Source organism: Salvelinus alpinus, chromosome 6 (assembly GCF_045679555.1).
Source record: "Salvelinus alpinus chromosome 6, SLU_Salpinus.1, whole genome shotgun sequence".
NCBI classification, from domain to species: Eukaryota; Metazoa; Chordata; class Actinopteri; order Salmoniformes; family Salmonidae; genus Salvelinus; species Salvelinus alpinus.
Window position 1 is genome coordinate 84,104,214 of NC_092091.1, and position 72,089 is coordinate 84,176,302.

At 45.1% G+C, this 72,089-nt stretch overlaps 1 protein-coding gene and 2 long non-coding RNA genes across 3 annotated transcripts; 1 reads left to right on the forward strand and 2 right to left on the reverse strand.

Moving 5' to 3' along the window:
* The first annotated feature begins 17,604 nt into the window (after window positions 1-17,604).
* Window positions 17,605-23,600, forward strand: LOC139577741 (uncharacterized). The gene is made up of 2 exons (XR_011675374.1): window positions 17,605-18,402; window positions 21,829-23,600. It is a non-coding gene; the product is annotated as an uncharacterized lncRNA (long non-coding RNA).
* Window positions 23,601-29,433: 5,833 nt separating this feature from the next.
* Window positions 29,434-49,362, reverse strand: LOC139577721 (CD5 antigen-like). Its single transcript, XM_071404904.1, has 8 exons — window positions 49,206-49,362; window positions 32,893-32,922; window positions 32,349-32,660; window positions 31,689-31,994; window positions 31,285-31,563; window positions 30,258-30,578; window positions 30,066-30,154; window positions 29,434-29,942 (listed from the first exon to the last, which is right to left on the reverse strand). The coding sequence occupies exons 1-8, from the start codon at window positions 49,294-49,296 to the stop codon at window positions 29,808-29,810; spliced, it is 1,563 nt and encodes a 520-aa protein (XP_071261005.1). The 5' UTR covers window positions 49,297-49,362; the 3' UTR covers window positions 29,434-29,807.
* A 7,986-nt stretch (window positions 49,363-57,348) lies between these two features.
* LOC139577742 (uncharacterized) lies at window positions 57,349-65,213 on the reverse strand. The gene is made up of 3 exons (XR_011675375.1): window positions 64,689-65,213; window positions 60,676-63,918; window positions 57,349-58,487 (listed from the first exon to the last, which is right to left on the reverse strand). It is a non-coding gene; the product is annotated as an uncharacterized lncRNA (long non-coding RNA).
* Window positions 65,214-72,089: the final 6,876 nt, after the last annotated feature.

A 72,089-nucleotide genomic window follows, 5' to 3' on the forward strand; every position in this document is an offset into this window, starting at 1 on the left:
ATAGGCTGTCGCACTATTGTCAGTGATCAAGCCTACCACTGTTGTGTCATCGGCAAACTTAATGGTGTTGGAGTCATGCCTCGGCGTGCAGTCATGAGTGAACAGGGAGTACAGGAGGGGACTGAGCACACAGCCCCCGTGTTGAGGATCAGCGTGGCGGATGTGTTGTTACCTAACCTTACCACCTGGGGGGGGGGCCCGTCAGGAAGTACAGGATCCTGTTGCAGAGGGAGGTGTTTAGTCACAGGGTCCTTAGCTTAGTGATGAGCTTTGAGGGCACTATGGTGTTGAACGCTGAGCTGTAGTCAATGAACAGCATTCTCACATAGGTGTTCCTTTTGTCCAGGTGGGAAGGGGCAGTGTGGAGTGCAATAGAGATTACATCATCTGTGGATCTGTTGGGGCGGTATGGAAATTGGAGTGGGTCTAGGGTTTCTGGGAAAATGGTGTTGATGTGAGCCATGACCAGCCTTTCAAATCACTTCATGGCTACAGACGTGAGTACTACGGGTCGGTAGTCATTTAGGCAGGTTACCTTGGTGTTCTTGGACACAGGGACTATGGTGGTCTGATTGAAACATGTGGTGGATCTAATTTAATACATTTGCTTCTGTCTGTTTTTTAAATAATGAAATTCAAAGGTCAGGGTCAAGCTGAGCCGGACCAAGAGTGGAAGAGTGGAAAAGGTTACTGGTTGTGATGACATCACTGGTGAGAAGTCAGTAATGAAAAGATATTGAGTTGACTGCATGTTAGTCTGTCAGCCCTATCTCTGTTGACATCTCCCTCTCTCTCCATCTCCCCTCCTCCTCTGTCCCATAGACACATCAAGTAGTTTGGGTGTGTATAAATACAGCTAAACCTAGGGTATGGCTAAATGGGGTGTGTATAAATACAGCTAAACCTAGGGTATGGCTAAATGGGGTGTGTATAAATACAGCAAAACCTAGGGTATGGCTAAATGGGATGTGTAGAAATACAGCTAAACCTAGGGTATGGCTAAATGGGATGTGTAGAAATATAGCTAAACCTACGGTATGGCTAAATGGGGTGTGTAGAAATACAGCTAAACCTAGGGTATGGCTAAATGGGGTGTATAGAAATACAGCTAAACCTAGGGTATGGCTAAATGGGGTGTGTAGAAATACAGCTAAACCTAGGGTATGGCTAAATGGGATGTGTAGAAATACAGCTAAATCTAGGGTATGGCTAAATGGGATGTGTAGAAATACAGCTAAACCTAGGGTATGGCTAAATGGGGTGTGTAGAAATACAGCTAAACATAGGGTATGGCTAAATGGGGTGTGTAGAAATACAGCTAAACCTAGGGTATGACTAAATGGGATGTGTAGAAATACAGCTAAACCTAGGGTATGGCTAAATGGGATGTGTAGAAATACAGCTAAACCTAAGGTATGGCTAAATGGGATGTGTAGAAATACAGCTAAACCTAGGGTATGGCTAAATGGGGTGTGTAGAAATACAGCTAAACCTAGGGTATGGCTAAATGGGGTGTGTAGAAATACAGCTAAACCTAGGGTATGGCTAAATGGGGTGTGTAGAAATACAGCTAAACCTAGGGTATGGCTAAATGGGGTGTGTAGAAATACAGCTAAACCTAGGGTATGGCTAAATGGGGTGTGTAGAAATACAGCTAAACCTAGGGTATGGCTAAATGGGGTGTGTAGAAATACAGCTAAACCTAGGGTATGGCTAAATGGGGTGTGTATAAATACAGCTAAACCTAGGGTATGGCTAAATGGGATGTGTAGAAATACAGCTAAACCTAGGGTATGGCTAAATGGGGTGTGTAGAAATACAGCTAAACCTAGGGTATGGCTAAATGGGGTGTGTAGAAATACAGCTAAACCTAGGGTATGGCTAAATGGGATGTGTAAAAATACAGCTAAACCTAGGGCATGGCTAAATGGGATGTGTAGAAATACAGCTAAACCTAGGGTATGGCTAAATGGGGTGTGTAGAAATACAGCTAAACCTAGGGTATGGCTAAATGGGGTGTGTAGAAATACAGCTAAACCTAGGGTATGGCTAAATGGGGTGTGTAGAAATACAGCTAAACCTAGGGTATGGCTAAATGGGGTGTGTAGAAATACAGCTAAACCTAGGGTATGGCTAAATGGGGTGTGTAGAAATACAGCTAAACCTAGGGTATGGCTAAATGGGGTGTGTAGAAATACAGCTAAACCTAGGGTATGGCTAAATGGGGTGTGTATAAATACAGCTAAACCTAGGGTATGGCTAAATGGGATGTGTAGAAATACAGCTAAACATAGGGTATGGCTAAATGGGGTGTGTAGAAATACAGCTAAACCTAGGGTATGGCTAATTGGGATGTGTAGAAATACAGCTAAACCTAGGGTATGACTAAATGGGATGTGTAGAAATACAGCTAAACCTAGGGTATGGCTAAATGGGGTGTGTATAAATACAGCTAAACCTAGGGTATGGCTAAATGGGGTGTGTAGTAATACAGCTAAACATAGGGTATGGCTAAATGGGGTGTGTAGAAATACAGCTAAACATAGGGTATGGCTAAATGGGGTGTGTAGAAATACAGCTAAACCTAGGGTATGACTAAATGGGATGTGTAGAAATACAGCTAAACCTAGGGTATGGCTAAATGGGGTGTGTATAAATACAGCTAAACCTAGGGTATGGCTAAATGGGGTGTGTATAAATACAGCTAAACCTAGGGTATGGCTAAATGGGGTGTGTATAAATACAGCTAAACCTAGGGTATGGCTAAATGGGGTGTGTATAAATACAGCTAAACCTAGGGTATGGCTAAATGGGGTGTGTAGAAATCCCCCCACCTGATAATTTACTGTACTTAAAAACTCTAAAATACTATTTGGAGAACAGCAAAAACTAACATAAATGAATGCCCCCAGACATTAATTATCACTTCAATATTAGGTTAATATTAGGTTTAAAGGTCTGTGGAATGGATGTACAACGTACCACTCAACCTCATCATACAGAGGCTACATTGACTCATTTAGTCTACTGGTGGAACAGTACAATGAAATAGAAGCATAATACACACTTCATCGCTGACTTCAAATACCCACATCGATGTGAAAGTAACCGGAGCATAAAACAGCTGACTGGGAATGTAAACTATGCCAGATAAAATAATTTTTTATATAACCTTTATGTAACTAAGCAAATCAGTTAAGAACAAATTCATATTTACAACGACGGCCTACCCCGGCCTAACCCAGACGACGCTGGGACAATTGTGCGCCGCCCTACGGGACTCCCAATCACGGCCGGATGTGATGCAGCCTGGATTCAGACAAACCAGGCCAGATAAATCCTACACATGCATGTAAATAAAATACTGTAACGACCCTGGGTTTATAAGCGCGGAAATCGACTCTGCCGCTTGAGCATGCTTTTGCGGCACAGTCGATAGCGCGCCGGACCTCAGGCTAGGAGGTCGAGGGTTCGAGACCTGCTCCCTGCTGTTTCATTACATTGGTGTCAGAAGTGATCGGACCTTGCATCCATGACAGTGCGTGTGCTTGGCCGGTGAGCGCGTTCCTGTAAGACGTAGAGTCGCGAGGACGCGCTCTTTGAAAGGAGGGAGTAGTGTAACGACCCTGGGTTTATAAGCGCGGAAATCGACTCTGCCGCTTGAGCATGCTTTTGCGGCACAGTCGATAGCGCGCCGGACCTCGGGCTAGGAGGTCGAGGGTTCGAGACCTGCTCCCTGCTGTTTCATTACAATACATTAAAGGAATTTCTTAGGCCTTCAATCAACAAGGACGCATAACGACAAACTGACTCAACCAAAGAATGAAGAAAATCATGAAATACAAGATGAAAATATTCATCACTCATTCCTTTACTTGACAGTGTTAAATAATACTTGTATGTGAGAACAATACTTTTTGTAAACAAATGTTTAATTTTGGCTTTATAATAAGGTTGGTAGCAAGATGGAAAATCGTTGAGGAAATCTGTTGCAGCTCAAGTCGACTACAAAATCCACAATGCAATGCTCTCTGTATGGGCTGGCTGGTAGCTAAACGTATCTACACACAATAATACCAAAGACAATATCAGCATGTGAAGTAGCTAACTAGCTGTTAAATCACCTAAACAAACTGCACTATCAATTTAGGAGTCTCCAATCTCACCATATTCAACCTGCAGATCGATGTGTCTCACAGAGTGGAATCTAACATTCGCAACTTCAGAAATACTTTTGAGGAGATGGGAAACGGTCCCCTTGCTACTTCAATAGGCGGCGCGGTGCATTCTGGGTGATTCTGGGACAAGGAGAGCGCTCTTTCAAGGTTTGAATGGGAGTCTATTGGGCTCTAGATTAAAAACCCAACATTAGCATGAATTTTGTCAAAAAGAAATACAACATTACTGATATTTTCGGAGATGTGAGATAATTAACTTGCTATCTGTAGTATCGTATAGCTTTGGAATCGTGACAGTACGTACTTTTGATGAAAATAGGCAGTTTCTCGACATGAAGTACACTGACTTTGAGAAGATATTACGTGACGATTGGTTTAGCAACCGCGTGACGCAGCATGTGAACGTGATTGGTCGACAGTCTGCTGGGTGGGGTGTTATACAGGCACGCAGATCTATAGAAATGGGAGGATCATTTGTACATTGAAAAGCGTTGCCGACCCCCTGCTATAATGTATATGAAGTCACCCTTGTGGAGCGGTTCCTATTGTGTACTATGACAGTGTCATTGTCTCATGTGCTTCCCAACACAATTGTTGCTCTGCATTCAGACATGTTCCTTATGATGGGTGCACCCAGTTCATTTTGTATTTGCCTGTCTGCATTATTCACCAGGGAAAGGAAACATTCTGTGAATACTGAAGCATTGCATCAACAAGGTGGCTCTGATAATATTGAAACATTGTATAAATGAACAAGGCGGCTCGGAGAAACTGAAACATTTAGTATCAACAAGACAACTCTGAGAATATTCATATTGCAACATAGTAGTCAACACGGAGGCAGCAGGGCCAGTTTGTCTGTCTGATATTATTGTGTTGCCTACGCAGCATCTGGGTGCTCATTATATACTAAAAACAGCCCTACATCCACACTATAGATAAATAACTTAGCAATATTTAATGACCTCATGCAGCAATATTGATCTGTTCATCTTTTAATTCAGGAAGATGGACAAGCAAAACTGATGGAGTGAGAGGTGGAAATGCATTATACCAGAGGTAGGTAGACTACAGGTAGGGATTAGGATGCAGACAGAGTAACACTGATGGAGTGAGAGGTGGAAATGCATTATACCAGAGGTAGGTAGACGACAGGTAGGGATTAGGATGCTGACAGAGTAACACTGATGGAGTGAGAGGTGGAAATGCATTATACCAGAGGTAGGTAGACTACAGGTAGGGATTAGGATGCAGACAGAGCAACACTGATGGAGTGAGAGGTGGAAATGCATTATACCAGAGGTAGGTAGACTACAGGTAGGGATTAGGATGCAGACAGAGCAACACTGATGGAGTGAGAGGTGGAAATGCATTATACCAGAGGTAGGTAGACTACAGGTAGGGATTAGGATGCAGACAGAGCAACACTGATGGAGTGAGAGGTGGAAATGCATTATACCAGAGGTAGGTAGACTACAGGTAGGGATTAGGATGCAGACAGAGGATGATGATGTAGACCTATAGGTAAGAAGTTAATGTTGGGCTCGCTACAGAAGGCTATATCAAACCTCTGATACAGTACTGGACTACTAGTGGGTGTGGCGTACAGCAGGTCAGCCACCAGGGGGAGACTCGTCGAGGCCTGGTGACAGACAGAGTATACATCACGAGCCGATGGCTCCATCTGCTGGACGTGCCAGGTCTCGACGGGCTCTCCGGCCAGGACTAATTGTGGCTGACTGGGAGTTGGTGAGTAATCAGGGGCTGGTTGCTCACCAGCTGTGCAAGGCCCATAAAGCTGCCAGAAGGGCAGCACACAGAGAGAGTGGGGGAGGAAAGGACTCCCGTATAGTTGGGGACGGTTGCAGAGGTATGAGGCGGGAGTTCAGTTTTTGTGCTGGACAGGATACAGCAAGACCCGGAGCGTAGAAGACGGTATCCCGGAGAGGGTCTCATGGGGGAGACCTATCTTTATCTTTTTGATTTATTGAAACCGAGCTAATCCTACTCTGTTCGTGTCTGATCTGGGTAAACCTCTTGACCAAAGCCCCTGGTCTACCACAGGGGGGAAATGGTTTTCCAAAAAGTAAAAAAATCTAATTACATTCATGTATTTGTCTCGGGGCGCCGCAGCACCCTCATAATGCCTACTTCCCTCGGCTATGCTCTGTCCCCTCCCCTCCTATCTCTCTCCTCTGCCCTCCCCACCCCCTACTTCCCTCAGCTATGCTCTGTCCCCTCCCCTCCTATCTCTCTCCTCTGCCCTCCCCACCCCTACTTCCCTCGGCTATGCTCTGTCCCCTCCCCTCCTATCTCTCTCCTCTGCCCTCCCCACCCCCTACTTCCCTCAGCTATGCTCTGTCCCCTCCCCTCCTGTCTCTCCTCTGCCCTCCCCCATCTTCCCTCGGCTATGCTCTGTCCCCTCCCCTCCTATCTCTCTCCTCTGCCCTCCCCACCCCTACTTCCCTCAGCTATGCTCTGTCCCCTCCCCTCCTATGTCTCTCCTCTGCCCTCCCCCATCTTCCCTCGGCTATGCTCTGTCCCCTCCCCTCCTATCTCTCTCCTCTGCCCTCCCCACCCCCTACTCCCCTCAGCTATACTCTGTCCCCTCCCCTCCTATCTCTCTCCTCTGCCCTCCCCACCCTCTACTTCCCTCGGCTATGCTCTGTCCCCTCCCCTCCTATCTCTCTCCTCTGCCCTCCCCACCCTCTACTTCCCTCGGCTATGCTCTGTCCCCTCCCCTCCTATCTTTCTCCTCTGCCCTCCCCACCCTCTACTTCCCTCGGCTATGCTCTGTCCCCTCCCCTTCTCTCTCTCCTCTGCCCTCCCCACCCCCTACTTCCCTCAGCTATGCTCTGTCCCCTTCCCTCCTATCTCTCTCCTCTGCCCTCCCCACCCCCTCCCCACCCCCTACTTCCCTCAGATATGCTCTGTCCCCTCCCCTCCTATCTCTCTCCTCTGCCCTCCCCCATCTTCCCTCGGCTATGCTCTGTCCCCTCCCTTCCTCTCTCTCTCTCCTCTGCCCTCCCCACCCCCTACTTCCCTCAGCTATGCTCTGTCCCCTCCCCTCCTATCTCTCTCCTCTGCCCTCCCCACCCCCTACTTCCCTCAGCTATGCTCTGTCTCCTCCCCTCCTATCTCTCTCCTCTGCCCTCCCCACCTCCTACTTCCCTCAGCTATGCTCTGTCCCCTCCCCTCCTATCTCTCGTTCTCTCTCTCTCTCTTCCTGCCATGTAGCATCAGGCCTGTTGAGCTTGACTCAGGTCACAGACCTCTGGCATCGACACTCCCCCCTTCTCCTTCTCTAACATAAGACCAATATTAAATAGATACATAAAATATACTCTCATTCATTTACATAGAGACAGATACAATCAATCATTGACACACTGAATATACAACAGTCAGATGCATGACACCATCACATCTTAACTGACATTAGTGTCTGTCCCCAGATGGACAGTTAGGCTCCAGTAAAGTACATTTACAGGTGATCACATCATTGTCCTGCTTTGAGACACATTTTTACTGTCTGCTTCCAGTTGCATGTTATTTTACTAGCCCTGCAAATGGTAATATATCTTACAATATCAAAACATATCTCAGTAACTGTCACAAGTGTCTATCAACATAACAGCCTCCTACCTGTGCTCCACAACAGGGTCATCAGTATCACTACAGGTATCATTTCTGCCTCTAACTGGGGTTACTGTCATGAAGAGTGGACTGAAGAGTGGAACATACTGCTTGGCTATATGACTTCTATGTCATAAGTTCGTTAGGTCTTTGATGTGAGATAAACTTCTTAGCAACTTATCTTGGATCAGTGGTTGAACACACTACAGCAAACTGAAAAACTCCACAGGAAACTGCTGACAGAGCAGCAACGTTTCACATAGTGTGTCCTATAATATCACCTCTAACTTTCTACTGCTTGAGTTCACCTCTTATAGAATATTGGCTTAATGTTCCAGCACCTCAATATAAACAGTACCAGCACCCAAAATGAGTACTGATGAGGTCTCATGTTAGAGCAGGAGAAGGGGGGATGTGGTGTAGAAGCTAGAGGTCTGTTACCCAAGTCAACTCAACAGGCCTGATGCTATATGTCAGGGTCAGGCTGGACTGGGCCAAGAGAGGAACAGGTTACTGGTTATGATGACATCACTGGTGAGAAGTCAGTCATGAAAAGATATTCATTTGATTTAAATGTTTGTCTCCTTCTACCAACCCAGTCTGTTAGTAAGAACTATCTCTCTCATATCTCTCTCTCTCTCCCTCCTCCCCTATCTCCTCCTCAGTCTGTCAGTGAGTAAGAACTATCTCTCTCTCCTATCTCTCTCTCTCTCCCTCCTCCCCTGTCTCCTCCTCAGTCTGTCAGTGAGTAAGAACTATCTCTCTCATATCTCTCTCTCTCTCCCTCCTCCCCTATCTCCTCCTCAGTCTGTCAGTGAGTAAGAACTATCTCTCTCTCCTATCTCTCTCTCTCTCCCTCCTCCCCTGTCTCCTCCTCAGTCTGTCAGTGAGTAAGAACTATCTCTCTCCCCTATCTCTCTCTCTCTCCCTCCTCCCCTGTCTCCTCCTCAGTCTGTCAGTGAGTAAGAACTATCTCTCTCTCCTATCTCTCTCTCTCTCCCTCCTCCCCTGTCTCCTCCTCAGTCTGTCAGTGAGTAAGAACTATCTCTCTCCTATCTCTCTCTCTCTCCCTCCTCCCCTGTCTCCTCCTCAGTCTGTCACTTAGTAAGAACTATCTCTCTCTCTCCCCCCTCTCTCTCTCTCTCCCTCCTCCCCTGTCTCCTCCTCAGTCTGTCAGTGAGTAAGAACTATCTCTCTCCTACCTCTCTCTCTCTCTCTCTCTCTCCTCCCCTGTCTCCTCCTCAGTCTGTCAGTGAGTAAGAACTATCTCTCTCTCCCCTCTCTCTCTCTCTCCCTCCTCCCCTGTCTCCTCCTCAGTCTGTCAGTTAGTAAGAACTATCTCTCTCTCTCTCCCCTCTCTCTCTCTCTCCCTCCTCCCCTGTCTCCTCCTCAGTCTCAGTGAGTAAGAACTATCTCTCTCCTATCTCTCTCTCTCTCCCTCCTCCCCTGTCTCCTCTTCAGCCTGTCAGTTAGTAAGAACTATCTCTCTCTCCCCTCTCTCTCTCTCTCCTTCCTCCCCTGTCTCCTCTTCAGCCTGTCAGTTAGTAAGAACTATCTCTCTCTCCCCCTCTCTCTCTCTCCTTCCTCCCCTGTCTCCTCTTCAGCCTGTCAGTTAGTAAGAACTATCTCTCTCTCCCCTCTCTCTCTCTCTCCTTCCTCCCCTGTCTCCTCTTCAGCCTGTCAGTTAGTAAGAACTATCTCTCTCTCCCCTCTCTCTCTCTCTCCTTCCTCCCCTGTCTCCTCTTCAGCCTGTCAGTTAGTAAGAACTATCTCTCTCTCCCCTCTCTCTCTCTCTCCTTCCTCCCCTGTCTCCTCTTCAGCCTGTCAGTTAGTAAAAACTATTTATCTCTCTCCCCTCTCTCTCTCTCTCCTTCCTCCCCTGTCTCCTCTTCAGCCTGTCAGTTAGTAAGAACTATCTCTCTCTCCCCTCTCTCCTTCCTCCCCTGTCTCCTCTTCAGCCTGTCAGTTAGTAAAAACTATTTATCTCTCTCCCCTCTCTCTCTCTCTCCCTCCTCCCCTGTCTCCTCCTCAGTCTGTCAGTGAGTAAGAACTATATGTGTGTGTGTGTGTGTGTGTGTGTGTGTGTGTGTGTGTGTGTGTGTGTGTGTGTGTGTGTGTGTGTGTGTGTGTGTGTGTGTGTGTGTGTGTAAGTAGAAAACACATGTTGACTCACCCTACCTGTAGAGAAACACCAATGCCATCCTCCTCTTTCATGTATCCTACACGTCTATGACTGTCATACAGGACACCAATGCTATGGGTGACAATATAATAAACCTACACAGTATCTAGAACTACACAATTATTAAATATTTACTGACTAGGAAATATAATAAACCTACACAGTGTCTAGAACTACACAACTATAAAATCTCAAAGTGAATTTAAATGCTGTTTGGCCCTAAACAGACAGTACATGACTATCTGACCACTGTGACTGATAGAAACCAGAGAAAAAAATGGACAATGTAGAGACAATGTGAGCATTGTGGGCCCTAGTGGAGCAGGCTGGCTGAGAGGGCCCTAGTGGAGCAGGCTGGCTGAGAGGGTCCTAGTGGAGCAGGCTGGCTGAGAGGGCCCTAGTGGAGTAGGCTGGCTGAGAGGGCCCTAGTGGAGCCGGCTGGCTGAGAGGGTCCTAGTGGAGCAGGCTGGCTGAGAGGGCCCTAGTGGAGCAGGCTGGCTGAGAGGGCCCTAGTGGAGCAGGCTGGCTGAGAGGGCCCTAGTGGAGCAGGCTGGCTGAGAGGGCCCTAGTGGAGCAGGCTGGCTGAGAGGGCCCTAGTGGAGCCGGCTGGCTGAGAGGGCCCTAGTGGAGCCGGCTGGCTGAGAGGGCCCTTGTGGAGCCGGCTGGCTGAGAGGTTCCTAGTGGAGCCGGCTGGCTGAGAGGGCCCTAGTGGAGCCGGCTGGCCGAGAGGGCCCTAGTGGAGCAGGCTGGCTGAGAGGGCCCAAGTGGAGCCGGCTGGCTGAGAGGGCCCTAGTGGAGCCGGCTGGCTGAGAGGTTCCTAGTGGAGCAGGCTGGCTGAGAGGGCCCAAGTGGAGCCGGCTGGCTGAAAGGGACCTAGTGGAGCAGGCTGGCTGAGAGGGCCCGAGTGGAGCAGGCTGGCTGAGTGGGCCCTAGTGGAGCAGGCTGGCTGAGAGGGCCCTAGTGGAGCAGGCTGGCTGAGAGGGCCCTAGTGGAGCAGGCTGGCTGAAAGGGACCTAGTGGAGCAGGCTGGCTGAGAGGGCCCGAGTGGATTAGGCTGGCTGAGAGGGCCCTAGTGGAGAAGGCTGGCTGAGAGGGCCCTAGTGGAGCAGGCTGGCTGAGAGGGCCCTAGTGGAGCAGGCTGGCTGAGAGGGCCCAAGTGGAGCCGGCTGGCTGAGAGGTTCCTAGTGGAGCCGGCTGGCTGAGAGGGCCCTAGTGGAGCAGGCTGGCTGAGACAGCCCTAGTGGAGCAGGCTGGCTGAGAGGGCCCTAGTGGAGCAGGCTGGCTGAGAGGGCCCTAGTGGAGCAGGCTGGCTGAGACGGCCCTAGTGGAGCAGGCTGGCTGAGACGGCCCTAGTGGAGCAGGCTGGCTGAGAGGGCCCTAGTGGAGCAGGCTGGCTGAGACGGCCCTAGTGGAGCAGGCTGGCTGAGAGGGCCCTAGTGGAGCAGGCTGGCTGAGAGGGCCCTAGTGGAGCAGGCTGGCTGAGAGGGCCCTAGTGGAGCAGGCTGGCTGAGAGGGCCCTAGTGGAGCAGGCTGGCTGAGAGGGCCCTAGTGGAGCCGGCTGGCTGAGAGGGCCCTAGTGGAGCAGGCTGGCTGAGAGGGCCCTAGTGGAGCAGGCTGGCTGAGAGGGCCCTAGTGGAGCAGGCTGGCTGAGAGGGCCCTAGTGGAGCAGGCTGGCTGAGAGGGCCCTAGTGGAGCAGGCTGGCTGAGAGGGCCCTAGTGGAGCAGGCTGGCTGAGAGGGCCCTAGTGGAGCAGGCTGGCTGAGAGGGCCCTAGTGGAGCCCTTCCCTTACTCTTTCTCTCTTCTCCACAAATCTCTCTCCCCTCCCCCCTCTCTTCCCTCCCCTCTCTCTTCCCTCCCCTTCTCTCTCTTTCTCTCTCCTCCACAATTCTCTCTCTCCCCTCTCCTTTTCTCTCCCTTACCCTCCTCCCTCCTCTACCTCCTCTCTCCCCTACCCTCCTCTGTCCCCTCCCGTCCTCTGCTCTCCCCACCCTTCCTCTCTCCTCCCTCTCGTTCTGCTCATCTCTCCCTCTCTCTCTCTCTCTCGTTCTCTCTCTCTTCTTGACATATAGTGTTGAACCTGTTGATCTTGACTCAGCTCATAGACCTCTATCATCTACACCCCTCCCTTCTCCTACTCTAACATAACACCAATATAATATATACTCTCATTCATTTACATAGAGACAGATACAATCAATCATTGACACACTGAATATACAACAGTCAGATGCATGACACCATCACAACTTAACTGACATTAGTGTCTGTCCCCAGATGGACAGTTAGGCTCCAGTAAAGTACATTTACAGGTGATCACATCATTGTCCTGCTTTGAGACACATTTTTACTGTCTGCTTCCAGTTGTATGTTATTTTACTAGTCCTGCAAATGGTAATATATCTTACAATATCAAAACATATCTCAGTAACTGTCACAAGTGTATATCAATATAACAGCCTCCTACCTGTGCTCCACAACAGGATGGTCAGTACCACTGCATATATCATATCTGTCTCTAACTGGGGCTCCGCTGAGCGAAACAAGACTACTGTCATGAAGAGTCGACTGAAGTGTGGAAACTACTGCTAGGCTATATGACTTCTATCTCATTACGTCCTAAATTCAATGATGTGAGATAAACTTCTTAGCATCTTATCTTGGATCAGTGGTTGAACACACTACAGCAAACTGATATGTTAAAAAAACTCCACAGGAAACTGCTGACAGAGCAGCAAAGTTACAAATAGTGTGTCCTATAATATCGCCTCTAACTTTCTACTGCTTGAGTTCACCTCTTATAGAATATTGGCTTAATGTTCCAGCACCTCAATATAAACAGTACCAGCACCCAAAATGAGTACTGATGAGGTCTCATGTTAGAGCAGGAGAAGGGGGGATGTGGTGTAGAAGCTAGAGGTCTGTTACCCAAGTCAACTCAACAGGCCTGATGCTATATGTCAGGGTCAGGCTGGGCTGGGACAAGAGAGGAACAGGTTACTGGTTATGATGACATCACTGGTGAGAAGTCAGTGAATAAAAGATGAAGGGGAGAGGAAGGAGGAGAGGGAGGAGAGGGAGGAGAGGGGGAGAAAAGAGAAGAGAGAGAAGAGGAGGATGGGAGAAAGGGAGAGGAGAGGGAGGAGAGGTGGAGAAAAGAGGAGAGAGAGAAGAGGAGGATGGGAGAGGAGAGGAGAGGAGAGGAGGATGGGAGAAAGGGAGAGGAGGTACTGTTTGTCTCCCACCGTTCCACTCAGAGGACTCTACCTTCTGTTATCAAGTGGGGCGTTTCCACTATATTTAGTTTACCAGTCATTTCAGTGAAGGGAACAAGTGCACACTTTAGGAGAAAGGAGAGATAATTGGTGCAATGCTTCTTTCTAGTCTACAGTCCTGCGTCTGTGACACCAGATTATCACCTAGTGGCCATAAGAGGAACTGTCCTGTCAGTGTGTTTTTACTGCTGGCTCAAAACAACACATGACCTGCATACATGATATGATTCATGTGTGAGTACTAAAAGCATATGAATATAGTATATTATAGTATATTTATTATATATGTGGGTCTGATAAGTAAACACTCTTAATGTTTGCTGTTTTATCACTCAGAAGAACATTGGACACTATGTAACCAAACACATGTGAAACCTCATGATATGAGTGATAAGAAGTGTTTAAAAAGGTGAGTTCTGAACCCTGTAGACTACTGCACTACTTCTGAAGAAGACCAGAGTCATTTCAGAATGAAGACTGCTATAGTTCTGACGCTGTTGCTGTTCTGTCTGTCTGGGGCCTGGACTCAGGGAGAGAGTGGAGGGGTGACTAGTAGTTCTGTCTGTCTGTCTGTCTGGGGCCTGGACTCAGGGAGAGAGTGGAGGGGTGACTAGTAGTTCTGTCTGTCTGTCTGTCTGTCTGTCTGTCTGTCTGTCTGTCTGTCTGTCTGTCTGTCTGTCTGTCTGTCTGTCTGTCTGTCTGTCTGTCTGTCTGTCTGTCTGTCTGCCTGTCTGTCTGTCTGTCTGCCTGCCTGTCTGTCTGTCTGTCTGCCTGCCTGTCTGTCTGTCTGTCTGCAGTATATACACTAAATCACCAAAAGTATGTGGACACCTGCTCGTCAAACATCTCATTCCAAAATCATGGGCATTAATATGGAGTTGGTCCCCCTTTGCTGCTATAACAGCCTCCACTCTTCTGGGAAGGCTTTCCACTAGATGTTGAAACATTGCTGCGGGGACTTGCTTCCATTCAGCCACAAGAGCATTAGTGAGGTCGGGCACTGATGTTGGGCGATTAGGCCTGGCTCACAGTCTGCGTTCCAATTCATCCCAAAGGCGTTCGACGTTGTTGAGGTAAGGGATTTGTGAAATTCTTCCACACCAATCTCGACTAACCATTCATGTCTCGCTTTGCGTACAGGGGCATTGTCATGCTGAAACAGGAAAGGGCCTTCCCCAAACTGTTGCCACAAAGTTGGAAGCCCAGATTCCTCTAGAATGTCATTCTATGCTGTAGCATTGAGATTTCCCTTCACTGGAACTAAGGGGCCTAGCCCGAACCATGAAAAACAACCCCAGACCATTATTCCTCCTCCACCAAACTTTACAGTTGGCACAATGCATTGGGGCAGGTAGCATTCTCCTGGCATCCGCCAAACCCAGATTAGTCCGTCAGATTGCTAGAAGGTGAAGCATGATTCCTCACTCCAGAGAATACGTTTCCACTGCTCCAGAGTCCAATGGCATCTAGCTTTACACCACTTAAGCCGACACTTGGCATTGCACATGGTGATCTTAGGCTTGTATGCAGCTGCTCGGCCCTGGAAACCCATTTCATGAAGCTCCTGACAAACAGTTTCTGGCGCTGATGTTGCTTCCAGAGGCAGTTTGGAACTTGTTAGTGAGTGTTGCAACCAAGTACAGATGATTTTTACACGTTACACGCTTCAGCACTCGGCGGTCCCGTTCTGTGAGCTTGTGTGGCCCACTACTTCTTGGCTGAGCCGTTGTTGGTCCTAGATGTTTCCACTTCTCAGTAACAGCACTTACAGTTGACCGGGGAAGCTCTAGCAGGTCAGAAACTTGACAAACTGACTTGTTGGAAAGGTGCCATCCTATGACGGTGCCACGTTGAAAGTTACGGAGATCTTCAGTAAAGCCATTCTACTGCCACTTGTTTGGTTACTACATGATTCCATATGTGTTATTTCATAGTTTCAATGTCTCCACTATTATTCTACAATATAGACAATAGTTAAAACTGATCCTAGATCTGTACAATGTAGACAATAGTTAAAATAAAGAAAAAACATTGAATTTGTAGGTGTGTCCAAACAATTGACCGGTACTGTATATGCATTGTGGAGGTGAACTGGTCCTAGATCTGTGCAAAGGCATAACATCTACAGCAGGAACAACTGTCTGTATTAGAGAACATATAAAACGAACTGATCCTAGATCTGTGCAAATGCATAACATCTACAGCAGGAACAACTGTCTGTGTTAGAGAACATATAAAACGAACTGATCCTAGATCTGTACAAATGCATAACATCTACAGCAGGAACAACTGTCTGTGTTAGAGAACATATAAAACGAACTGATCCTAGATCTGTACAAAGGCATAACATCTACAGCAGGAACAACTGTCTGTGTTAAAAGGCCCAGCTGGATTTAAAATGACATATTTGAATGTCAAATGATTTGTTTGTCAGTACAAGACAGGGTCTGTGGAGGCTTGGGCTATTAGTGATAGATTTTTGGAGGGACCCTTGTCCCTACAGCCAATCAGTGAGCAGCTTCCCTTCCCCTACATCTCAGGCAGTTCTGTTACTCACAACACCCCCCTGCTTCCCTCAACAATGGAACAGCTTCCCTTCCCCTACATCTCAGGCAGTTCTGTTACTCACAACACTCCCCCTGCTTTCCTCAACAATGGAACAGCTTCCCGTCCCCTACATCTCAGGCAGTTCTGTTACTCACAACCCTCCCCCTGCTTTCCTCAACAATGGAACAGCTTCCCTTCCCCTACATCTCAGGCAGTTCTGTTACTCACAACACTCCCCCTGCTTTCCTCAACAATGGAACAGCTTCCCTTCCCCTACATCTCAGGCAGTTCTGTTACTCACAACACCCCCCCTGCTTTCCTAAACAATGGAACAGCCCACTGAGCTAAAGCCTTGCCATTACAAATATGTTTTAAAGGAGCGGGACATTTTTTACAATGAGGAAATAATATGTCATGTTTTACACGTACCTCAGCCATCATTGTGAATGGTGTCTTATGCAGTGACAAAATTAGATTTGCTGATGCAGTAAATCTAATACTTAGGTGTTTTTAGGCCTGAAAGGTCTGCGGTGATTCCAGCCATGCTGGCAGGGTCTGAATCAAACCCAATGACCACCTGGCACACTGACAGGGTCTGAATCAAACCCCATGTCTACCTGGCACACTGACAGGGTCTGAATCAAACCCAATGTCCACCTGGCACACTGACAGGGTCTGAATCAAACCCAATGTCTACCTGGCACACTGACAGGGTCTGAATCAAACCCAATGACCACCTGGCACACTGGCAGGGAATGTCCACCTGGCACACTGACAGGGTCTGAATCAAACCCAATGTCCACCTGGCACACTGACAGGGTCTGAATCAAACCCAATGTCCACCTGGCACACTGACAGGGTCTGAATCAAACCCAATGTCCACCTGGCACACTGACAGGGTCTGAATCAAACCCAATGTCTACCTGGCACACTGACAGGGTCTGAATCAAACCCAATGACCACCTGGCAAACTGACAGGGTCTGAATGTTAAGGGGAGGGAAGATTGGTCAAGAGGGTGATGATTATTGTTGTTCTACTGCCTGATTGTTAAAAAAGCTTTGTTAAAGAACAAGAAGGCCCGCACACTGTTTACAAAAGCTTTGTTTAATCAGCACAACAGTTTTCAGCTGTGCTATCATTATTGCAAAAGGGTTTTCTAATGATCAATTAGCATTTTAAAATGACAAACTTGGATTAGCTAACACAACATGCCATTGTAACACAGGAGTGATGGTTGCTGATAATGGGCCTCTGTACGTCTATGTAGATATTCCATAAAACAATCAGCCGTTTCCAGCTGCAATAGTCATTTACAACATTAACAATGTCTACACTGTATTTCTGATCATTTTGATGTTATTTTAATGGACAACATTTTTTGATTTTCTTTCAAAAACAAGGACATTTCTAAGTGACCCCAAACTTTTGAACGGTAGTGTACATCTACATGATGTATTGTTACACCATGTAGGAGCAGTATAGACCTAGTCTGTTCATTATATACATCTACATGATGTATTGTTACACCATGTAGGAGCAGTATAGACCTAGTCTGTTCATTATATACATCTACATGATGTATTGTTACAACATGTAGGAACAGTATAGACCTAGTCTGTTCATTATATACATCTACATGATGTATTGTTACACCATGTAGGAGCAGTATAGACCTAGTCTGTTCATTATATACATCTACATGATGTATTGTTACACCATGTAGGAGCAGTATAGACCTAGTCTGTTCATTATATACATCTACATGATGTATTGTTACACCATGTAGGAGCAGTATAGACTGACAGTAGCTGGCTACTTATTTAGATTTAGTTTGACTTAATGAACTGCCTTAAATGTGCTGTAGTAAAATAAAATGTATTCGCACTAATCAATCAACACATTCCTGTCTTTGTATGTCTCAATATAATAGTATTATTTAATGAAATCCATTTAAAATAATATTTTCCTCAACTGCGTTTCCCACTCCAGTCAGCAGACGGCGATTTGCGTCGTTCAGGCGATGCTGCTATCGTGACGTATAATCTAGTGGACGGTTCTTCAAAAACAACAAGTCAACCACCTCGGTAGCTTGCTAGCCAACGTAGCCGAAAGATTCAAGCTGTTTTTACGCTTTCGGTGTATATTAGCTGCTGTGTTTTAGACACACTTCTATCGTATCTACTTGTTAACCTATTTAATTTAATATGACGTTATTTTTTATTAGTCAGATATAGTAGCTGGCTGGTTAAATTAGCACTAGCTTAGTCGCTAATGATAGCTAGCTAGCTAATATCCCCGAACATGAGCTCACTAAGCTTCTCTCCTCCTGCTAAAGAAGAGGTCTGCTGGACGGAGAAAGAAGCTCTGGGGCTGAACATTGTAGTGAAAGAGGAGGAGGAAGAGGAGGATGTCACGGTTAAAAAATAAATTGAGGGCGAGGCTGTTACAGTGAAAGAAGAGGAAGACGCGTTCACAGTGAAAGGAGGATGAGAAAGAGGATGCCGTTTTTGACGTGAAGAAGGAAGGGGAGATTTCTGTCACATTGAAAGATGAAGAGGTGGAGATAGGAGATCTGATTTACATCAGTAAGTACCGCTTTAAATTGGGTTTTCACTTTGGATATTCTGAGTTGGCTCGTCAATACCTCATCAAGGGAGGGCCCTGGGATGATGACTGATATGTCTAGAATCAGACGACGTAGAGAGCAAGCTACCCCTTGTTTTCTCCGTTCCGTTTTCAAAAAGTGACTTAACATATATATTTGAGAAGGGTCTATCTGGGGGCCACGGCATGTAGTGATTTTAATGTAGTTATGATTTACTAAACACAGTGCCCCCCAATAGTGCCATGCGAGAGTTGGGTTGGCTACACCAACGATTATGGATATACTGACAATAAGTCTCTGCCCTAACAAGCCGAGTCGTTGTCCACAAAGCGGCACTGTGGGTTGTCTAGCTCCCGCCTATCCTTTCTTTGGATTGGTGGATCTTATTATTATTGTTATCTATTGTTTATATTCTATGAGGGTTGTTGTCGTCAACCGCCTGTATTCAATGGAGAGAGATGCTAAGCTACTAGCATGAATATGCATAGCGATCTGGAGACAACTCCTATAGTGTTTTTTTATCAAAGTTGTCGGTATGTCACGTGTCCACATAACAATTGAAGAATTACGACACTTCTGTTAGATCAAGTAAACCTCATGTAGCAAATAAGCCATTCATTTTGTTGTTGACCAAATTCAACACTTTCCACATTGGGTTGATAATTGTTTCCACTAGAGAGACAACCAATTGGGTACAACCTACTGTAACCTACTGACATGACCTAGAGAGAAAACCAATTGGGTACAACCTACTGTAACCTACTGACACGACCTAGAGAGAAAACCAATTGGGTACAACCTACTGTAACCTACTGACATGACCTAGAGAGAGAACCAATTGGGTACAACCTACTGTAATTGCATGAGAAAATAATGGTACCAGTCAAAAGTCTCCATGACTCTGCCGTTGTGCTGTAGAATTTGTGAATTTTGTCGCTTGTATAATAAGGGACTATCATTTGTCCCAACATGACAGGCCACAGACTTTGATAAAGACTTCCAAAAGTTTTTCCACAGTTTGAGATCGACTGAGTTTTTTTAATGGGGTTTCTCCCTGTGCACCTGCCAATGTAAATCCATTGAACGAGACAAGTTACCAGACAGGACATATTGCTGATGCTCTTCCTATTGATAACCCGAATGACAATTAACTTGTTGGTGGTGGTCGTGGAGTCAGATGTGAAGGAGGAGGTTGATCATCAGGAGTCAGATGTGGAGGAGGAGGTTGATCATCAGGAGTCAGATGTGAAGGAGGAGGTTGATCATCAGGAGTCAGATGTGAAGGAGGAGGTTGATCATCAGGAGTCAGATGTGAAGGAGGAGGTTGATGGCCACATCAGTGAATTGTACTTTTTGGAGAAATGTCCTCTGGTCTGATGAAACAAATATAGAACTGTTTGGCCATAATGACCATCGTTATGTTTGGAAGAAAAAGGGAGAGGCTTGCAAGCCAAAGCTCACCATCCCAACTGTGAATCAAGGCGGTGGCAGCATCATGTTGTGGGGGTGTTTTGCTGCAGGAGAGAGTAGTGCACATCACAAAATAGATGGCATCATGAGGTGGGGAAATTCCGTGGATATATTGAAGCAAAATCTCAAGACATCAGTCAGGAAGTTAAAGCTTGGTCGCAAATGGGTCTTCCAAATGGACAATGACCCCAAGCATACTTCCAAAGTTGTGGCAAAATGGCTTAAGGACAACAAAGTCAAGGTATTGGAGTGGCCCTCACAAAGCCCTGACCTCAATCGTATAGAAAAGTTGTGGGCAGAACTGAAAAAGCGTGTGCGAGCAAGGAGGCCTACAAACCTGACACAGTTACACCAGCTCTGTCAGGAGGAATGGGCCAAAATGCACCCAACTTATTGTGGGAAGCTTGTGGAAGGCTACCCGAAACGTTTGACCCAAGTTAAACAATTTAAGGGCAATGCTACCAAATACTAATTGAGTGTAGGTAAACTTCTGACCCACTGGGAATTTGATGACATAAAAGGTGAAATAAATCATTCTCTCTACTATTATTCTGACATTTCACATTCTTAAAATAAAGTGGTGATCCTAACTGACCTAAGACAGGGAATTTTTATTAGGATTAAATGTCAGGAATTGTGATGAAATTAAATGTATTTGGCTAAGGTGTATGTAAACTTTCGACTTCAACTGTAGGTACCGTTACTGTGTTAAAAACAGAGGCAATCGTGGGACTGATGTGTGGTGTTAAAGGGGAAATCTGAAATTTGTTTCTAAACATTGGAGTAAAAAAATAATGACATCTTTGTTATTGTTTCAACTGCAGATTGGTTGTTTGTTGCGTGGCTTTTTTAAAGGGGCAACCTAGGTTTTAAACGGAAACAAAATGGCAGCCCAGAGACCTGAGCTGTGTTGGAATACTCATACTAACTGTACTATTTGTGACGTACATTGAGTTTGTAGTATGCTTATTGGTCGTAGTATGATATAGTTGGTTTAGCCAAAAGTTCCCTGGTAAGCAAGCATTTCTAAACTTTATTCACTGTTATGGGGTACTATTTTGGTGTGATGTCATTATGGGGTATTGTGATGTCATTATGGGGTATTGTGATGTCATTATGGGGTATTGTGATGTCATTATGGGGTATTGTCTGAAGATAGATCATTTAAAAAAAAATGTCATCCATTTTAGAATAATAGCCAAAGAACATTTTACTGGTTGAGGTCGTTTTTAAATACAAAGTAGTACATTTTCGACAAAAACATAAACATTATATAGGACATTCAAATGAACCTTACAATTATAATCCAAAGTAGTTTGAAATGCACTCATAAGCAACCTGGAAATGGAGGCTATATTTGCTGTCAGCCTATGAGAACTCCCCTGAGTTTTCCCCCACGGTGGTGAATTAGTGAATAGACACAGAGCTTAATGTGAGTTTCCTTGAGTAGCACTCCTGATCTTGCACTGATAGTGTGTTGTCATATTCAGAATACATTGTGGAAAAACTAAAATCTTTGCTCACCTTTTTTGCTCCAGGCAGATATACAACATCCATAACTAGTGATTTCTGCATTATCAGGGAGGTGTTTCTGCAACCAAATTGCATGTGCATCGCCCTTGTCGCAATTTTAGAAAACACAGAAAGGGGCCTATATTGGAGACCAAAAGTCATCTGACACACTGCTTAGGATTTCAAAAACTTTTACTTTTTTCTAGACTAAAATCATTGATGTTACTACTAATGTGAAAAAAAGACTAAATATGACTATTGTTGCTCACTTGACTGTCTTAAGACAATTGTCAAGTAATTTTAACATTCATTACAGACGTCAATTGTTGTACAACATCATGGCTACGCTGTTGGCATCACCTTTTACAGTGGATTTCTGCTGTTGTGGGTCTTTAACCATCTGTCTGACTTGTTGTTCACACAGGAGAGAGACGTGACTATCGTGGATCCTCTGGGGAGCCTCAACAACATCATGATGCTAACAGGAGAGAGACGTGACTATCGTGGATCCTCTGGGGAGCCTCAACAACATCATGATGCTAACAGGAGAGAGACGTGACTATCGTGGATCCTCTGGGGAGCCTCAACAACATCATGATGCTAACAGGAGAGAGATGTGACTATCGTGGATCCTCTGGGGAGCCTCAACAACATCATGAAGCTGACGAGGCAGAGAAGAGTCTCTCCCGATCATATCACCTCAAGAAACACCAGAGGAGACCCACAGGGAAGAAATCTCACTGCTGCTCTGACTGTGGGAAAGGTTGCAAATCTTCATCAGAACTTAAAATACACCAGCGAGTACACACAGGAGAGAAATCTCACCGCTGTTTTGATTGTGGGAAGAGTTACTTAAGATCAGAATCACTAAAAGTACACATGAGAATTCACACTGGAGAGAAACCTTATAGCTGTGATCAATGTGGGAAAAATTTGACTCACTCAAACTGCCTGATAGTACATCTGAGAGCACACACTGGAGAGAAACCTTATAGCTGTGATCAATGTGGGAAGAGTTTTACTCACTCAAGCTGCCTGATAGTACATCTGAGAGCACACACTGGAGAGAAACCTTATAGCTGTGATCAATGTGGGAAGAGTTTTACTCACTCAAGCTGCCTGATAGTACATCTGAGAGCACACACTGGAGAGAAACCTTATAGCTGTGATCAATGTGGGAAGAGATTTGTTTACATCTAGCCATCTGACTATACACCAGAGAACACACACAGGAGAGAAATCTTATAGCTGTAGTCAATGTGGGAAGAGTTTTATTCAGTCAAGCAGCCTGGTATCACACCAGAGAACACACACAGGAGAGAAATCTCATAGCTGTGATCAATGTCACAAGAGATACTCTGATAAAAGATCTCTGATCAAACATCAGAAAATACATACATGAAGTAGTTGTTTCATGATATCAATGAAATGTCACAATGTAGAATATTTGAATGATGTCACAATGTAGAATGTTTTAACATTGTAGTAGGAATACAAAGGATTTGAATTTGTTAAAAGTCCATATTGATACAGAAACACTAAACCATGATTTACATGTATTAAGAACAAGTTGATTGACAAAGTCATAAAAAATTTAATAAACCACATTTTGGCTCTGATAAAAGATATGGCTCTGGGGTCAAAATGATCCATGTCAGAACTATGGTTCAATGTAAATATGTAGTGGGTCTAAAGTTTGTTTTAAATTATCACTCATTAAACACGAATCAATCAACACATGCTTCTCTTTGAATGACTTAATATAATATTACACTTTTATGAAATAAATGAAAATAAACTTTTGGTTCCTCAACTGCGTTGCCCACTCCAGTCAGCAGAAAGAGACACAGCAGAAGTGCGTCTTTTTATATTTGATTTGATTTATATATTTTTTTATTCAAAATGCAGATCTACAATTTACATTGTTACATCATACAAAACAGAACACAGGTATTAACAAGAAAATACTAAAACATACAAAAAATATAAATAATGAACTATTCTAGTGTAGTTGTAATCACTCTGAAAAAATCTATAATGATTCAGGAAGATGTTGTTGTTGTTATTCACTAGGATTAATGTTTTAATAAAATAGTTACATTCAATCAGAAATATGTGTAATTTTGGTATAGAATTTTGGAATTTTTGTTTGTGTATAAAGTATTTGGCAACAAGAATAAAAAAAATGAACAATCATTTCAATGGTCTTGTTATCATTGCAATAGTAACATATTATATCTTTCATGTCAAAAACATGGGTCATGTTCATAATGGTAAATAAGTATTTTTCAAGGTTTTCCCAAAATTCTGACACAAATTTACATTAAAGAACAAGTGGGACAGATTCTCACCTTTTCTTCACAGAAAACACAGATATCATCAACAGCCACACATTTGGATATCATAGAATTACATGGATATACAGTATCTTATGTAACATTTTAAAGTGCACTTCCTTAACTTTGTTTGGTATACAATATTTGTAAGGCCTTAACCAGGCATTTTTCCAGACAATGTCAGGAATAATAAGCATGTTCCAGAAACATTTTCCTCTCGGTGGAAGTTGGTTTTGTGAATGAAGAATTTGTCTTATATATTTATTACAACAAGATTTCTCAAGTAAGCCCACGCCTTCCAATCTGAGTTCTGGATAAACTTTGTGATCATTACCAAAGCTAAGATGAGTTTTCATGAGTGTAGTTAGACCACTGGGAACGGCTTTGATCACAGAAATAAACACTGAAAGGAATTGGAAACTCTTTCAATGTTATAAATTGTTCATATGTAAGAATATTACCTCTGTTGTCAAAAACATCAAGAACAAAGTCATTATTCCTCTCATGCCAGTTGGGGTAGAACAATGACTTATTCCTTACAGTTATGTCTGAATTATTCCACAAAAGAGCTTTATGTGGGGAAAAATTGTGTAGGAAACATATTTTCCAGGCCTTAAAGCTTGTTGGTGAAACCTAGCCAATTTAGCGGGTAATCTTTCAGGAATATAATGACATTTCAGTAAAAATTGAAGAGCTCCCAATTTATGAAACACATTATTTGGAATGAAATACCATATTGAATCAGTGTTGATCAAACATCTTGTCAACCAGTTGATCTAGAAAGTGTTATTTATGTCACAAAGTCCAACACTTCCAGACCTCCTTCAGGTCTTTTATTACAGAGGACTGACTTCTTCAGTTTGTGAGACTTATTTTTCCAGATGAAGTCAAGAAAGGTCTTGTTGATCTCTTTACAAGTAGCAGGATTTACAAACAAAGATGAGGGGTACACAAAACCAGACAGTCCCTCTGCCTTGGACAGAAGTACTCTCCCAAGTATAGAAAGATCTCTTTGTAGACAATTATTAAATATGTTTTTGGTTTTCTTAATTTTAGGAGAGAAATTCATATGTTGTCTGACTGTGGTTTTTTGACAGATGTATTCCTAAATATTTAACACAGTCCTTTACAGGAATATTTTCTATTTCTTTATCATCAGAGTCAAATAAACATAAGATTTCTGTACTACAGAAACACTGCTAATCCAACAATAGTGCTAGGTGCCTGTACTACAGAAACACTGCTAATCCAACAATAGTGCTAGGTGCCTGTACTACAGAAACACTGCTAATCCAACAATAGTGCCAGGTGCCTGTACTACAGAAACACTGCTAATCCAACAATAGTGCTAGGTGCCTGTACTACAGAAACACTGCTAATCCAACAATAGTGCTAGGTGCCTGTACTACAGAAACACTGCTAATCCAACAATAGTGCTAGGTGCCTGTACTACAGAAACACTGCTAATCCAACAATAGTGCTAGGTGCCTGTACTACAGAAACACTGCTAACTAAACAATAGTGCTAGGTGACTGTACTACAGAAACACTGCTAATCCAACAATAGTGCTAGGTGTCTGTACTACAGAAACACTGCTAATCCAACAATAGTGCTAGGTGCCTGTACTACAGAAACACTGCTAATCCAACAATAGTGCTAGGTGCCTGTACTACAGAAACACTGCTAATCCACCAATAGTGCTAGGTGCCTGTACTACAGAAACACTGCTAATCCACCAATAGTGCTAGGTGCCTGTACTACAGAAACACTGCTAATCCACCAATAGTGCTAGGTGCCTGTACTACAGAAACACTGCTAATCCACCAATAGTGCTAGGTGCCTGTACTACAGAAACACTGCTAATCCACCAATAGTGCTAGGTGCCTGTACTACAGAAACACTGCTAATCCACCAATAGTGCTAGGTGCCTGTACTACAGAAACACTGCTAATCCAACAATAGTGCTAGGTGCCTGTACTACATAAACACTGCTAATCCAACAATAGTGCTAGGTGCCTGCACACTTGAATTAAAGGGGAACTACTCTCAAAAAATGTGTGGTCTCCTGATGTGGTTTAATGGACTTAGAACATACAATTGTATTGGTTTTCTGTTTAAAAAAGTCTGACTTTGAGAACAAAAACCTGGGGAAAAAATGAGAGAAATTTTGAAACCTGTGAATTTCTGACTCAGTTTCTCTGTTTCAATAATAGTAATACTATTATCCTACTGAACAGTACAGCTTGGGTTGGTCTACTATTATCCTACTGAACAGTACAGCTTGGGTTGGTCTACTATTATCCTACTGAACAGTACAGCTTGGGTTGGTCTACTATTATCCTACTGACCAGTACAGCTTGGGTTGGTCTACTATTATCCTACTGAACAGTACAGCTTGGGTTGGTCTACTATTATCCTACTGAACAGTACAGCTTGGGTTGGTCTATTATCCTACTGAACAGTACAGCTTGGGTTGGTCTACTATTATCCTACTGAACAGTACAGCTTGGGTTGGTCTACTATTATCCTACTGAACAGTACAGCTTGGGTTGGTCTATTATCCTACTGAACAGTACAGCTTGGGTTGGTCTACTATTATCCTACTGAACAGTACAGCTTGGGTTGGTCTACTATTATCCTACTGAACAGTACAGCTTGGGTTGGTCTACTATTATCCTACTGAACAGTACAGCTTGGGTTGGTCTATTATCCTACTGACCAGTACAGCTTGGGTTGGTCTACTATTATCCTACTGAACAGTACAGCTTGGGCTGGTCTACTATTATCCTACTGAACAGTATAGCTTGGGTTGGTCTACTATTATCCTACTGAACAGTACAGCTTGGGTTGGTCTACTATTATCCTACTGAACAGTACAGCTTGGGTTGGTCTACTATTATCCTACTGAACAGTACAGCTTGGGTTGGTCTACTATTATCCAACTGAACAGTACAGTTTGGGTTGGTCTACTATTATCCTACTGAACAGTACAGCTTGGGTTGGTCTACTATTATCCTACTGAACAGTACAGGTTAGGTTGGTCTACCATTATCCTACTATTATCCTACTGAACAGTACAGCTTGGGCTGGTCTACTATTATCCTACTGAACAGTATAGCTTGGGTTGGTCTACTATTATCCTACTGAACAGTACAGCTTGGGTTGGTCTACTATTATCCTACTGAACAGTACAGCTTGGGTTGGTCTACTATTATCCTACTGAACAGTACAGCTTGGGTTGGTCTACTATTATCCAACTGAACAGTACAGTTTGGGTTGGTCTACTATTATCCTACTGAACAGTACAGCTTGGGTTGGTCTACTATTATCCTACTGAACAGTACAGCTTGGGTTGGTCTACTATTATCCAACTGAACAGTACAGTTTGGGTTGGTCTACTATTATCCTACTGAACAGTACAGCTTGGGTTGGTCTACTATTTTCCTACTGAACAGTACAGCTTGGGTTGGTCTACTATTATCTTACTGACCAGTACAGCTTGGGTTGGTCTACTATTATCATACTGAACAGTACAGCTTGGGTTGGTCTACTATTATCATACTGACCAGTACAGCTTGGGTTGGTCTACTATTATCTTACTGACCAGTACAGCTTGGGTTGGTCTACTATTATCCTACTGACCAGTACAGCTTTGGTTGGTCTACTATTATCATACTGAACAGTACAGCTTGGGTTGGTCTACTATTATCCTACTGAACAGTACAGCTTGGGTTGGTCTACTATTATCCTACTATTATCCTACTGAACAGTACAGCTTGGGTTAGTCTACTATTATCCTACTGAACAGTACAGCTTGGGTTGGTCTACTATTATCCTACTGAACAGTACAGCTTGGGTTGGTCTACTATTATCCTACTGAACAGTACAGCGTGGGTTGGTCTACGATTATCCTACTGACCAGTACAGCTTGGGTTGGTCTACTATTATCCTACTGAACAGTACAGCTTGGGTTGGTCTACGATTATCCTACTGACCAGTACAGCTTGGGTTAGTCTACTATTATCCTACTGAACAGTACAGCTTGGGTTGGTCTACTATTATCCTACTGAACAGTACAGCTTGGGTTGGTCTACTATTATCCTACTGAACAGTACAGCTTGGGTTGGTCTACGATTATCCTACTGACCAGTACAGCTTGGGTTGGTCTACTATTATCATACTGAACAGTACAGCTTGGGTTGGTCTACTATTATCCTACTGAACAGTACAGCTTGGGTTGGTCTACGATTATCCTACTGACCAGTACAGCTTGGGTTGGTCTACTATTATCCTACTGAACAGTACAGCTTGGGTTAGTCTACTATTATCCTACTGAACAGTACAGTTTGGTTGGTCTACTGTTATCCTACTGAACAGTACAGCTTGGGTTGGTCTACTATTATCCTACTGAACAGTACAGCTTGGGTTAGTCTACTATTATCCTACTGAACAGTACAGTTTGGTTGGTCTACTATTATCCTACTGAACAGTACAGCTTGGGTTGGTCTACTATTATCCTACTGACCAGTACAGCTTGGGTTGGTCTACTATTATCCTACTGACCAGTACAGCTTGGGTTGGTCTACTATTATCCTACTGAACAGTACAGCTTGGGTTGGTCTACTATTATCCTACTGAACAGTACAGCTTGGGTTAGTCTACTATTATCCTACTGAACAGTACAGTTTGGTTGGTCTACTGTTATCCTACTGAACAGTACAGCTTGGGTTGGTCTACTATTATCCTACTGAACAGTACAGCTTGGGTTGGTCTACTATTATCCTACTGAACAGTACAGCTTGGGTTGGTCTACTATTATCCTACTGAACAGTACAGCTTGGGTTGGTCTACTATTATCCTACTGAACAGTACAGCTTGGGTTGGTCTACTATTATCCTACTGAACAATACAGCTTGGGTTGGTCTACTATTATCCTACTGACCAGTACAGCTTGGGTTGGTCTACTATTATCCTACTGAACAGTACAGCTTGGGTTGGTCTACTATTATCCTACTGAACAGTACAGCTTGGGTTAGTCTACTATTATCCTACTGAACAGTACAGCTTGGGTTTGTCTACTCTTATCCTACTGAACAGTACAGCTTGGGTTGGTCTACTATTATCCTACTGAACAGTACAGCTTTGGTTGGTCTACTATTATCCTACTGAACAGTACAGCTTGGGTTGGTCTACTATTATCCTACTGAACAATACAGCTTGGGTTGGCCTGTAACAAGTAATTAAATAGTAAAAAGTAATTAAAGAGCAGCAGTAAAATAACAATAGCAGGACTATATACAGGTGGGTACCTGGCTCTCAAGAGTAGACAGGCTATGTGCACACAGCCCACAAAATGAGGTGGAAACTGAGATGCACTTCCTAACCTCCTGCCAAATGTATGACCAGTTAATTCATACTGTATGTTGTAGTCTGTCCAAGAGGGGAATCACACAGACTGATCTCAGTTAATTCATACTGTATGTTGTAGTCTGTCCAAGAGGGGAATCACACAGACTGATCTCAGTTAATTCATACTGTATGTTGTAGTCTGTCCAAGAGGGGAATCACACAGACTGATCTCAGTTAATTCATACTGTATGTTGTAGTCTGTCCAAGAGGGGAATCACACAGACTGATCTCAGTTAATTCATACTGTATGTTGTAGTCTGTCCAAGAGGGGAATCACACAAGACTGACAGCCTGTCATTTTATTAAAAGCATTCAGTTGATTACATGGCAGTTGAAAGAGCATCTTAACAAAAATCTACATAATAATAAATCTCATAACAATTATAATCAATAACATAATTATCTCTATACTACTAACAACATCATAACAATAATCTAAATCATAATCAATATCATAACATTTATAATCAATAACATCATTATCTATATACTATATATTCCAAGGTTCTAGAAAGATAAACTAATTATGAACTTGTTATTAAAATTAGAACCACTTCAGGTTTGTCACCACATTTTAAACACCAGTCCACTGCTGACCATCGATTTAAAACACAAAACTGACCTAAGATCAGCATGTAGGATCAGCTTCATTCTACTCCTACTCCGTCCCCTGGGCTGCTCTCTCCTCTCCCGGTCCAGCTTCAGCTCTGGAGCTCAGAGAGACCATCTCCATGGCATTGACATAAAGATCCATGCTGCTCACCCTGTTCACTCTCTTCTGCCTCCTGGTGGTCTAGGGAGACACAGCACCAACAGATAGTCATTTACTCTCTAGTATCTCCATTGTCTCTCCCTCTCCCCCTCACCCTCTCCCTCTAGTTTAAATGACTTGTAACGTCTGAGTAAATGTCTTTACCTTGTAGTACAGGTAGGAGGTGGTGATGGCTGTCAGTAGGAGCAGCAGCACTACAACGTGTCTGATGATGAAGGCTGGCAGAGGAGAGGCTGCAAACAGAAACACCTTTGATGAGGGGACTGATCATCATCACATAGATCTGTGGGAAATCTGTCAATGACAAAGTTATAAGTCTGGTTCATGTTCAGTTACCTGTGATGGTGAGGGAGAGGAGCTCACTCTCAGAGGAGAAGTTATGAGAGAAAACATAATTGTCATAAACACAGCTGTAGTTCCCTTGGTGGGAGTCATCTGCAGCAGGGAAGAGGAAGGCAGCAGAGTGATTGACAGCTGGCTGGGTCTGTGTTCTGTTGGAGCCGGTGAACGTGAGGAGGAAGGAGCCTCCTGGGTACTGTGGCTGAGTGGAGCAGGTGATGGTGAAGCTGTAGCCCCTGAACATCTCGGGCCCCTGGTGGCCCCTGGAGACCCCTCCCATTGAGTCAGTCAGGGAGATATCAGGCTGGACCAGGAGATCTGTAACAATAAAAGAGAAGAAGAAAAACCTCTTCAACTAGTTTCCTATAGATATGACAATAACATCAGCATGTAACAGTGCTAGCCACCCTCCCTCACAGGGCAACATGAGTAGTGGGCCTACAGTCACTGAGACAACATATGTTGATATCAGGCTTAAGCAGGACATCTGGAACAAGAGGAGAGAAAAAGAAAACGTAGCTCCTCAACTACTTTCCTCATTTAGATATGACAATAACATGACATGTGACAGTGGTAGTGAGTAGAGACGTTCACTGAGATAACACTCAAATACAAAAGCATTCTGGGATATTTAACTTGTATTTGATTCCTACTTGACTAAGTGATCTATTTTGCAAAGCAGACTGACAAGCTAAACAGTCATCATGAGAGGTGCAGAGGAAGTTGTATGAATGAAGGAAATCAGTTGAATATAATTATAATACAATACATGGCGAAAAGTATGTGGAAGTTTCAACCAAGGACAGACAATTCTTACACTTCGCGGCTGAGCAACTGTTGCTCCTAGACGTGTTATGGTAAAAGTCACTGAGCTCTTCAGGTCATTCCACTGCCAATCTATGAAGATTGTACCAGCGTGTGCTTGATTTTATTATACACCTGTCAGCAATGGGTGAGGCCGAAACAGCCAAATGCACTAATGTCCACTTACTTTTGGCCATATAGTGTGTCTTGTTATTATTACCTGAGCAGATCACTGTGAGTCCAGGAGAGAGATAATAACTTCTAGAACACTCCCTCAGTGAAGACTCAGACCCAGAACAGAAAACTCCAAACCCTCTAGTGGTGTATCCAGGTGGTACTGAAACAGTGGAACCACAACCCAGCTGTCTACACACTACTGCAGCTACATTCTCCTGGTTCCAGTCCTCAGCTCCCACAATCCTCCACTCTCCCTGGTCGTACCGCTCCACTCCACCAGCACAGCGACTGCCTCCTCCCACCAGCCTCACATCATCAGGCTCTGAGAAAAGAAAAGAGAGAGACAGTAATCTTACTATTTTCTCACTAAAACACACCTATATTGTCTCTCATATTCTTCACTCCAGGTGAGAAACAATGTTGATTGAGGGACAAACTGTTTCTTACCTGAGCAGGTGAGTCCAACAGCATTACCAGGTAGGCAGGTGTTGTGTTTTCTGTCTGAGGTGTCACAGTCCAGGAGAAGGGACTCTTTGCCTTTACACTGGAACTCTTTATCCCAGGTCTGACCCTCACCTCCTCCATAGAGCCCCCCCTGTAGAGCTGCAGGAGCCCCACAGCCAAGCTCCCCACAGACTACCTCTGCATCCTGCCGGTCAAAGTCAGCTTCACACACTGAGGCCCAGGACTGATTGGACTTCACCTCCACTCTCCCAGAGCAGAGACCAGCTCCATCCACAAGCCGCACAGACTCTGGAGAAAAAGAGTTGGTTGAACATTCAATCAGTTTTGTTGATGACACTGTCAAGGACTAAACACAAATATGTTGGATAAAAGATTGTAGTTTGCTATGTTTGATACTGTAAGAGGTAGAAATGGGTTCTTAGTCACTCAGGATCGGGTTGGGAATAATGCAGGCAGGAGACAGGAATAAGTTCACTTCACTTTATAGAAAATAAACAGCTGGACATCCATCAGGCAAATATAATGTTTAAATACATCTGACATCTCTCCCTCTATTTAAATGAAATAAAATCACATAAAACATGATACATGGTAATATTGTATAATGTACAAATAAATCTCTCAATATGACCAGTCTCTTACCTGAACAGATCACATGATGATAATATCCACCAAAACAGTAACCAGGTCCTCCTCCTGTGATGTTACACTGTCTAACAGAAGACTCATTTCCACTGCAATGCAATAGTGTGACTCTTCTTCTTCCATCTTCAACCAGACGTCCTCCAGATTCAGATACAGGATTCCCACAGTCCAGCTCTCTACACACAACCTTAACCTCTCTCATCATGCTCCACCAACTAGGACATAGACCCAACCACTCTCCTCTGGAGAAGACTTCCACTGTCCCAGAACAGGAAGTGGTCCCATTCACCAGTCTGACTGAGTCTTCAGCTGTAAACAGCAGAGAGGAAAACACAGTGGTGAGGACAGATGATGACAGTGATTCTGTTATTCTAACAGCAGTAATGCGTTGTGGTTGACAAGTATTAGTAGTTCCATAAAACACTACTTGTTATTGGGTTTTAGAATGGTTTTGTATTGACACATGCATTTCTCCATGTGGGATAATAAAGTTGATTAATATTGAACTGCTATAATCACTGTAGATTTATACTCTACCTACCTGGTGGACTGACGCTTTGAGCCTGGAGATCTGAGGAGAAAGAGAGAGACAGAGGAGAAAGGGAGGAGACAGAGGAAGAGAGAGAGAGGAGAAGGGAGGAGTCAGAGGAAGAGAGAGAGACAGAGGAGAAAGGGAGGAGTCAGAGGAAGAGAGAGACAGAGGAGAAAGGGAGGAGTCAGAGGAAGAGAGAGACAAAGGAGAAAGGGAGGAGTCACAGGAAGAGAGAGACAGAGGAGAAAGGGAGGAGTCAGAGGAAGAGAGAGACAGAGGAGAAAGGGAGGAGTCACAGGAAGAGAGAGACAGAGGAGAAAGGGAGGAGTCACAAGAAGAGAGAGACAGAGGTTAAATGAACATCAACATGACCTTTCATGATGTGATGGGAAGACAGGTTTATTATGAGGTTTCATGTGTTTGGTTACATAGTGTCCAATGTTCTTCTGAGTGATAAAACAGTAAAGTTTGGTGGAGGAGGAATAATGGTTTGGGGATGTTTTAAACGCTACAGCAACAGACAATGTGATAAAACATTCAACATTAAGAGTGTTTACTTATCAGACCCACATATATAATAAATATACTATAATATACTATACTCATATGCTTTTAGTACTCACACATGAATCATGTCATGTGTTGTTTTGAGCCAGCAGTAAAAACACACTGACATGACAGTTCCTCTTATGGCCACTAGGTGATAATCTGGTGTCACAGACGCAGGACTGTAGACTAGAAAGAAGCATTTCACCAATTATCTCTCCTTTCTCCTAAAGTGTGCACTTGTTCCCTTCACTGAAATGACTGGTAAACTAAATATGGTGGAAACGCCCACTTGATAACAGAAGGTAGAGTCCTCTGAGTGGAACGGTGGGAGACAAACAGTACCTCCCCCTTCTCCCCTCTCCTCTCCTCCTTCCTCTCCCCCTCTCTTCTCCTCTTCTCCCCTATCCTCTCCTCCCCCTTCTCCCCTCTCCTCTTCTCTTCTCCCCTCCCCTCTCTCTTCTCCTCTTCTCCCCTCTCCTCTCCCCTCTCCTCTTCTCCCCCTCGCCTCTCCCCTCTCTTCTCCTCCTCTCCTCCCCGTCTCCCCCTCTCCTCTTCTCCCCAATTTCCTCATATACCCCTCTCATTTCCCCCTTCTCCTCTCCTCCCGTTCTCCCCCTCTCCCCTTCTCCCCCCTTCTCCCCCCTCTCTTCTTCTCCCCCCTCTCTTCTTCTCCCCCTCTCCTCTTCTCCCGCTCTATTCGCCTCCTCTCTTCTCCTCCCCCTCTCCTCTTCTCACGTTCTCTTCTCCCCCTCTCTTCTCCTCTTCTCCCCTCTCCTCTCCCCCCCTCTATACTCTCCTCTCCCCTCTACTCCCACACTCCACTCCTCTCCACACTCCCCTCTCCCTCCCACCCTTTTCCTCCCCTCTCTCCTCCCCCTTTTCCACTCCTCTTCCTTCCCCTCTCCTCATCTACCCCTCTCACTTCCCTCTTCTCCTCTCTGCCCCCCTCTCCTCTTCTCCGACTCTCTCCTTCTCCCCTTCTCCTCTGACTCTCTCCTTCTCCCCTCTTCTCCCCCTCTCCTCTCCTCTTCCTTTCCTCCCCCTCTCTTCTTCTCCCCCTCTCCTCTCCTCCTCTACTCTTCTCCCCCCTCCTCGTCCTCCCCCTATCTGCTTCTCCCTCTCTCTTCTCCTCCTCTCAGTTCCCCCTTCTCCTCTCCTCCACCCCTCTCCTCTCCTCCACCCCTCTCCTCTCCCCTCCCCCCTCTCTTCTCCTCCCCCCTCTCTTCTCCTCCCACCTCTCCTGTCCTCCCCCTCTCTTCTCCTCCTATCTGCTTCTCCCCCTCTCTTCTCCTTTTCTCCCCCTCTCAGTTCCCCCTTCTCCTCTCCTCCACCCCTCTCCTCTCCCCTCCCCCCTCTCCTCTCCTCCCACCTCTCCTATCCTCTTCTCCCCCTCTCTCCTCCTCATCTCCCCCTTTCCTCTTCTACCCCTCTCACTTCCCCCTTCTCCCCCCACCCCCCCTCTCCTCTTCTCCCCCCTCTATTCTCCTCTTCTCCCCCTCTCCCCCTCTCTTCTCCCATTCTCCCCTTCTCCCCCTTTTCCTCTTCTACCCCCTCTCTCCTCTCCCCCCTCTCCACCTCTCCTCCCCCTCTCATCCCCCCTCTCGCCCCTCTCCTTCTCTTCTACCCCTCTCCTCTTCTCCCCACTCTCCTCTCATCTTCTTCCCCTCTCCTCCCCCCCTTCCCCTCTTCTCTTCAGTTTACTCGGTAGTGAATGTTGCAAACGAGGACAGATGATTTTAACACTACGTGCTTCATAACTCTGTGGTCCCGTTCTGTGTGACCTACCACTTCACAGATGAGCCATAAGACTGTTAAATAGTTCATTAATGGTTACCTGGACTGTCTGCACTGACACTACAAACACTCACTAGACTACACACTATATAAACACTCACAAGACTACACATACACACTATATAAACTATCACTAGACTACACATACACACTATATAAACACTCACTAGACTACACATACACACTATATAAACACTCACTAGACTACACATACACACTATATAAACACTCACTAGACTACACACTATATAAACACTCACCAGACTACACATACACACTATATAAACACTCACCAGACTACACATACACACCATATAAACTAACTAAACTCCACACACTATATAAACACTCACTAGACTACACATACACACTATATAAACACTCACTAGACTACACATACACACTATATAAACACTCACCAGACTACACATACACTATATAAACACTCACCAGACTACACACTATATAAACACTCACCAGACTACACACTATATAAACACTCACCAGACTACACATACACACTATATAAACACTCACTAGACTACACATACACACTATATAAACACTCACTAGACTACACATACACACTATATAAACACTCACTAGACTACACACTATATAAACACTCACTAGATTTAACATTCATTATATGCTTCTTCTGCTCTGTTCTTCATGTACATATCTACCTCAAATATCTTATTATTATCTATCCTGATATCTAGTCACTTTACCCTGCCTTCATGTACATATCTACCTCAAATACCTTATTATTATCTATCCTGATATCTAGTCACTTTACCCTGCCTTCATGTACGTATCTACCTCAAATATCTTATTATTATCTATCCTGATGTCTAGTCACTTCACCCTGCCTTCATGTACATATCTACCTCAAATACCTTATTATTATCTATCCTGATATCTAGTCACTTTACCCTGCCTTCATGTACGTATCTACCTCAAATATCTTATTATTATCTATCCTGATGTCTAGTCACTTCACCCTGCCTTCATGTACATATCTACCTAAAATACCTTATTATTATCTATCCTGATATCTAGTCACTTTACCCTGCCTTCATGTACATTTCTACCTCAAATACCTTATTATTATCTATCCTGATGTCTAGTCACTTTGCCCTGCCTTCATGTACATATCTACCTCAAATACCTTATTATTATCTATCCTGATATCTAGTCACTTTACCCTGCCTTCATGTACATATCTACCTCAAATACCTTATTATCTATCCTGATGTCAAGTCACTTTACCCTGCCTTCATGGACATATCTACCTCAAATACCTTATTATTATCTATCCTGATGTCTAGTCACTTTACCCTGCCTTCATGTACATATCTACCTCAAAAAACGTATTATTATCTATCCTGATGTCAAGTCACTTTACCCTGCCTTCATGTACATATCTACCTCAAATACCTTATTATTATCTATCCTGATGTCTAGTCACTTTACCCTGCCTTCATGTACATATCTACCTCAAATACCTTATTATTATCTATCCTGATGTCTAGTCACTTTACCCTGCCTTCATGTACATATCTACCTCAAATACCTTATTATTATCTATCCTGATGTCTAGTCACTTTACCCTGCCTTCATGTACATATCTACCTCAAATACCTTATTATTGTCTATCCTGATGTCTAGTCACTTTGCCCTGCCTTCATGTACATATCTACCTCAAATACCTTATTATTATCTATCCTGATGCCTAGTCACTTTACCCTGCCTTCATGTACATATCTACCTCAAATACCTTATTATTATCTATCCTGATATCTAGTCACTTTACCCTGCCTTCATGCACATATCTACCTCAAATACCTTATTATTATCGATTATATATAATATATAACCCCTTGTCTTTTTCCACATTTTGTTAAGTTACAGCCTTATTCTAAAATGTATTTAAAAACAATCCTCATAAATCTCCACACAGCCGAAGAACACTGTTGGAAACCCTTTTATCTAAGAGGTTATTCAACAAGTTGAACCTGTTCAGTTTCCTCCATTTCATTCTGTACTCCAACATCTGCCTGGTATTCAAGATAACACACAACATAGCAGCACCACATTTGGTTTTAATCAACCTCAGACTTAAATAGCAGTGTTCCAAGAACCTCCACCAGGGGAACTGTAGAATCCTCAAACGGTCCACCACCTTCTCCCAAACTGCCTTCTCATACAAACCAATAAAGACATGGAATGGCCTCAACTCAACACGGATCTAGTCCAATCAGACGTGTCTCACCTCAACATGGATCTAGTCCAATCAGATGTTTTCACACTGATATTGATCTAATAGGCAACAGTGACTTTTTTAATGCAACAGAATAAGCACTAAAAAACACATTACATTTCAATAGGTGCAATAACTTCTCTGTACACTATTCTGATTAGATACTATTTAATGCTGAGTTTGGACACAGGTTTTTATAGGAACACTAAGACACCTGGACCACATATTGAGATGTGCCTTTAGTTAAGTAAATCAGCTGTTACATGAGGTGACAGTTGTAGGACTGTTAACAAAGTAGCTGAATTGTCAAAGACCGTAGCCTGAGGTCACCCAAAGAAAAGAATTCCAGAACTTTCTCTTGTAAAGAATTACAAATCTACCACTTTCATATAAACCCCTCGATATACAGCAGAACTTCTACACTGAATCCATCCACCAAACATCCTGATTTGTTTTAATCAACACTTTTTATGACACTAAAATAACCTTCAACTACAGTATATATGAAGGGATTATTGTCATTGTTACATTATATAGGCTACAGTAAGTTATATTCTTCCATTTTAAATAACAGGCTCTCCCACCATCTAGAATCATCAGGTCTGCTTGCAGATGAACAGAATGTCTTGGAAAGACAGACCTTTAGACCTCATAGGCCTGTCCAATACATTGTTGATTTTTATTATTTATACTTTTATTACAAGTTGGGATTTAAATTGATGTACACACCATGATGTCTATGTGAAAATGTATAATATATATTTATTATAAAACAATTTAGAAAACGTCACTCAAATCCTGTTAAATGTATATAGAGGTATTAGTCTCATGCTACAGTATATAAATGATATTGTTCAATTTTAAACAGCCTAACAGGCTCTCCCACCATCTCTAATGATCTGGTCTGCTTGATGATGAACTAAATGTAGACCACAGCATGATTATTATATGACTACCACATCTCTGTACCCCCACACACACAATCCATGTTTGGCAGATGCTCTTTTCATTTACAATTTAACCCTTAGCCTACCATTTCTGCGGCCGTGTGGAAATCTGTAACGTCCAATCAGTTTGGCCTTTAAACTGTGGAAAGATGAGACTCAGGAACACGATGATGTTCTCCGTTTTGCTCTACGACCCCATAAGCATCGTCTGAAGTCATACAGTCCATCTGCCAACCTCTGTCTGTAGTGTCAGAACCGTTTGGACTTCACACTAACATGACCCCACTATGGAAAGGTGAGTCTCTCAAGAACACGTACAGGTTGTATTGATCTAGGACACACTAACATGACCCCACTATGGAAAGGTGAGTCTCTCAGGAACACATACAGGTTGTATTGATCTAGGACACACTAACATGACCCCACTATGGAAAGGTGAGTCTCTCAGGAACACGTACAGGTTGTATTGATCTAGGACACACTAACATGACCCCACTATGGAAAGGTGAGTCTCTCAGGAACACATACAGGTTGTATTGATCTAGGACACACTAACATGACCCCACTATGGAAAGGTGAGTCTCTCAGGAACACATACAGGTTGGTTTGATCTAGGACACACTAACATGACCCCACTATGGAAAGGTGAGTCTCTCAGGAACACATACAGGTTGGTTTGATCTAGGACGCCCACAAGCTTTACAAGACTCGTCTGAAGGTCTCCTGGTACCAGTTTAACACATTTATGGAAGTATATATGGAGATAGTTTAGTGTAAAAAATAAGGGTTAAATACATGTAGAATATTAATATGAGTTTCCTGATCTTTTTCCCCCTGTAACGGGCTTCTTCCATCTCTTCATCCGAAGAGGAGTAGCAAGGATTGGACCAAAGTGCAGCGCGGCTAGTGTTCAACATGTTTAATAAAATAACAAGTGAAACACTACAAACAACATACAAAATAACAAAATGTGCAGAAACCGAGACAGACCTATCTGGTGCAGACAATCACAGAGACAGGAAACAAACACCCACCAAATCCCAACACAAAACAAGCCTCCTATATATGAGTCTCAATCAGAGACAACGACTACCATCTGCCTCTGATTGAGAACCCACACTAGGCTGACATAGAAACAGACAAACTAGACACACAACATAGAATTCCCACCCAGCTCACGTCCTGACCAACTAAACACATACAAAACAACAGAAAACAGGTCAGGAACGTGACAGAACCCCCCCCTCAAGGTGCGAACTCCGGGCGCACCCCTAAAACTCAAGGGGAGAGTCTGGGTGGATATCTGTCCGTGGTGGCGGCTCCGGCGGTGGACGAGGGCACCACTCCACCATTGTCTTTGTCCACCTCCTTAGCGTCCCTTGAGTGGCGACCCTCGCCCCCGACCATGGTCCAGGAACCTTCACCAACTCCCCTCTACAATAGAGGAGACAACTCAGGACAGAGAGGTAGTTCAGGACAAAGAGGTAGTTCAGGACAAAGAGGTAGTTCAGGACAAAGAGGTAGTTCAGGACAAAGAGGTAGTTCAGGACAAAGAGGTAGTTCAGGGCACTAGTGTAGCCAGCTGGTTGAGAGGGCACTAGTGGAGCCAGCTGGTTGAGAGGGCCATAGTGGAGCCAGCTGGTTGAGAGGGCACTAGTGTAGCCAGCTGGTTGAGAGGGCACTAGTGTAGCCAGCTGGTTGAGAGGGCACTAGTGTAGCCAGCTGGTTGAGAGGGCCATAGTGGAGCCGGCTGGTTGAGAGGGCACTAGTGTAGCCAGCTGGTTGAGAGGGCACTAGTGTAGCCAGCTGGTTGAGAGGGCACTAGTGTAACCAGCTGGTTGAGAGGGCACTAGTGTAGCCAGCTGGTTGAGAGGGCACTAGTGTAGCCGGCTGGCTGAGAGGGCTCTAGTGGAGACGGCAGTCTGAGAGGGCCCTAGTGAAGCCGGCTGACTGATAGGGCCATAGTGGAACCACCTGACAGATAGGGATCTAGTGGAGCCGACTGACTGAGAGGGTCCTAGTGGAGCCGACTGACTGAGAGGGTCCTAGTGGAGCCGACTGACTGAGAGGGTCCTAGTGGAGCCGACTGACTGAGAGGGTCCTAGTGGAGCCGACTGACTGAGAGGGTCCTAGTGGAGCCGACTGACTGAGAGGGTCCTAGTGGAGCCGGCTGGCTGAATGGGACCTAGTGGAGCCGACTGACTGAGAGGGTCCTAGTGGAGCCGACTGACTGAGAGGGTCCTAGTGGAGCCGACTGGCTGAGAGGGTCCTAGTGGAGCCGACTGACTGAGAGGGTCCTAGTGGAGCCGACTGACTGAGAGGGTCCTAGTGGAGCCGACTGACTGAGAGGGTCCTAGTGGAGCCGACTGGCTGAGAGGGACCTAGTGGAGCCGGCTGGCTGAGAGGGTCCTAGTGGAGCCGGCTGGCTGAGAGGGCCCTAGTGGAGGAGGCTGGCTGAGAGGGCCCTAGTGGAGCAGGCTGGCTGAGAGGGCCCTAGTGGAGGAGGCTGGCTGAGAGGGCCCTAGTGGAGCAGGCTGGCTGAGAGGGCCCTAGTGGAGCAGGCTGGCTGGCTGAGAGGACCCTAGTGTAGCAGGCTGGCTGAGAGGGCCCTAGTGGAGCCGGCTGGCTGGCTGAGAGGGCCCTAGTGGAGCCGGCTGGCTGGCTGAGAGGGCCCTAGTGGAGTCAGCTGGCTGAGAGGGCCCTAGTGGAGGAGGCTGGCTGAGAGGGCCCTAGTGGAGCAGGCTGGCTGAGAGGGCCCAAGTGGAGCAGGCTGGCTGGCTGAGAGGACCCTAGTGTAGCAGGCTGGCTGAGAGGGCCCTAGTGGAGCCGGCTGGCTGGCTGAGAGGGCCCTAGTGGAGCCGGCTGGCTGGCTGAGAGGGCCCTAGTGGAGCCGGCTGGCTGGCTGAGAGGGCCCTAGTGGAGGAGGCTGGCTGAGAGGGCCCTAGTGGAGCAGGCTGGCTGAGAGGTCCCTAGTGGAGGAGGCTGGCTGAGAGGGCCCTATTGGAGCAGGCTGGCTGAGAGGGCCCGAGTGGAGCAGGCTGGCTGAGAGGGCCCCTGGTGGAGCAGGCTGGCTGAGAAGGCCCTAGTGGAGGAGGCTGGCTGAGAGGGCCCTATTGGAGCAGGCTGGCTGAGAGGGCCCGAGTGGAGCAGGCTGGCTGAGAGGGCCCTAGTGGAGTCAGCTGGCTGAGAGGGCCCTAGTGGAGGAGGCTGGCTGAGAGGGCCCGAGTGGAGCTGGCTGGCTGAGAGGACCCTAGTGGAGTCAGCTGGCTGAGAGGACCCTAGTGGAGACGGCTGGCTGAGAGGGCCCTAGTGGAGGAGGCTGGCTGAGAGGGCCCGAGTGGAGCTGGCTGGCTGAGAGGGCCCTAGTGGAGGAGGCTGGCTGAGAGGGCCCTAGTGGAGCAGGCTGGCTGAGAGGGCCCTAGTGGAGCAGGCTGGCTGGCTGAGAGGACCCTAGTGTAGCAGGCTGGCTGAGAGGGCCCTAGTGGAGCCGGCTGGCTGGCTGAGAGGGCCCTAGTGGAGCCGGCTGGCTGGCTGAGAGGGCCCTAGTGGAGGAGGCTGGCTGAGAGGGCCCTAGTGGAGCAGGCTGGCTGAGAGGTCCCTAGTGGAGGAGGCTGGCTGAGAGGGCCCTATTGGAGCAGGCTGGCTGAGAGGGCCCGAGTAGAGCAGGCTGGCTGAGAGGGCCCCTGGTGGAGCAGGCTGGCTGAGAAGGCCCTAGTGGAGGAGGCTGGCTGAGAGGGCCCTATTGGAGCAGGCTGGCTGAGAGGGCCCGAGTGGAGCAGGCTGGCTGAGAGGGCCCTAGTGGAGTCAGCTGGCTGAGAGGGCCCTAGTGGAGGAGGCTGGCTGAGAGGGCCCGAGTGGAGCTGGCTGGCTGAGAGGACCCTAGTGGAGCAGGCTGGCTGAGAGGGCCCTATTGGAGCAGGCTGGCTGAGAGGGCCCGAGTGGAGCAGGCTGGCTGAGAGGGCCCTAGTGGAGCAGGCTGGCTGAGAGGACCCTAGTGGAGCAGGCTGGCTGAGAGGACCCTAGTGGAGCAGGCTGGCTGAGAGGGCCCTAGTGGAGCAGGCTGGCTGAGAGGACCCTAGTGGAGCAGGGTGGCTGAGAGGACCCTAGTGGAGTCAGCTGGTTGAGAGGGCCCTAGTGGAGAAGGCTGGCTGAGAGGGCCCTAGTGGAGCAGGCTGGCTGAGAAGGCCTTAGTGGAGCAGGCTGTCTGAGAGGGCCCTAGTGTAGCAGGCTGGCTGAGAGGGCCCTAGTGGATCAGGCTGGCTGAGAGGGCCCTAGTGGAGCAGGCTGGCTGAGAAGGCCTTAGTGGAGCCCTTCCCTTACTCTTTCTCTCTTCTCCACAAATCTATCTCCCCCCTCTCTTCCCTCCCTCTCTCTTCCCTTCCCTTCTCTCTCTTTCTCTCCCCTCCCCCCTCTCTTCCCTCCCTCTCTCTTCCCTCCCCTTCTCTCTCATTCTCTCTCCTCCACAATTCTCTCCTTCCCCTCTCCTTTTCTCTCCCTTACCCTCCTCCCTCCTCTACCTCCTCTCTCCCCTACCCTCCTCTGTCCCCTCCCGTCCTCTGCTCTCCCCACCCTTCCTCTCTCCTCCCTCTCGTTCTGCTCATCTCTCTCTCTAACTATCTCTTTTCTTGACATATAGTGTTGGACTTGATGATCTTGACTCAGCTCATAGACCTCTATCATCTACATCACTCCCTTCTCCTACTCTAACATAACACCAATATAATATATACTCTCATTCATTTACATAGAGACAGATACAATCAATCATTGACACACTGAATATACAACAGTCAGATGCAAGACACCATCACATCTTAACTGACATTAGTGCCTGTCCCCAGATGGACAGTTAGGCTACAGTAAAGTACATTTACAGGTGATCACATCATTGTCCTGCTTTGAGACACATTTTTACTGTCTGCTTCCAGTTGCATGTTATTTTACTAGCCCTGCAAATTATGATATATCTTACAATATCAAAACATATCTCAGTAACTGTCACAAGTGTATATCAATATAACAGCCTCCTACCTGTGCTCCACAACAGGGTCATCAGTACCACTGCAGGTATCATATCTGTCTCTAACTGGGGCTCCACTGACGTATACAAGTCACTGTCATAAGGTTTGGACTGAAGAGTGGAACATACTGCTCGGCTATATGACTTCTATGTCATTAGTTCGTTAGGTCTTAGGCTACAGTAAAGTACATTTACAGGTGATCACAGGTCTTAGGCTACAGTAAAGTACATTTACAGGTGATCACATCATTGTCCTGCTTTGAGACACATTCTAACTGGGGTTACTGTCATGAAGAGTGGACTGAAGTGTGTAACATACTGCTAGGCTTTATGACTTCTATCTCATTACTTCCTTACTTCAATGATGTGAGATAAACTTCTTAGCAACTTATCTTGGATCAGTGGTTGAACACACTACAGCAAACTGAAAAACTCCACAGGAAACTGCTGACAGAGCAGCAAAGTTACACATAGTGTGTCCTATAATATCAGCTCTAACTTTCTACTGCTTGAGTTCACCTCTTATAGAATATTGGCTTAATGTTCCAGCACCTCAATATAAACAGTACCAGCACCCAAAATGAGTACTGATGAGGTCTCATGTTAGAGCAGGAGAAGGGGGGATGTGGTGTAGAAGCTAGAGGTCTGTTACCCAAGTCAACTCAACAGGCCTGATGCTATATGTCAGTGAGTATGAACTATCTCTCTCTCATATCTCTCTCTCTCTCTCTCCCTCTTACCCTGTCTCCTCCTCAGTCTGTCAGTGGGTAAGAACTATCTCTCTCTCCTATCTCTCTCTCTCCCTCCTCCCCTATCTCCTCCTCAGTCTGTCAGTTAGTAAGAACTATCTCTCTCTCCTATCTCTCTCTCTCTCTCTCCCTCCTCCCCTGTCTCCTCCTCAGTCTGCCAGTGAGTAAGAACTATCTCTCTCCTATCTCTCTCTCTCTCCCTCCTCCCCTGTCTCCTCCTCGGTCTGTCAGTGAGTAAGAACTATCTCTCTCTCCGATCTCTCTCTCTCTCCCTCCTCCCCTGTCTCCTCCTCAGTCTGTCAGTGAGTAAGAACTATCTCTCTCTCCCTCCTCCCCTGTCTCCTCCTCAGTCTGTCAGTGAGTAAGAACTATCTCTCTCCAATCTCTCTCTCTCTCCCTCCTCCCCTGTCTCCTCCTCAGTCTGTCAGTGAGTAAGAACTATCTCTCTCTCCGATCTCTCTCTCTCTCCTCTCCTCCCCTGTCTCCTCCTCAGTCTGTCAGTGAGTAAAAACTATCTCTCTCTCCTATCTCTCTCTCTCTCCCTCCTCCCCTGTCTCCTCCTCAGTCTGTCAGTGAGTAAAAACTATCTCTCTCTCCTATCTCTCTCTCTCTCCCTCCTCCCCTGTCTCCTCCTCAGTCTGTCAGTGAGTGAGAACTATCTCTCTCTCCTATCTCTCTCTCTCCCTCCTCCCCTGTCTCCTCCTCAGTCTGTTAGTGAGTAAGAACTATCTCTCTCTCCCTCCTCCCCTGTCTCCTCCTCAGTCTGTCAGTGAGTAAGAACTATCTCTCTCTCCCAGCCTTCAGGTTGATTAAAGACCCCCCCCCCTCCACAAAAGGGGGCATATTTGCGTATGTTGTGGTCTTCTGAATTCTGGTAAAGAGGATGCTCTTTAATCTCAGCATGTCTACAGATTCTCTTTTCTCTCTGTATTTGTTGGCTTGGAAATGTTGATACCGGAGACTGTTATCAGAAGAAACTGTGTAACCAAGCATTTATAGAGGCTGAGAAATGCATTATAGTTAATAGGAAGGTTGGTTATCCTCCAACAATGTCACAATGGACGGCAGAAATGTCTCGTTGTGTATCACTAGATTTGATTTACTGGTCAACGTTCATGAGGTCAGGATGCCTTATATGGAAAACTGTAGGACAAAAGGAGTCTGTATAAAAAACATGACCACTTCATGTTTTCAACAGCTCTTGGGTTGTTCAGCCCTGGGAGTCTGCTGTCCTGTGGGTTGTCACTCTGGCCTTGACCTAACACACCTGAAACCAACAATGAATGTTTCACTAAGACCCTAAAGCTGAGTGGGATGTGTTGGGTTGGGGTGGTGGAGGACGGGCCGACCCAGCTACACCTTACAGTAAATACAAAAGTATGTGGACACCCCTTCAAATTAGTGGATTCGGCTATTTCAGCCACACCCGTTCCTGACCTGTGAATAAAATCGAGCACACAGCCATACAATCTCCATAGACAAACATTGGCTGTACAATGGCCTTACTGAAGAACTCAGTGACAATCAACATGTCACCATCATAGTATGCTACCTTTCCAACAAGTCAGTTCATCAAATGTCTACCCTGCTAGAGCTGCCCCGGTCAACTGTAAGTGCTGTTATTGTGAAGTGGAAACATCTAGGAGCAGCAGTGGCTTAGCCTCGAAGTGGTAGCTCACACAAGCTCACAGAACGAGACCGCGAGTGCTGAAGTTTGTCGCGTGTAAAAATCATCTGTCCTCGGTTGCAACACTCACTTCCGAGTTCCAAACTTCCTCTGGAAGCAACATCAGCACAAGAACTGTTCGTCTGGAGCTTCATGAAATGGGTTTCTACGGCCGAGCAGCAGCACACAAGCCTAAGATCAACATGTGCAATGCCAAGCGTCTGCTGGAGTGGAAACACTTTCTCTGGAGTGATGAATCACGTTTCCCCATCTGACAGTCCGAACCACAAACCTGGGTTTGGCAGATGCCAGGAGAACGCTACCTGCCCCAATGCATAATGCCAACTGTAAAGTTTGGTGGAGGATGAATAATGGTCTGGGGTTGTTTTTAATGGATCGTGTTAGGCCCCTTAGTTTCATTGAAGGGAAATCTAATCGCTACAGCAGACAATGACATTCTAGACTATTCTGTGCTTCCAACTTTGTGGCAACAGTTTGGGGAAGGCCCTTTCCTGTTTCAGCATGACAATGCCCCTGTACACAAAGCGAGGTCCATACAGAAATAGTTTGTTGAGATCGATGTGGAAGAACTTTACTGGCCTGCACAGAGCCCTGACCTAAACCCTATTGAATACCTTTAGGGATGAATTGAAACGCCGACTGTGAGCCAGGCCTAATCGCCTAACCTCACTAATGCTGTTGTGGCTGAATGGAAGCAAGTCCCCACAGCAATGTTCCAACATCTAGTGGAAAGCCTTCCCAGAAGACTGGAGGCTGTTATAGCAGCAAAGGGGCACCAACTCCATATTAATACCCAGGATTTTGGAATGAGATGTTAGATGAGCAGGTGTCCACATACTTTTGGTCATGTAGTGTACATTCCCCTTCCATGCAAATGTGTAACTCTCTTTGCAGATGAGATTAAATCTAATTTAATTTTAAAACACATTTTTTAAATCACTAATTTCAGAGGTCAGGGTCAAGCTGAGCCGGACCAAGAGAGGAAAAGGTTACTGGTTATGATGACATCACTGGTGATAAGTCAGTTATGACAAGATATTCAGTTGGCTGCATGTTAGTCTGTCAGCCCTATCTCTGTTGATCTCTGTTGACATCTCACTCTCTCTCTACTCCTTCTAGCTCTCCCTATCTCTGTTGACATCTCACTCACTCTCTACGCCTTCTAGCTCTCCCTATCTCTGTTGACATCTCCCTCTCTCTCCACGCCTTCTCTCTCTCTCTCTCCTTCCTCTCTCTCTGTTCCTCTCTCTCTCTTCCTGACAGATAGCATCAGACCTGTTGACTTGGGTAACAGACCTCTAGCATTTACACCCCCCCCTTCTCCTACTGTAACATCAGACCTGTTGACTTGGGTAACAGACCTCTAGCATCTACACCCCCCTTCTCCTACTGTAACATCAGACCAATATAATATATAATATGTCAAGTATTAGTAGTTCCATAAAACACTACTTGTTATTGGGGTTTAGAATGGTTTGTATGGACACATTACTTTCTTCGTGGTATAATAACGTTTACTAATATTGAACTGCTATAATCACTGTAGATTTATACTCTACCTACCTGGTGGACTGACGCTTTGAGCCTGGAGATCTGAGGAGAAAGAGAGAGACAGAGGAGAAAGAGAGAGAGAGAAAGGGAGGAGTCAGAGGAAGAGAGAGGCAGAGATTAAATCAACATAACATGACCTTTCATGATGTGATGGGGAAGACAGGCTTATCGTTGGTATTGTGCAACAACACCCATGTGTAAACACATTCCCCATCTCTCCTCCACCCTCCTCTCTCCTCCACCCTGCTCTCTCCTCCACCCTCCTCTCTCCTCCAACCTCCTCTCTCCTCCACCCTCCTCTCTCCTCCACCCTCCCCTCCCCTCCTCTCTCCTCCACCCTCCTCTCTCCCCTACACTTCTCTTCTCCGCAAATCTCTCTATCCCCTCCCCTCCCATCCTCTCTACTCTACCCTTCTCTCCTACCCTCCATTCTCCCCTTCCCTCCTTTCTCCCCTCCCCTTCTCTCTACCCTACCTTCTATCCCCTACCCTCCTCTCTCCTCTACCCTTCCCTCTCTCCTACCCTCCACTCTCCCCTACCCTTCCCCCTCTCCTACCCTCCTCTCTCCTCTACCCTTCCCTCTCTCCTACCCTCCTCTCTCCTCTACTCTTCCCTCTCTCCTACCCTCCTCTCTCCTCTACCCTTCCCTCTCTCCTACCCTCCTCTCCCCAACCCTCTTTTCTCCTCCTCAAATCTCTCTCCCCTCCCCTTCTCTCTCACCTATCTTGCTCTATGCCCTCCTTTCCCATCTCCCCTCCCTTTCTCTCTCCCCTCCCTTTCCTATCTCCCCTCCCTTTCTCTCTCCCCTCCCTTTCCTATCTCCCCTCCCTTTCTCTCTCCCCTCCCTTTCTCTCTCCCCTCCCTTTCTCTCTCCCCTCCCTTTCCCATCTCCCCTCCCTTTCTCTCTCCCCTCCCTTTCCTATCTCCCCTCCCTTTCTCTCTCCCCTCCCTTTCTCTCTCCCCTCCCTTTCCCATCTCCCCTCCCTTTCCTATCTCCCCTCCCTTTCTCTCTCCCCTCCCTTTCTCTCTCCCCTCCCTTTCCTATCTCCCCTCCCTTTCTCTCTCCCCTCCCTTTCCTATCTCCCCTCCCTTTCTCTCTCCCCTCCCTTTCCCATCTCCCCTCCCTTTCTCTCTCCCCTCCCTTTCTCTCTCCCCTCCCTTTCCTATCTCCCCTCCCTTTCTCTCTCCCCTCCCTTTCCTATCTCCCCCCCCTTTCTCTCTCCCCTCCCTTTCCCATCTCCCCTCCCTTTCTCTCTCCCCTCCCTTTCCCATCTCCCCTCCCTTTCTCTCTCCCCTCCCTTTCTCTCTCCCCACCCCTCCTCTCTCTTCTCATCTCTCTCTCTCTCTCTTCTTGACATATAGTGTTGGACCTGTTGATCTTGACTCAGCTCATAGACCTCATCATCTATCATCTACACCCCTCCTTCTCCTACTCTAACATAACACCAATATAATATATACTCTCATTAATTTACATAGAGACAGATACAATCAATCATTGACACACTGAATATACAACAGTCAGATGCATGACACCATCACAACTTAATTGACATTAGTGCCTGTCCCCAGATGGACAGTTAGGCTACAGTAAAGTACATTTACAGGTGATCACATCATTGTCCTGCTTTGAGACACATTTTTACTGTCTGCTTCCAGTTGCATGTTATTTTACTAGCCCTGCAAATGGTAACATATCTTACAATATCAAAACATATCTCAGTAACTGTCACAAGTGTATATTAGTATAACAGCCTCCTACCTGTGCTCCACAACAGGGTCATCAGTACCACTGCAGGTATCATATCTGTCTCTAACTGGGGCTCCACTGAGCGAAACAAGTCTACTGTCATGAAGAGTCGACTGAAGAGTGAGAAATACTGCTAGGCTTTATGACTTCTATCTCATTACTTCCTGACTTCTATGATGTGACAAACTTAAGATAAGATCAGTTAAACACACCTACCTACAGGAAACACTGACAGTAGAAAAACTCCACAGGAAACTGCTGGCAGAGCAGCAACGTTTCACATAGTGTGTCCTATAATATCAGCTCTAACTTTCTACTGCTTGAGTTCACCTCTTATAGAATATTGGCTTAATGTTCCAGCACCTCAATATAAACAGTACCAGCACCCAAAATGAGTACTGATGAGGTCTCATGTTAGAGCAGGAGAAGGGGGGATGTGGTGTAGAAGCTAGAGGTCTGTTACCCAAGTCAACTCAACAGGCCTGATGCTATATGTCAGGGTCAGGCTGGGCTGGGCCAAGAGAGGAACAGGTTACTGGTTATGATGACATCACTGGTGAGAAGTCAGTGATACAAATATATTCTCTCTCCCATCTCCCCCCTCCTCCCTCTCTACCCCACTTCCCTTCCCCTCCCCCCTCTCTGTCTCTCTCCCATCTCCCCCCTCCTCCCTCTCTACCCTACTTCCCTTCCCCTCCCCCCTCTCTGTCTCCCTCCCATCTCCCCCCTCCTCCCTCTCTACCCTACTTCCCTTCCCCTCCCCCTCTCTGTCTCCCTCCCATCTCCCCCCTCCTCCCTCTCTACCCTACTTCCCTTCCCCTCCCCCTCTCTGTCTCCCTCCCATCTCCCCCCTCCTCCCTCTCTACCCTACTTCCCTTCCCCTCCCCCCTCTCTGTCTCTCTCCAATCTCCCCCCTCCTCCCTCTCTACCCTACTTCCCCTCCCCCTCTCTGTCTCCCTCCCATCTCCCCCCTCCTCCCCCTCTACCCTGCTTCCCTTCCCCTTCCCCTCCCCCTCTCTGTCTCCCTCCCATCTCCCCCCTCCTCCCTCTCTACCCTACTTCCCTTCCCCTCCCCCTCCCCCTCTCTGTCTCTCTCCCATCTCCCCCCTCCTCCCTCTCTACCCTACTTCCCTTCCCCTCCCCCCTCTCTGTCTCCTCCATCTCCCCCCTCCTCCCTCTCTACCCTACTTCCCTTCCCCTCCCCCTCTCTGTCTCCCTCCCATCTCCCCCCTCCTCCCTCTCTAGCCTGCTTCCCTTCCCCTCCCCGTCTCCCTCCCATCTCCCCCCTCCTCCCTCTCTACCCTGCTTCCCTTCCCCTCCCCCCTCTCTGTCTCTCTCTAATCTCCCCCCTCCTCCCTCTCTACCCTACTTCCCCTCCCCCTCTCTGTCTCCCTCCCATCTCCCCCCTCCTCCCCCTCTACCCTGCTTCCCTTCCCCTTCCCCTCCCCCTCTCTGTCTCCCTCCCATCTCCCCCCTCCTCCCTCTCTACCCTACTTCCCTTCCCCTCCCCCTCCCCCTCTCTGTCTCCCTCCCATCTCCCCCCTCCTCCCTCTCTACCCTACTTCCCTTCCCCTCCCCCTCCCCCTCTCTGTCTCTCTCCCATCTCCCCCTTCCTCCCTCTCTACCCTAACTGTCCTGTCAGTGTGTTTTTACTGCTGGCTCAAAACAACACATGACCTGCAAACAGGATATGATTCATGTGTGAGTACTAAAAGCATATGAATATAGTATATTATAGTATGTTTATTATATATGTGGGTCTGATAAGTAAACACTCTTAATGTTTGCTGTTTTATCACACAGAAGAACATTGGACACTATGTAACCAAACACATGTGAAACCTCATGATATGAGTGATAAGAAGTGTTTAAAAAGGTGAGTTCTGCACCCTGTAGACTACTGCACTACTTCTGAAGAAGACCAGAGTCATTTCAGAATGAAGACTGCTATAGTTCTGACGCTGTTGCTGTTCTGTCTGTCTGTCTGTCTGTCTGTCTGTCTGTCTGTCTGTCTGTCTGTCTGTCTGTCTGTCTGTCTGTCTGTCTGTCTGTCTGTCTGTCTGTCTGTCTGTCTGTCTGTCATCCCGTCATCCCGTCATCCCAAAGGCGTTCAACGTTGTTGAGTTCAGGGCTTTGTGAAGTTCTTCCACACCAATCTCGACTAACCATTCATGTATGGAACTCGCTTTATCGCACGGGGCATTGTCATGCTGAAACAGGAAAGGGCCTTCCCCAAACTGTTGCCACAAAGTTGGAAGCACAGAATCTTCCAGAATGTCATTGAATGCTGTAGGGTTAAGATTTCCCTTCACTGGAACTAAGGGGCCCGAACCATGAAAAACAACCCCAGACCATTATTCCTACTCCACCAAACTTTACAGTTGGCACAATGCATTGGGGCAGGTAGCGTTCTCCTGGCATCCGCCAAACCCAGATTAGTCCGTCAGATTGCTAGAAGGTGAAGCATGATTCATCACTCCAGAGAATATCACATGTGATGCTGTCTGGTCCAGGAGAATATCACCTGTGATGTTGTCTGGTCCAGGAGAATATCACCTGTAATGCTGTCTGGTCCAGGAGAATATCACCTGTGATGTTGTCTGGTCCAGGAGAATATCACATGTGATGCTGTCTGGTCCAGGGGAATATCACATGTGATGCTGTCTGGTCCAGGAGAATATCACATGTGATGCTGTCTGGTCCAGGAGAATATCACATGTGATGCTGTCTGGTCCTGATGAATATCACCTGTGATGTTGTCTGGTCCAGGAGAATATCACCTGTAATGCTGTCTGGTCCAGGAGAATATCACCTGTGATGTTGTCTGGTCCAGGAGAATATCACCTGTGATGCTGTCTTGTCCAGGAGAATATCACCTGTGATGTTGTCTGGTCCAGGAGAATATCACATGTGATGCTGTCTGGTCCAGGGGAATATCACATGTGATGCTGTCTGGTCCAGGAGAATATCACATGTGATGCTGTCCGGTCCAGGAGAATATCACATGTGATGCTGTCTTGTCCTGATGAATATCACCTGTAATGCTGTCTGGTCCAGGAGAATATCACATGTGATGCTGTCTGGTCCAGGAGAATATCACCTGTAATGCTGTCTGGTCCAGGAGAATATCACCTGTGATGTTGTCTGGTCCAGGAGAATATCACATGTGATGCTGTCTGGTCCAGGAGAATATCACATGTGATGCTGTCTGGTCCAGGAGAATATCACATGTGATGCTGTCTGGTCCAGGAGAATATCACCTGTGATGCTGTCTGGTCCTGAAGAATATCACCTGTAATGCTGTCTGGTCCAGGAGAATATCACATGTGATGCTGTCTGGTCCAGGAGAATATCACCTGTGATGCTGTCTGGTCCAGGAGAATATAACCTGTGATGCTGTCTGATCCAGGAGAATATCACCTGTGATGCTGTCTGGTCCAGGAGAATATCACCTGTGATGCTGTCTGGTCCAGGATAATATCACCTGTGATGCTGTCTGGTCCAGGAGAATATCACATGTGATGCTGTCTGGTCCAGGAGAATATCACCTGTGATGCTGTCTGGGTCCAGGAGAATATCACATGTGATGCTGTCTGGTCCAGGAGAATATCACCTGTGATGCTGTCTGGGTCCAGGAGAATATCACCTGTGATGCTGTCTGGAGTATTTGTTTCTTGTCTTATGATTTAGATGTGACTGTATTTTGACAGTTTCTTTATCTATTCCATACAGTTGATGTAACATACAGTACAGTAGTTTAAACAGGACTATTTTTCCTCCTTTGCGTATGCTGAATATATTTACTGTATGTTTGCATTTTTACTGTTTGTGTGCTTACAGTAAGCTGTTTGACATGTATTGAGTCATGTTGAAATAGTAAACTTTAATTTTTACATTTGTGTTCCTTTCTTGTTTGAGTACACCAACAATATACCGTATAACAACAGCATCTTAGTCTTTACACTGAAATAGGTTGTGATAGTAGTGTTTTGAATATGTCACATTAGAGTGAAGGGGTCACAAGGTGAGACGTGGTATGAAATAAAGTAATAATTTACAGCACACAGTATCTACTGTAAAGACTGTTGTCATTGTGTGGAAATCAGGGTCTGGCCCCCAAAACAAAGTTCCTCTCATAATTATCCATAACGAGCCATCTCCACCCTGGTACCTCCCGGCACACAAACACCAAGTCATTCTATGGAACGCGGCTCCGAGAGAGAGAGAGAGGACAAGACCATCATCAATCAGTAGCTGGAGTTCCATCTCAGAAGCTCTACTGACCATCATCAATCAGTAGCTGGAGTTCCATCTCAGAAGTTCTACTGACCATCATCAATCAGTAGCTGGAGTTCCATCTCAGAAGTTCTACTGACCATCATCAATCAGTAGCTGGAGTTCCATCTCAGAAGTTCTACTGACCATCATCAATCAGTAGCTGGAGTTCCATCTCAGAAGTTCTACTGACCATCATCAATCAGTAGCTGGAGTTCCATCTCAGAAGATCTACTGACCATCATCAATCAGTAGCTGGAGTTCCATCTCAGAAGTTCTACTGACCATCATCAATCAGTAGCTGGAGTTCCATCTCAGAAGCTCTACTGACCATCATCAATCAGTAGCTGGAGTTCCATCTCAGAAGCTCTACTGACCATCATCAATCAGTAGCTGGAGTTCCATCTCAGAAGCTCTACTGACCATCATCAATCAGTAGCTGGAGTTCCATCTCAGAAGTTCTACTGACCATCATCAATCAGTAGCTGGAGTTCCATCTCAGAAGATCTACTGACCATCATCAATCAGTAGCTGGAGTTCCATCTCAGAAGCTCTACTGACCATCATCAATCAGTAGCTGGAGTTCCATCTCAGAAGCTCTACTGACCATCATCAATCAGTAGCTGGAGTTCCATCTCAGAAGTTCTACTGACCATCATCAATCAGTAGCTGGAGTTCCATCTCAGAAGCTCTACTGACCATCATCAATCAGTAGCTGGAGTTCCATCTCAGAAGTTCTACTGACCATCATCAATCAGTAGCTGGAGTTCCATCTCAGAAGCTCTACTGACCATCATCAATCAGTAGCTGGAGTTCCATCTCAGAAGCTCTACTGACCATCATCAATCAGTAGCTGGAGTTCCATCTCAGAAGTTCTACTGACCATCATCAATCAGTAGCTGGAGTTCCATCTCAGAAGCTCTACTGACCATCATCAATCAGTAGCTGGAGTTCCATCTCAGAAGTTCTACTGACCATCATCAATCAGTAGCTGGAGTTCCATCTCAGAAGCTCTACTGACCATCATCAATCAGTAGCTGGAGTTCCATCTCAGAAGTTCTACTGACCATCATCAATCAGTAGCTGGAGTTCCATCTCAGAAGCTCTACTGACCATCATCAATCAGTAGCTGGAGTTCCATCTCAGAAGCTCTACTGACCATCATCAATCAGTAGCTGGAGTTCCATCTCAGAAGTTCTACTGACCATCATCAATCAGTAGCTGGAGTTCCATCTCAGAAGATCTACTGACCATCATCAATCAGTAGCTGGAGTTCCATCTCAGAAGCTCTACTGACCATCATCAATCAGTAGCTGGAGTTCCATCTCAGAAGCTCTACTGACCATCATCAATCAGTAGCTGGAGTTCCATCTCAGAAGTTCTACTGACCATCATCAATCAGTAGCTGGAGTTCCATCTCAGAAGATCTACTGACCATCATCAATCAGTAGCTGGAGTTCCATCTCAGAAGCTCCTCTCAGTTCAGACACAGTGGAGTTCTAAGAACCTCATTCTGCTGCATTAAACAACCAGTTGATGCAGTATTATGACATCATCTTGTCATTTCACTAAGTGTCTAATGTGAACTGTGTAATCTACTGTAATTTACAGTACTGTAGTATATTACTGTCAGCACTTCTAAGGGTCATTTTGAAACACGTATCTTTCATTGTTTTCTATTGGATCAACTGGTAGTTAAAATGACTAAATTGAAAAAAGATATAAATATGTTGTGTTTTGGTGATTAAACCAACGTTCTCATTACATTTCACAATAAACTTCTGTTCTGAATCAATGGTTGTGTGGTGAGAGATGTTTACAATCCAAATGAATGAATGAATGACAGGTTTAGAATGAAAGACTGTCTGTGTTACAAGTTGACCAGTTAGGAGTTTTGTACTATGAGTTGTGAAAATGTACCACATAAAAGGTATAATGTTTTAACTCTTCATCGTTGGGGTCTCGTGAGCATTTCACAGTAAAGTCTACACCAGTTGTATTCAACACATGTTATTTATGTTTATGTATTTAAGACACTGCATCTCAGTACAAGAGGTGTCACTGAAGTACCTGGTTTGAATCCAGGCTGCATCACATCCAGCTGTTATTGGGAGTCCCATAGTGTGGTGCACAATTGGCCCAGTGTTGTCCGGGTTTGGCTGGGATAGGCCGTCATTGTAAATAACAATTTGTTCCTAACTGACTGTGTGGGAGGATTGTCCAGTCATCTGGTGATTTTCAGTAATCTATACTGTTCTCTTTGAAGTAGAAATATGAATCGATATAAGTTTAAATACTAGACATGTGTAAGCAGAATGAAGGCTGAGCCCATGTGAGTGTACAAAGCTGGATCAACATGGAGTCACTATTAGACATGTAAAAAACAGAACGTAAGCAGAATCTGTGTAGATGAGGCAAGGAGACTAACAAGACGTGTCTGGTCTGAGCCATATCTGATCTGGTGAAGGTTACTGGACACACATGTGTTAATGATACATAGACAACATCGGTCTGATCTTGTGAAGGTTACTGGACACACATGGGTTAATGATACATAGACAACATCAGTCTGATCTTGTGAAGGATACTGGACACACATGGGTTAATAATACATAGACAACATCGGTCTGATCTTGTGAAGGTTACTGGACACACATGGGTTAATAATACATAGACAACATCAGTCTGATCTTGTGAAGGTTACTGGACACACATGGGTTAATATACATAGACAACATCAGTCTGATCTTGTGAAGGATACTGGACACACATGGGTTAATGATACATAGACAACATCAGTCTGATCTTGTAAAGACCTTTGGACAGGAACATTAGATAATCAGTTATAGACACCAGTAGGAGTGTGCATGTCACCACCAATAGAATCTATGCCCCAATATCTGAGCCAATAAGAGAATGGACACTAAGCAAGACAACACGATTCATAAAGTGGAGTGACGATGTTAAGTAAGGATCAGACTGTATAGGCTCTTTTACATGTATTTAGTGTATTATTGGGGCGGCAGGGTAGCCTAGTGGTTAGAATGTTATGTAAGGATCAGACTGTATAGACTATATTACATGTATTTAGTGTATTATTGGGGCGGCAGGGTAGTGGTTAGAATGTTATGTAAGGATCAGACTGTATAGGCTATATTACATGTATTTAGTGTATTATTGGGGCGGTAGCCTAGTGGTTAGAATGTTATGTAAGGATCAGACTGTATAGACTATATTACATGTATTTAGTGTATTATTGGGGCGGTAGCCTAGTGGTTAGAATGTTATGTAATGATCAGACTGTATAGACTATATTACATGTATTTAGTGTATTATCGGGGCGGCAGGGTAGTGGTTAGAATATTATGTAAGGATCAGACTGTATAGGCTATATTACATGTATTTAGTGTATTATTGGGGCGGCAGGGTAGCCTAGTGGTTAGAATGTTATGTAAGGATCAGACTGTATAAAAGCCAAGTACTAAGAATGAAGAGTTAGTTCTTCCATGGAATTGCTCGGCTTTGTTACTGTTAGTAATAAAGTCTAAATGAATTCACAGGTTCAGGTATTGGTGAAATATTTGACTCAATATTTTCCACAACAGTTAATGTGTATAGACTGCAAGAACTTTGAAATTAAATTGTTTTCAAGTCATTATTAACAACCCGAAAATAAATATTTAAACCTTTCAACTTAAACTAAACGTATATTGGACGTCGGGTATAGTCTTCTTTTCAACGTCTTTTCATTACATGTAGCTAGGTGGTATAGCCCAATGTCAAAACACAGTTTTAAAGTGTCCAAATCAATAACCAATATGCAGAAACAGGTTGTGATATTGAAAACCTAAACATAAAATATACCATCTGCACAAACATCTGCAACAATAATCATATTACTTGTATTTTTTAAAACAAGCACCGTAGTACTGGATTAATAGCCTGGATTTTCCCCTGAGGTTAATATCCATATCATGCTGAAATCAATAGAACAGGGGGCAAACGTTTAGTGTTCTACATTGTGACATTATTAAAATACTCCTACTACAATGTTAAAACATTATACATTGTGACATTACTAAAATACTCCTACTACAATGTTAAAACATTATACATTGTGACATTACTAAAATACTCCTACTACAATGTTAAAACATTATACATTGTGACATCATTAAAATACTCCTACTACAATGTTAAAACATTCTACATTGTGACATCATTAAAATACTCCTACTACAATGTTAAAACATTCTACATTGTGACATCATTAAAATACTCCTACTACAATGTGAAAACAATCTACATTGTGACATCATTAAAATACTCCTACTACAATGTGAAAACATTCTACATTGTGACATTATTTCATTGATATCATGAAACAACTCCTTCATGTATGTATTTTCTGATGTTTGATCAGAGATCTTTTATCAGAGTATCGCTTGTCACATTGATCACAGCTATGAGGTTTCTCTCCTGGGTGTGTTCTCTGGTGTGATACCAGGCTGCTTGACTGAGTAAAACTCTTCCCACATTGATCACAGCTATAAGGTTTCTCTCCTGTGTGTGTTCTCTGGTGTGATACCAGGTTGCTTGACTGAGTAAAACTCTTCCCACATTGATCACAGCTATAAGATTTCTCTCCTGTGTGTGTTCTCTGGTGTACAATCCGATGGCTAGATGTAGTAAAACTCTTTCCACATTGATCACAGCTATAAGGTTTCTCTCCTGTGTGAATTCTCATGTGTACTTTTAGTGAATTTGATCTTAAGTAACTCTTCCCACAGTCAGAGCAGCAGTGAGATTTCTCTCCTGTGTGTACTCGCTGGTGTATTTTAAGTTCTAATGAAGATTTGCAACCTTTCCCACTGTCAGAGCAGCAGTGAGATTTCTTCCCTGTGGGTCTCCTCTGGTGTTTCTTGAGGTGTTCTGATCGGGAGGGACTCTTCTCTGCCTCGTCAGCTTCATGATGTTGTTGAGGCTCCCCAGAGGATCCACGATAGTCACGTCTCTCTCCTGTGTGAACAACAAAGTCAGACAGATGGTTAAAGGCCCACAACAGCAGAAATTCACTATAAAAGGTGATACCAACAGAATAGCCATGATATTGTACAACAATTGACGTCTGTAATGAATGTTAAAATTATTTGACAATTGTCTTAAGACAGTCAAGTGAGCAACAAGTCATATTTTGTCTTGTTTTCACATGAGTAGTAACATCGATGATTGTAGGCTAGAAATAAGTTATTACAGTTGCTGAACCCCTAAGCAGTGTTCCAGGCAACCTTTGGTCACCAATATAGGCCCCTTTCTGTGTTTGCTAAAATAGACGCACGAGGGCAATGCACACGCAATTTGGTTGCAGAACCTCCTCCATGCTAATGCGGAAACCGCTAGTTATACCAATAACATAGACCTACTGTAGGACCCATAACTTCACCTAACAACAACATAGACCTACTGTAGGACCCATAACTTCACCTAACAACAACATAGACCTACTGTAGGACCCATAACTTCACCTAACAACAACATAGACCTACTGTAGGACCCATAACTTCCCCTAACAACAACATAGACCTACTGTAGGACCCATAACTTCACCTAACAACAACATAGACCTATTGTAGGACCCATAACTTCACCTAACAACAACATAGACCTACTGTAGGACCCATAACTTCACCTAACAACAACATAGACCTACTGTAGGACCCATAACTTCACCTAACAACAACATAGACCTACTGTAGGACCCATAACTTCACCTAACAACAACATAGACCTACTGTAGGACCCAGAACTTCACCTAACAACAACATAGACCTACTGTAGAACCCATAACTTCACCTAACAACAACATAGACCTACTGTAGGACCCATAACTTCACCTAACAATAACATAGACCTACTGTAGGACCAAACACTTCACCTAACAATAACATATACCTACTGTAGGGCCCATAACATCAAGGAACAGTTCTCCACACATTATGAGCTAAGTATCTCTGTGTGTTGTACAATAGCCTCTCCATCAAGGAACAGTTCTCTACACATTATGAGCTCAGTATCTCTGTGTGTTGTACAATAGCCTATCCATCAAGGAACAGTTCTCTACAGATGAGCTAAATATCTCTGTGTGTTGTACAACAGCCTCTCCATCAAGGAACAGTTCTCCACACATTATGAGCTAAGTATCTCTGTATGTTGTACAATAGCCTATCCATCAAGGAACAGTTCTCTACACATTATGAGCTCAGTATCTCTGTGTGTTGTACAATAGCCTCTCCATCAAGGAACAGTTCTCCACACATTATGAGCTAAGTATCTCTGTGTGTTGTACAATAGCCTATCCATTAAGGAACAGTTCTCTACACATGAGCTAAGTATCTCTGTGTGTTGTACAATAGCCTCTCCATCAAGGAACAGTTCTCTACAGATGAGCTAAGTATCTCTGTGTCCAAACAGAGTAATGAGACGCGACTGTAAATCAAGCAGACAGTAACATTATAAACGTATTCATAGTGTAGTGAATTCAGGGGGAAGCCCTGAGCTGAACTCAAACCTGGTCCAGCGACTGTCAAGCCAACACTTTATAACTGTTACACCAAGATGTCTGAACTTCTTGACGAGGTCGCTAGGTTTTGGGTTAAGGTTGCTACAATAGCTTTCTTTATGAATGTGAGAGTGGTTACATTTCTACAGCCCCCATCCCACAGCGGTTTACCAAACCAAGTCTCAGGCAGCCATTTTGTTGCTGTTTAAATCCTAGGTTGTCCCTTTAAAAAAGCCAAATCAATCAACCAACCAATCTGCAGTTCAAAACAATAACAAAGATGTCATTCCACCACTGTTTTGGTCATAAGATGATGGATGGGGCTGGAGAAATGTAACTACTCTCAAATTCATAGACAGACCTATGGATGCAAGGACTGACCATCGATTATATCAGCATTATAGTTTTAACCATGTTGAAGCTATACAGTGTTGGTTTACTATGTTTCTAAACATTGGCGTAAAAAAAGCTTGTTTGGGGTTCTGATGGGGTACAACAGTTGAACTAAGCTCATGAGGCATGTGTTATATTCTTCAAGAATCAATGGCTATAAATAATATAAATGTAGCAATTGCATATTTCCCCTTTAACACCACACATCAGTTCAACAACTGCAGTTTGTTCCTCTGGTTTTAAGACAGTACTTACTAATGTTAATCACGGCCCGGTTTCTCAAAACCATCTTACGGATAAGTTCACCGTCAGAACCATAGGAGGCCTTAAGATGCGTTTGGGAAACCGGGCCCAGATGTCCAGTTTCCTCCTCTTCGTCCTCTTCCTCCTTTTTCGATGTGACAGTCATCTCCCCCCTCCTCTTTCACTCCAAAAACTGCATCCTCCTCTCTCTCTGCCTCCTCTTCTTTTACTGTAACATCCTCCTCCTCTTTCACTCTGAACGCGTCTTCCTTTTCTTCCACAGAAACGTCTTTCTCTTCTTCTTTCACGGTAACAGCCTCACCCTCTACTTGTTTTTGTATTGTAACATCCTTCTCTTCCTCCTCCTCTTTCAGGAGAGCTTCTTTCTCCGTCCAGAAGACCTCTTTTTTAGCAGGAGAGTAGCTTAGTGAACTCATGGTCGGGGATGTTCGCTAGCTAGCATTAGCAACTAGCCTAGTTCTAAGCTAATTTAGCAAACCAGCTAGCTGACAAACAACGTAATTATATAATTAAATGGGCCAACAAGCACATACGACAGAAGTGTGTTTAAAACACAGCGACTAATATACACCATAACAGTGTAAAGACCGTGAATGTTGTAGCTATGTTTGCTAGAAAGCTACCGAGGTGTCTGACTAACTGTTGTTGTTGAAGGAGCGTCCCGTCCACTAGATTATACGTCACACTGGCAGCATCGCCTGAACCTAAAAGACGCACATCGCCGACTGCTGACTGGAATGGGCAACGCAGTTCAGGAACCAAAAGTTTATTTTTCATGTATTTCATAAAAGTTGATTCTTATATTAAGTCGTTCAAATAAAAGCATGTGTTGATTGAGTCGTTTTTAATGAGTGATAATTTAAAACAAACTTTAGATCCACTACATATTTACATTGAACCATATGGATCATTTTGACCCCAGAAGCATATCTTTAATCAGAGCCAAAATGTGGTTAATTTAATTCTTCATGACTTTGTCAATCAACTTGTTCTTAATACATCTAAATCATGGTTTAGTGTTTCTGTATCAATATGGACTTTTAACAAACTCAAATCCTTTGGAGTCATTTTGACTCCAGCCAAAAGCACCTTTGATAAATAGGACGTTTATTTCAAATCAAAATCAAATCACATTTTATTGGTCACATACACGTGTTTAGCAAATGTTATTGCGGGTGTAGCAAAATGCTTGTGGTTCTAGCTCCGACAGTGCAGTAATATCTAACAATTTCACAACATATACCCAATACACACAAATCAAAGTATTTGAATGTAGGTTTCTCTGTAGACATGATCCATCCCACCAGAGGGTGGAGGGGCACCTGTATCAGTGGTTTTGACCAGATAGACACCTGCAGACACACAGTATAGTGCCTCCCATGTACTCTCCTAAGATTGGACTTTTCTATACCACGTATCACGTGACTGTGTACAAAACTGCCAATGGTAGAAAACACTGCCAGTGTAATACAGTGCATTCGTTAAGTATTCAGACCCCTTCACTTTTTCCACATTTAGTTACATTACAGCCTCATTCTAAAATTGAAGATTTTTTCCCCTCATCAATCTACACACAATACCCCAAAATGACAAACCAAAAACAGTTTTTTAGACATTTTTGCAAATGTATTTACTTAAGTATTCAGACCCTTTGCTTTGAGACTCGAAATTGAGCTCAGATGCATCCTGATTCCATTGATCATCCTTGAGATGTTTCTACAACTTGATTGGAGTCCACCTGTGGTAAATTCAATTGATTAGACATGATTTGGAAAGGCACACACCTGTCTATATAAGGTCCCACAGTTTACAGTGCATGTCAGAGCAAAAACCAAGCCATGAGGTCAAAGGAATTGTCCGTAGAGCTCTGAGACAGGATTGTGTCGAGGCACAGATCTGGGGAAAGGTACCAAAAAATGTCTGCAGCATTGACGGTCCCCAAGAACACAATGGCCGCCATCATTCTTAAATGGAAGAAGTTTGGAACCACCAATACTCTTTCTAGAGCTGGCCGCCCGGCCAAACTGATGAATCGGGGGAGAAGGGCCTTGGTCAGGGAGGTGAACAAGAACCCGATGTTCACTCTGACAGAGCTCCAGATTTCCTCTGTGGAGACGGGAGAACCTTCCAGAAGGACAACCATCTCTGCAGCACTCCACCAATCAGGCCTTAATGTAGCAATGATTAAATTGTCAACATTTATTTCAATGGACAATTCTGTGAACTGTTCTGTGAAAGGTGTCGGCTAGAGATGACTTGCAGGAGCTTGCAGGGATTTGTAGTCTTGCATGTGGTCTACTTTGATGCTAATTAGCATTTTCAAATCCGAGAGTAAAGAGAGACAAATATATTGATAAAAGTATTTGTATTTAGTATAGATCCCATTTAGTTCCTGCCAAGGCAGCAGCTACTCTTCCTGGGGTTTATTATGGATCCCCGTTAGTTCCTGCCAAGGCAGCAGCTACTCTTCCTGGGGTTTATTATGGATCCCCGTTAGTTCCTGCCAAGGCAGCAGCTACTCTTCCTGGGGTTTATTATGGATCCCCATTAGTTCCTGCCAAGGCAGCAGCTCCTCTTCCTGGGGTCCAGCAAAATTAAAGGCAGTTATACAATTTTAAAAACATTACAATAAATTCACAAAAAATAGTGCACTAACATTACACAAAGTGAACTCAAGTCTGACAGCCCAAACAAAAACACACATTCTCAGTCAAAAACACAAGTCAGAACACAGCCTCTCGATTCTCTCATGTGTTTTCAGGTTCTCTGACTGGGAAAAGGTCTTTCCACAATGAGAGCAGTGGTATGTCTTCTCCTCCTGTGTATTTGTATGTATTATTTCATGCTCTTTCAGGTACCTTAACCGGGTAAATCTCTCTCCACACTGGGAGCAGCGGTACATCTTCTTACCTGTGTGAGTCCTCTCATGCTTGTTCAGGTTTCCTACCTGGCCAAAACTCTTTCCACAATGGGAACATTGGAAAAGCTTTTCCCCTGTGTGTCCCCTCTCATGCGTTTGCAGGCTCCCTAACTGGGTAAACGTCATTCCACATTGGGAACAGTGGTAAGGCTTCTCTCCAGTGTGTATTCTCTTATGTGTTCTCAGGCTCCCTAACTGAGTAAAACTCTTTCCACACTGGGAGCAGTGATGTCGTCCTGCTGGTTTGGACGTCTCGGGGTCTGGTTTCCCTGAAGGACTCTTCCTGCTGTCAGAAGGAGAGTCTGGTCTCTCTCCTGTCAAAGACAAACAGATGATTTAATTAAACAGAGACCTGAATGAAACCTCCACATGATAAAACTTCCTATGACGTATAATCTAGACTAGATCCCTCAATCACCTGAAGTCAGTTTTCACAAGTATTATTAAAGCGACTACAAAATGCAGGTCTCTGTGTGGTTCTTAGTCAGAGAGGCCTACAGAATGGTCTAGAATGTCATTGTATGCTGTAGCGTTTACACCAGTCCAGCCTACGCTTGGCACTCTAGCAATGATAAAGTACTTTATGATAACGCAGAAATTAAATAAACGATTTGGTATCATTTTTATTATGGAAGATTGAATAAGTGTGCTTCAAACGGTTAGCTTGGAATGATTTGTAGCGTCTCGACTATCTGTGCATGAGAGTCCGTTCAACTCAGTTTCCCTGCCTGAAAAAAAGTGTATTCGCGCACGCAAAGTCAGGAAGAAACTGATCGCGTTTTGCGACTGTCGTCTCACTTGACGGCAGTCAACAGTGGGCTAGGAATCGCCTCCAGTTTAGCACAATGGAATTGCAGTATTGAATGAAGGCAAGTCCATTCCGTGAGACATTTAAGTTGTGATTTTGCGTGCAAATCCATTGTTAAAGTTTTGTTGTTGGCCAGCTTGTTGATGGTATTCACATCTTACAGTGTAGCTTTATCAATTCCTACATTAATAAACGGCATTTAAGCTCAGAACTTGAGTAGAATGCCGTTTTAAAACCACACATTAGTTCAAAAAGTATTTTCAAGACAGGACTTACTGGTGTTACTCAGATCTTCTGTCTCCTCCTCTTCCCTCTCCTCCTCCTTCAATATGACAGTTCTCTCTCCTTCATTCACTCCAGAAAAAGTATAATCGTTTTCTTCCTCTTCTTTCTCTGTAACAGCCTCACCCTCTACTTCTTCGTTTACTGTGACATCCTCCTCTTCATCCTCCTCTTTCACGACAACGTTCAGCCAAATACCTTCTTTCTCCTTCAAGCAGACCTCTTTTTTAGCAGGAGGGCAGTAGCTTGCTGAGCTCATGGTCGGGGATGTTAGCCAGCTAACCTAGCTAGTTAGCGACTAGCCTAGTGATAGGCTCATTTATCAAGCCAGCTACCGTTCCCTGACTAAACGGAAATATGACATTAAATGGGGAAACTAGTTAAAAGACAGAATTATGTTTCACATACAGAGGCAAATATACACCGAAGCAGTCTGAACAGCTTGAATGTTTCCGCTAGGAAGCTACCGAGGTGGCTGACTAGATGTTGTTGAAGAAGCGTCCCGTCCACTACATTATACGTCACTCTGATAGCATCGCCTGAAAAACGCATATCGCCATCTGTTGACTGGAGTGGTTAACGCAGATAAATGTAATAGTCAGACAACTACAGATTTGTAATAAGTATGAATTTAAAACCTACTTCTACATTCTACCAACCCAACAGATGTTTCTACTACAGTGAATATTAACCAATGAGGTGGGTCTTTACACATTCTACCAACCCAACAGATGTTACTACTACAGTGAATATTAACCAATGAGGTGGGTCTTTACACATTCTACCAACCCAACAGATGTTTCTACTACAGTGAATATTAACCAATGAGGTGGGTCTTTACACATTCTACCAACCCAACAGATGTTACTACTACAGTGAATATTAACCAATGAGGTGGGTCTTTCCACATTCTACCAACCCAACAGATGTTTCTACTACCCCGCTGTCTGAAACGCTCATCCAGACAGTCCTCTGGGTAACCCCGCTGTCTGAAACGCTCATCCAGACAGTCCTCTGGGTAACCCCGCTGTCTGAAACGCTCATCCAGACAGTCCTCTGGGTAACCCCGCTGTCTGAAACGCTCATCCAGACAGTCCTCTGGGTAACCCCGCTGTCTGAAACACTCATCCAGTCCTCTGGGTAACCCCGCTGTCTGAAACACTCATCCAGACAGTCCTCTGGGTAACCCCGCTGTCTGAAACACTCATCCAGACAGTCCTCTGGGTAACCCCGCTGTCTGAAACACTCATCCAGACAGTCCTCTGGGTAACCCCGCTGTCTGAAACGCTCATCCAGACAGTCCTCTGGGGAACCCCGCTGTCTGAAACGCTCATCCAGACAGTCCTCTGGGTAACCCCGCTGTCTGAAACACTCATCCAGACAGTCCTCTGGGTAACCCCGCTGTCTGAAACACTCATCCAGACAGTCCTCTGGGTAACCCCGCTGTCTGAAACACTCATCCAGACAGTCCTCTGGGTAACCCCGCTGTCTGAAACGCTCATCCAGACAGTCCTCTGGGTAACCCCGCTGTCTGAAACACTCATCCAGACAGTCCTCTGGGTAACCCCGCTGTCTGAAACACTCATCCAGACAGTCCTCTGGGTAACCCCGCTGTCTGAAACACTCATCCAGACAGTCCTCTGGGTAACCCCGCTGTCTGAAACACTCATCCAGACAGTCCTCTGGGTAACCCCGCTGTCTGAAACACTCATCCCGACAGTCCTCTGGGGAACCCCGCTGTCTGAAACGCTCATCCAGACAGTCCTCTGGGGAACCCCTCTGTCTGAAACACTCATCCAGACAGTCCTCTGGGTAACCCCGCTGTCTGAAACACTCATCCAGACAGTCCTCTGGGTAACCCCGCTGTCTGAAACGCTCATCCAGACAGTCCTCTGGGTGACCCCGCTGTCTGAAACGCTCATCCAGACAGTCCTCTGGGTGACCCCGCTGTCTGAAACGCTCATCCAGACAGTCCTCTGGGTGACCCCGCTGTCTGAAACGCTCATCCAGACAGTCCTCTGGGTAACCCCGCTGTCTGAAACGCTCATCCAGACAGTCCTCTGGGTAACCCCGCTGTCTGAAACGCTCATCCAGACAGTCCTCTGGGTAACCCCGCTGTCTGAAACACTCATCCAGACAGTCCTCTGGGTAACCCCGCTGTCTGAAACACTCATCCAGACAGTCCTCTGGGTAACCCCGCTGTCTGAAACGCTCCTCCAGACAGTCCTCTGGGTAACCCCGCTGTCTGAAACGCTCATCCAGACAGTCCTTTGGGTAACCCCGCTGTCTGAAACGCTCATCCAGACAGTCCTCTGGGTAACCCCGCTCTCTGAAACACTCATCCAGACAGTCCTCTGGGTAACCCCGCTGTCTGAAACGCTCATCCAGACAGTCCTCTGGGTAACCCCGCTGTCTGAAACGCTCATCCAGACAGTCCTCTGGGTAACCCCGCTGTCTGAAACGCTCATCCAGACAGTCCTCTGGGTAACCCCGCTGTCTGAAACGCTCATACAGACAGTCCTCTGGGTAACCCCGCTGTCTGAAACGCTCATCCAGACAGTCCTCTGGGTAACCCCGCTGTCTGAAACACTCATCCAGACAGTCCTCTGGGTAACCCCGCTGTCTGAAACGCTCATCCAGACAGTCCTCTGGGTAACCCCGCTGTCTGAAACGCTCATCCAGACAGTCCTCTGGGTAACCCCGCTGTCTGAAACGCTCATCCAGACAGTCCTCTGGGTAACCCCGCTGTCTGAAACGCTCATCCAGACAGTCCTCTGGGTAACCCCGCTGTCTGAAACGCTCATCCAGACAGTCCTCTGGGTAACCCCGCTGTCTGAAACGCTCATCCAGACAGTCCTCTGGGTAACCCCGCTGTCTGAAACGCTCATCCAGACAGTCCTCTGGGTAACCCCGCTGTCTGAAACGCTCATCCAGACAGTCCTCTGGGTAACCCCGCTGTCTGAAACGCTCATCCAGACAGTCCTCTGGGTAACCCCGCTGTCTGAAACGCTCATCCAGACAGTCCTCTGGGTAACCCCGCTGTCTGAAACGCTCATCCAGACAGTCCTCTGGGTAACCCCGCTGTCTGAAACGCTCATCCAGACAGTCCTCTGGGTAACCCCGCTGTCTGAAACGCTCATCCATACAGTCCTCTGGGTAACCCCGCTGTCTGAAACGCTCATCCAGACAGTCCTCTGGGTAACCCCGCTGTCTGAAACGCTCATCCAGACAGTCCTCTGGGTAACCCCGCTGTCTGAAACGCTCATCCAGACAGTCCTCTGGGTAACCCCGCTGTCTGAAACGCTCATCCAGACAGTCCTCTGGGTAACCCCGCTGTCTGAAACGCTCATCCAGACAGTCCTCTGGGTAACCCCGCTGTCTGAAACGCTCATCCAGACAGTCCTCTGGGTAACCCCGCTGTCTGAAACGCTCATCCAGACAGTCCTCTGGGTAACCCCGCTGTCTGAAACGCTCATCCAGACAGTCCTCTGGGTAACCCCGCTGTCTGAAACACTCATCCAGACAGTCCTCTGGGTAACCCCGCTGTCTGAAACGCTCATCCAGACAGTCCTCTGGGTAACCCCGCTGTCTGAAACGCTCATCCAGACAGTCCTCTGGGTAACCACGCTGTCTGAAACGCTCATCCAGACGGTCCTCTGGGTAACCCCGCTGTCTGAAACGCTCATCCAGACAGTCCTCTGGGTAACCCCGCTGTCTGAAACGCTCATCCAGACAGTCCTCTGGGTAACCCCGCTGTCTGAAACACTCATCCAGACAGTGGGTAACTGCCTGAAACGCTCATCCAGCTTGTCATAGTCACTCTGTGTACCACTAAACCTGCGTCTGCGACAGTATTGGCTGATGGAGAGGCTATTTTCTAGGGGTGTAGGATGGAAGCTAACAGGGAATTCCTGTCCGTCGACTTCCTGTTTAGGTCTGTGCTAAAGCCACCCCTCTCCCTCTTAATCAAAATGTCCAGATAACTTGTTTCATGTGCATCAAAGGTGAGGGTGAATTTCAGATGACAGAAGTCACATTTAGGTGCCAGGTGTAACTGAGGCTATAGATGCTCCATATCCATTACTTTGAGTGTTTTATATAATACGACTAAATGTGTTTCTGTGTTGCAGGGGCAGTCAAGAAATGGAACGGCAAGGCCACAGAACATGATATAAGAGGAGCTGTGGGAGACCACCTCAAGGGAGACCACCTCAAGCCTGTGGGAGACCACCTCAAGCCCCTGGTAGAGCCGGGGGTGGTGTTTACCACTCCACCACGCCTTCAGCAGGCTGGAAAAGTCAGATTGATACTGTTTTTCATACTAAGATGTGTGTTGCTTTGCACATATTTCTTCATTGGTCATTGGGTTACAATATGTTCAAATCAAGCTTTATTTAAACAGCACATTTCAGACATGGATGCAACACATTGGCTTCACAGGAAAATAAGACATTTTACACAACAGGATAAAAAAATAGAAGAATAACAACTGAAAGATTAATGAGCATTGTAAGGAAACGTCATTGATTAAAATATTAACATTTGAATGCAATATCCAACCCAAAATATAAGCTTGTTTTACTCCATTGTTTTCTTGTTACGTTCCCCAGCAAGAAAACCAGAAATGTCCCTTAAATAGAAAAGGGAACTAACAAAGAGTCACTGACAACAACCACAACTAAACAGGTGGGGGTTTAGGAGGGGTTCTGAAAGACACTATGGGGGTGTCCACTGAAAGTTGACTAGTAACAACAACTGGGACCTAAAAGACAGCCACTAAATCTGCCCAAGAAGAGACAAACAAAGGAAAAACCCACACCAAACTTAAAGACAGGAAGCAAACCTAAAAGAATTAAAAGAAAAAGAAGATTCTTAAATAGCACCTGGACCAGCTCAGGTGAAACACCTTCCCACTAACGAGATGGACAAGCCAGCACAGGTGTAACACAAACTGACTAATGAGGTGACACCAATCAGTGCTCCCTACGTGCTAACCAGCTATACGTGCTAACGAGCTATACGTGCTAAATCCCAACCTCAAAACATAAATGGAAAAACCAAAGCCTGTAACACCTTCCCCCTTAAGCCAACAAATACGTCCTATATTTTTGTTGGACAAGTTTGCTCACCTCCAACAGAAAACAACTTCCATTTCACATTATAATCAACTAACGTTACAATGCTTCACCTTCACCAATATAAACATGGTGTCTACTGGCTGTCAACAATTAAAAACACACGTATTTCTAAATATATATATTTTTCTACAATGTTATTTTTTTTTAACTCACTAGCTTCTAGAACTCTCGTCTTCCTAAAACTCACTTGCTTCTAGAACTCTCGTCCCCTTGGAACGCGCCCAAACAAAACTCATCTCCAATACAGAAAAACGTGCAGTCAAAATAAAACTGGGATCCATGGCAACGCACTGGCGAAACGCAAAACATTTTTGACTGCCCACCATTGAGAATTTCAGCAACCAAGTTGTCCTTACCACGGTCTGATTTCAAGAGGAAACTCCTGCAACATCCGTAGTAACTTTCCACCTCACTGCGGAGCTTCTCTCTCTTTTCAGGGTTCACTCGATAGGCATGTTGTTGGATCTGGGCCCAGTCCCCAATGTCATGCTCTAGTACATTTGGGTTGGCACTTCTGAGAATGAACCCTGATATTCTAATAGCAGGGCAACAATGTCAATATAATTGTACCCAAAAATGGTCAGCTGGTTGCATAAATAATTATCATTACTAAATGTTACATAAATTGTAAATATGAAATATGAAAATCAAATGTACACCCCTTTGTTAATATGTATTGGCAATAATTCACTTAATGGTGAGGCATGGAATAATAAAACATGTATATAAACACAAACATCTGTCATAATCATATTACTTGTGTTTTTAAACAAGCACCTTATAAACTGCCCAGCAACAACAATGCTGCTGTTTAGTAGCAATAAATCACTGATATCAATTAGGGGGGAAATCAGGTTGTATGTGCTGTTGAAACTAACACGACTAAAAAAACACATGGAAATGGGAGATATATTTTACCTCACTGGTTAGAGGACAACCTGCAGAAGACAGTCAGCTACATTTTGGAGTGATGCCTTTAAATTTAGAGGTCGCTAAACAAAGGAACGCAACACTTATTTGTCATCACTCATCTATATCATGTTGAAATCATTTGCGTGAGAGTGGGGAGATGAGGTTGCATGTCATGTTAAAACTAACAGCTCAAAAACCAGATGGAATCTGGGAATAATGTGTACATCACTGGTTAGAGGACAACTTGTAGAAAACAGCTAGCTACATTTTGATTCAAGTGGGTCACCAATGCTGTAAGTGTAACACAGCTCGTTTTTTGTTAGTCACTTTTTGTTAAATCACATAAATAGTACTGGATATATATATAAATAGCCTGGATTTCCCCCCTGAGGTTAATATCCATATCATGCTGAACAGGGGGCAAACGTTTAGTGTTCTACATTGTGACATCATTAAAATATTCCTACTACAATGTTAAAACATTCTACATTGTGACATAATTTCATTGATATCATGAAACAACTACTTCATGTATTTTCTGATGTTAGATCACAGATCTTTTATCAGAGTATCTCTTCTCACATTGAGCACAGCTGTGAGGTTTCTCTCCTGTGTGTTTTTTCTGGTGTAGTCAGATGGCCAGATGAAACAAAACTCTTCCCACATTGACCACAGCTATAAGGCTTCTCTCCTGTGTGAGTTATCCGGTGTAAAGTCAGCTGGCTGGATGTAGTAAAACTCTTCCCACATTGATTACAGCTGTAAGATTTCTCTCCTGTGTGTGTTATCTGGTGCAATATCAAGGAGCTTGACCCAGTAAAACTCTTTTCACATTGATCACAGCTATACGATTTCTCTCCTGTATGTGTTCTCTGGTGTGAAGTCAGCTGGCTAGATGTATAAAAACTCTTCACACACTGATCACAGCCATCAGATTTCTCCCCTGTGTGTGTATGCTGGTGTACTATCAGGTTGTTTAGCAGAGTAAAACTCTTCCAACATTGATCACAGCTATACGATTTCTCTCCTGTGTGTGTTCTCTTGTGTGTAGTTAGACAGCTAGATGTATAAAAACTCTTCCCACATAACATATATTTTTATTTGTTTAACACTTGTTTGGTTACTACATGATTCCATATGTGTTATTTCATAGTTTCAATGTCTCCACTATTATTCTACAATGTAGACAATAGTTAAAACTGATCCTAGATCTGTACAATGTAGACAATAGTTAAAATAACGAAAAAACATTGAATTTGTAGGTGTGTCCAAACAGTTGACCGGTACTGTATATGCATTGTGGAGGTGAACTGGTCCTAGATCTGTACAAAGGCATAACATCTCC

Bases quoted from the DNA above. Each gene is read 5' to 3' on its own strand.
- LOC139577721 (XM_071404904.1), bottom strand. From the start codon at position 49,296: ATGACAGTAGACTTGTTTCGCTCAGTGGAGCCCCAGTTAGAGACAGAT. The intron at 31,995-32,348 runs GTAAGAGACTGG...CTTTTTCTCCAG, and splicing joins TCATCATGTGATCTGTTCAG to AGTCTGTGCGGCTTGTGGAT. The intron at 31,564-31,688 runs GTAAGAAACAGT...TTCTTTTCTCAG, and splicing joins TGTTGGACTCACCTGCTCAG to AGCCTGATGATGTGAGGCTG.